Below are 72,089 nucleotides of genomic sequence, written 5' to 3' on the forward strand. Positions count from 1 at the left end.
TGGTACCGATGCAGCTAAACAGGGCTCGCATCGAACAGGTAGCCAGATCAAGACGAAGTCTGTCCCTGTCTCCACAAAAACATAGACCTCTTATTTCCAAGATGTGCAAACCAGGAATGCCTGGTTTTACATGAAAATATATTGACATAACATTTTGAACATTTGATGAAGAAAAGCTAGTCCTTGGGAGGAAGCACTTTGCAAATTACAAAGAAACACTGACAAGCACTGCGCTGGGTAAGGGTACATCATCCATCTATTCAGTGCACAGCAATTTTCTGATAAAGCTGCTGCTTTAGCAGACAAGTCCTGCTGAGCTCTGATCCTCTCTGCGGCCATGTACCACACGCCCTGCCTGTGCAAAGTCCCATCGGTTTCAGTTATCAAGAGAAAGAAACAGAAAGTTGTAGCTGCAACAAAAGCCTTCATAGAAATATCTTAAAACATCAAAAAACCCACCTGGAATTAATAGAGAAAGCCATTTTACACAAGGCACTATAGTGCTGTTGTACTCATCCTGGCAGACTTGCAATTATCTCAACAAGCCCATGAACCTTCCCAAGCATGCTCCCAAAAAATAAGCATAAGTGAAGTCCATCTTGGCAGACCCTGCCTGTCACTGACCATGAATTTTTGGAGCAGGGCAGGCCCCTAGGAGCCTCCTGCCCCTCCCAGCAGCCCAAGACACAGCACTTGCTTTCCACAGGCCACCTAGCCCCAGGAGTAGGTGCCGCCGTGGCTGTGGGCACACAAGCTGCTCCAACCCCACCTGGCTGCAAGGAGCCTTCCCTTTGGACACCCAAGCTTGTGCCCGGCTTTCTCATCCTGTGTGCTTTGGCCACGCCACTGCCTTTTCTCTGGATGTGCTCAAAAACGCCCATCCCATCCTTGGTGGAGGTGTCACCCAGCTCATAGGGTACAGACACAGCTCTGTATGCCATGCGTGGATTCTGCCAAAAATCACACCGGGTGCCACCAATGGACCTCCATTACTGGACACCCTTTTGCTGTTGGGTGAGCCACAGCAGCCACGTCCTTGTGGTCAGGGCCAGAGTGCCAGAGCTGGTCATCCTCTTCCCTGGAGACCCTCAGGCTAGGAAGATGAGGAAGAAGCTTAAAATCATCCTCCATCTGACCACCCTGCTGTTGGAAAAAAAAAGGAAGAAACACAACAAAGCACCTGCTGTGTCAGTGGCCGGTTGCCCCCTCTCACCTCTCTTTTCCACCTAGGACCCCTCAGGGTGGCTGAGCTCCTCAGTGCAGTGCTCCTGTTGTGGCTACTGCAGAAGGGGAAGCAACATGTCACCTGAACAGCAGAAGAGCTGTGGGGAACCGGGCATTAACCTTGCTGCTGCAGGTTTTGTAGAGGGTCAGGCAGAAGTAACTCCTAAGATACGTTAATTTGAAGTTATTTCCTCAACTATGAGCGTGAGAGATTTTTTTAAATTCATTTTTAGTGAAAACTTAGATTTTGCATAATGTGAGTACTCTCATACAAACAGGAATCTCCCTAAAAATAAATTTACTGAGTGTTTCTGTTGTGTAGCTTCACTATATTCCTCTAGTCTGAATTTCTTAAGCATTAATTTTGTTGTCAAAAATGATGCCTTGAAAAAAACATTTAGGATGTGACACTATCTCTTTTGCCAGCTAGCATACTGGTTTAAGTTAGTTTTTTATTACTCCCCACTTTCCAAATACCCTTCTGAATTTCATGGAAATTAAAATATAACACAAACAATAAAGCCTTAGGGGCCAGCCCTGGGCAATGCATGGAAAAGTTGCTTGTGCTGCAGCTGCTGGTGCCGGAGCAGCCGTTTCAGGTCAGGGTCCAGCGAGCTCTTTACATCCACAGCACTACCAGCTCACCTGGGCTGACTGCGGACACCATTTGTCCCAAGCTGAAAACAAACAGAAACTGCAAAGGCTATTGACCAGTGCAAACAAAGGCTGGCTTTAATGCGGCGGGGCATACAGGTGTGCACATGCAGACCAGCTGCACCTGGCCCAGGGAGACGATGCCATTAGCTTTTGTCAAGGCCACCTCTGAGGCTGTGGACCTGCTTGGGCACCCAACCTAGCACTAGCCCTGGGTCTAGATGGAGAGTTGGGATTTTATTTATCTGCTCCCGAGAGAATTGCTAAATTGGTGGCTCAGGGCCATGGGAAGCATCCGTGGGCAGGGGATCTCCAGTTAGCTCAGCTGCTCTGGCCGGGGAAAACCGGACCCACTCTCACCAGTGCGCCTGTAGGGCTGCCTACCTGGGCACCCCCTGCTACTCATGCCCTAGCATCGTGCCCTTCCACCTCCTCTCGGCTCCGCTGCTTCACCCACAGCAACCCCCTTGCTGCAGACGTGGGGACCAAAGCTGACCCCTCCTTTCACATGCTGAGTGCATGGCTGAGGCATCCCAATTATTTCTTTTCTCCCCCACACATCTCTGAGGCTCCTTTTTAATTAAGTTAAAGATTTTTTGGAGCAGAGTGCTTATTTCCGTCCTGACCCAAGCGGGCAGGAATCGAGTGTGGGAGCTTAGTCTTAGCTACGACTCCATGTTTCTATGTGGGGATATTGGGCTTTCTCCGTGCTGTGCACTGGTGTTACAGCCCCCCTTTTCACCCAATGCAGCCCCAGTGAGGGCATCTCTCCCGTCCTCTACCAGTGGAGGAGGAAGACTGCAAGCTTACAGTACTGTAACTTACCCTGTGCACACAGTGAGGGAGAGGCCAGGAAAAAAGAGAAAAAACAAAACCCCCAACAAAAATAAGAACGCCAAACTCAGAAGAAGCTTTTTCCAACACAAAAGTACAGATTTAATGCCAACAAAACATTTTGTGGATTCCAGACTGTTCATGCCAAAAAACCAAATGGGGAAATAAAAGGAAAGAGGCAGAGAAAAGAGAATTTCTTCCTGGCATTTTTGATCAGTATTTTTGGTTTTCATTTAAATGCATGTAAGATGTCCTTCAACTGAAAGGTCTCAGACTTGAAAAAAGCATCACCTCTCAGGTTGAACAAGGTATTTAGTTTGATCCAAGCCATTTTATTTACTTGTTTTTCACCTGGTATTTTTTAATTGCTTTGAGTCAGAACAAAACTTTTCTTCTACAGTTTTTTCAAAACTGATTATTCACGTAGCGCTGTAGCATGACGGACCCACTAGTCTCCACAAGAGCCTGTACTCACTCATGTTTATTAGCATTTACATAATGATTTTGATGCTTCCCAAAACCAATGCACCATTTTGCTTGAAATTCTGTAAGGTTTCAGAAAACGCCTCCTCTCCTCCCTTGGTATTTCTGGTATTAAGTCTGCCATAGGAAAGGCTGCAGCTGGAGTGAAACCACCTGTACGTGCCCTCTCACTGGAGAGACCTCCCCTATAGATTGTGACCTCCCTCCATGCTGCTCACCTGCCGCTGGCAGGGCAATGGGGGCTGTGTCTCTTCTCCCACACACTCACGGCAACTCACTGACTCTCTGAAACCAGTGAGGTACTCTCTCATCGATGAAGATACTCCCGTGCATCGAGGGATGAGTCAGAGCAGACGCTGTTTTTTCACTCCCCAAGGTGCCTGGACTTCACAACAACCTTTTCCTTTGAGGGGAACAAAAAGTGCATTAATCTAGAGCGGTAGAGGAACCAAGACTGAAGAAAACCAGGCTGCAATCCAGGCCTGCTTGCCTTGCCTGGCAAAGATGAGCAGCTCCACGCTCCTGCCTGCTTGCTGCCTTCACTGCTGCTCAAATCCACCTCCCAGGCTGCAGAAACCTGCTGCAGCCTGGGGAGATGTTCACAGATCCAGCCCACTGTGGGATCCTGCAGCTTTCACTGAGAGAAAGGGCAAGAAGAAAGTATTAAGCCATATTTCCACAGATGCTTAGAAAACTTAGAAAAAAGTGAAAAAAGCCAGAGCAGATGATGTTTGAAATGAGGCAAAAAAGTGACTGTAAATAATTGCTAGTGATTTGCTGGCTGAGCTCTCTTCCATTAGCCACATTTGATCAGAACAGCAGTTTTATCTCAGTTATGCAGTTACGTATCAGTTCTAAGCTTAAGTAATGCCTTACCTAACGTTTCCGCCCACTCCCTATTTTCTCAAGCCTCGGGTGTGTGCTCTTCCACCTTCCTGGCCCATCACATTGTTCAGTGTCTCATCTTGTCTCAAGCGAGCACATTTTATTTGCTTTTGGCCTGCAGACCTAGTTTGTAATAGCTTCCAGAAACCACCATTGTTTTCCATCAAAGCCAAAGGAACAAGATACCAAGGCCGAGTGGCTTCTTCCCTGCCCTGCTCGGCCAAGAAAGCTTTCATGCTTGATGCATGGCTTCATTCCTGCATATTGCAGCAGCCATAAAACAAAGCTCAGACGGCTTCAGACAGAAGTGAGCATCAGTGTACATATCATAAAAGCAATTACCAGTAAGGCAGAAGAAACACAGTCAGGAGGAAGGCAGGAGCAGCAGGGGTAAGCTGATTTTGGGACACTGGGTGCAGCAAGCAGCAGTCTGGGGGGGTGCAGGATGCCTCAGCTGTGCCCAGACCCACACTCAGTCCCACCATGGCTTAAAACACATCATCACCAGGCACCCCATATGATTGTATAATTAGTTCCTTGTGGAAATATTTATGGTTCAAAGCAGCATAAGTTATTGGCTGTGCAGGAAGAAACTAAGGATTTTGGGGAGCGAGGCTTGGAGCAGCAGCATCCCAGCTTCCTCTCCAGCTGGAAGAGACTGAGGCAACACCAACCAAATGCAAACGCCCCAAGGCTCTGCCAGACGGCAGATCCCATGGGCCCAGCGCCTGGGTGTCTGCCAGCTGCGAAGGGAGCTCAGACACCAACTTGAGGTGTCGATCTCAAACCAAATCCCAACAGCAGCAATGCCTGGTTCATGGTGCACACCAGTATGAATGACGGCTACAGCCACAGTGTCCAAGAGCCTCAACTCTCCATCCATTCCCAGTGGGTGGAGGAGCTGGAACTGGTTATCTGGGAGAATAAATTTGAATTAATTAGTGCTGACAGCAGAACTGTAACATCAAAACAACCAGTAACAGGTGAGGAGCTGGTGAGGGGGGAGCTGGTGTTCTGCATCAGGTTTCATCTGCATCCACACCACCAGATGAGGCACCAGCCTCAGCTGGGATCTCAGCCCATACCGGCCATGTGGGTGACAGGAGCACATCTCCGTAACTCCGGGAACAGGGAGAGAAGTCACTATGACTAATATGTGCTGCAGGCTGCCTGCTGCCACCTTGGAAACAGCCCTGGTATTCTGAAAACTCGTAGACAAAAATTTTCATTAAGAAATTTTGCACTCATCTACTAGGTCTCAGAAAATGAAGAGAAGTTGAGCAGAGAACTGAAATTGGTGTTAGTAAGTGTTAATGTCATTAAAGAATGGGAGAAACCAAACCACTGTAAATACACACAGTGCCTTAAAGGGTTGGCTTCATAACGTTCAAAATAGCTGCACAGCATTTCACTTGAGGTGAAAGAAACAAAGCAGAAAAGGATGCGGGACACAAGTGCTGAGAACAGGAGGTCAGAGGCTACAAAAGCTAGCATCGCCTAACTGGAAAAAATGATTGCTGAGAGATGAGCACAGAGAGCTCTAGACAGAAAAAAAAGACATAGGGGAGGGGAGAAGGCAGTGTGAGCAAACACACCAGAGAAGGTAAAATTTCTGAGGGACACAATATATAGTTAATACTGTCCTGTTAGGAAGGATGAAGAGGTTGTAAAGTGAAGAGGATGTGCAGGCAATTTTGCGGAAGCCAGTTTTTGCCTGTGATGCTATTTCCAGACCTTCTGCTTCTGGAGATGAAGGTCTGGTTTGCTGGGCTGATGCCCGCTGCTCGTTTCTGCCCATCCTTGCACCTTCCGGGTTTCTGCTTGGTTACCCCTCCAGCAACTTCTGTGAGAAACCAGTTTAAGCCTGGAGGCTCTCAAATCCCTGTCTTCTGTGTTTCCCAGGCCAGGACAGTGAGCTGTCAGTCCGTCCCTGCCTCGATGCCTTGTCCTGGGTTTCCAGCCATGGTCTGTTTTCTTGCTGTGACTAAAAAAGGGAGGCAGGAGGACACAAGCCCAGGGTGGCCAGGCGAGAGCTGGCAGAAAGGCTGCAAATGCCTGCCAGAGCACAAAGTCTTTAGTCCTTACCTTCAAGGTCCTCTCATTGCATGGCACCAAGCTAAAAGCTCCTCTGGGGAGCTCCCATGACAGACACCCCCAGCATCACCCCAGCCAGTCACAGGGAGGACAAGGTGCCTCCTTATAGGAATGGTTTTCTTCCCTTCAGCCCTGGCAGCCCAGAAAAACCCCACACATCCTCAGCAGTGCAGCCCCTTCCCGCCATGGCCATTGCTTCCTGGCACTTGAATTTAGAAAACAAGCAGATGTCAAAAAACCAACCAAAACAAGAGAGGCTTCATAAAGCTCACTCCCCTCCCAGGAAAGGAACACAAGGCAGATGCTGGCAATGCCACGTGGTGACAGAGAAATCCCGCAGGCAGGACAAACATTGCACAATAGTATGAGACGTTCACTAAGCAAAAGTGGAGACAAGCTATTACGCACGCCTTTTAATCAAGTATTGCCCCATCTTGGCCAGCTGAACTGCTTGGCATTCATTTGGTAGAAGTGCCAGTTAGATGAAAGACACAAATAAGGTGCACCTTGGAGGGGGAGGGGGAAATCAAGCAAGATTTGCCTTAATGTATTTTAAATCAATTTTCCCCAATTTCATTGATAAAGTCTCACAAATCATAAAGCAAAAGAAATATCCTAGCATTTTTTCTCCTTTGTTTTTCAATCGGTTCGTTCATCAGAGCAGACTGGTTTCATTTTGTAGTTTTCATGAATTAGCATAGTTAATGTTTTTAACAAGTTTTTAGCCTCAAATCCTACTTCGGAAAAAAGGAAGAAAGAAGGACGGAAGAAAGGACGGAAGAAAGGACGGAAGAAAGGACGGAAGAAAGGACGGAAGAAAGGACGGAAGAAAGGACGGAGGGAGGAGGGAGGAAAGAACAACACTCGACCCATTTCCCAGACTCAGGGCAAACAGCTTTGTAAGGCTTTACCAACTTTATACCACACAGTGAATTTCAGAAAATAACCACTGAGTAACTTTGCAATAGAAAACTTCCTTTAATTTTTCTAAGTGTTTGGATACCTGTAGGTAATAATGCTACGATTTAAATAATTATTTTGGCAATTGATTTAGCACTTAAAATGACCACAGCAGTTCATACCTCTAACCTACAACACAGGCAAGATTATCTAAGCTCAAAATTTCCTGAAAACCTTTTAATAAACTTCTTAGCTGTAAGAATAAACGCAAACACCACCACCAAACTCCAGTGGCCACGCAAAGCAGAACCATCTAGTGCACGGTGGCCCTTTGCTCCCCTAAACGAGCACTCCTCCCACCCCCAGAAGCACATAACATGTCTCTGCTTCCAGTGAGGAACTGGCTAGATGGGTCTGAAGGATTCATACCTTGGACTCAATAAAAAGAAAAATAATTTCAACATTATTCTACCCAGAAGTACCCAAATCCTCTTTTCTTGCCCTACATTTTCCCTGTGGATACAACTTATTTTGCAGAAAAGCAGCATTTTCAGTATAAACTAATAGGTACACTTTTCCCCAAGAGCAGGATGTTTGGGTTCACTTTATCATTTCTATGTGCCTTAATTCTGCGCCTTCACATCCACAATCACAGATTTCCATTGCATTTCAAGGACAGTTGAAAGCATTTAAGGATTTGGGAACACTACAATGGCCTGTGTAAGTCCTTCATCTGTCTTTCAGAAACCAGATAATGGTGGTGGTGCTTACCTGCAGCATTAGTCTTCAGAGATGAACTGGAGCTCTTGTCTTGTCTCAGGAGAGACTTCTCTTAGTGCAGAGAAATCCTATTTTCAGTTGGATTTATAGATGCAGGACAGCAATGTGCACGTTCCTTAGATCCACTGGAAACTGGATGTTGCTGCTTTAGTACCCACATTTTAGTCATCCCTAAGAAAGAGTAGATCCAGCAGACTGGGGCACCAGAAAACTTCCCTCAGACATGATGGCAGCATTTGTCTCCATGTTCATGGCAACTGCCAGGTCGGTCTGTGGGGCACTCTTAAAATACATCTCAGAGCAAAGCTATCCTGAGCTTCTGAAGAATAGCTGAGGGGGTGTCAGTGGCCTCGCTTCCTCCTCACTGAATTTAGCAAAGGGTTTCAGACAGCAAAAATTATGGAGACAAACATCGGCTTATTTTTAAAACTAAGACAACTTTTTGTTAATCAGAATCAGACAAAAGGAAAATGTTTATTTCTCAATTCAGCCAAACTGGGGAAGAGAAGAAGAGATCTTTTCCCTAAGAAAAACCCAGCCTCAATGAGCATTCGGCTGGGGCTGAAGCAAGATTGCTGCGATCACCTTAATTTCCTTTGTGACTCCCAAAATCTGGAAAAAACCTCCCACTGAACATCACCATAACACTTTATCTGGCTGGGAAAGCCCACTCCGGCAGCTGCCCCCTCAGTTCACCACCCTCCACTGTAGCTACATGGTTCTGAAAAATGGGTTCACCCAAATGACCAAAGCACTGGAACCAAACCCATCCCTGAAGCTCTGCTGCCTCTCAGTTTAGTTTTTCTTACCCAGCTTGTTCTAACCTTGAACAGGAGGGCAGGGAAAGGGTGCTCAGGAGCAGGAAAGGAGCACGTACCAAAAAAAAAAAATAATCACTTATATCCATCGTTAGATTACTATTACACGAGCAGCAGCATCTCCTTTATCTTAGTAAGGCTCTCAGTTCGACACAAGTTATTCCCTGTTGCAACCAGGTATTAAAAATGCATTCCTCTTTGGTGGATGATTGGTGTTAAGATGCTAGCTAGAAAATTCACTTTGTGTTTCCTTTCTTTTCTGATGTTCTCAAGGCCGAGACAGAAAAGGGTGGTATTTAGTATTATACAATATAACAGTCACCTTCAAATATTGAAAACAAGGAGCTGAAAATGTGGATTGGAAAATACACGCAATCCAGCTCATTACAAAAACAATACAGCCCATTCACTTCCAATTGGTCAAGCTTCTTGTAAGCTGTGTGTCTCCAAAGCATCCTATTAATGCTTCCAGCATTGCTCACATTTGTAATTGCATTAATCATGAATTATTACCGGGCCAAGTAATTTTGATACAAACAGGAAAGAACTGTAGGACAAATAGGAGACATTATGAGCACATTATGCATTACCAGAAAGGAATGCAGAAATTCGTATCAATATAATAAGAAAACTGAAAAAGAAAGTGGGTGCCCTTTCAATGACTGGCTGCTATAATTCAGAAATCCAGCTCTACATCAGCTTTTAAAAGGGATTCCTATGCAGAGTTACCTCATGCCCAAGCACACTGAGCTTCACAGGCTGCCTTTCGATGGAGCTCAGAGATGGTACAGAGTGTGGGAGTTGAGTATGTTTCGATAACAAATTAAATCTTTCTCTGAAGAAACACTGGCAATGTCCATTTCCTTCCCCTTTTATCATTTTCAGTAATACGTACTAGATTTTTCCCTGCTGTGGGCGCATGTTTTGTCACACAACTGGTCTTTGCAGACAAAGGAGCTTCTCTCAGCAAGGTAACTGCATCAGCACCTTTCCTCTCTACGTGCCAAACCTCTGAAGCACTGGGCAGAGGTTAAGTAATGGATGGCAGCACATTCATCAGTATAATTTAATTCTGGAATATATATAATTTCTGATCGAGCTGTTTTGCTATCAATCTTCACATCCACAAAGCACTGCACCTTGTTCATATCCCTAAGGATTTTGTCCCCTTAATCATTACAGAAACAGAAACTAAGAGAAAACCACATCAATTTATAAACACAGATATAAACGCTGGTTTGTACTGATTGGTTCATGAGTTGATGAACTAATAAAGCATTTGACTTACAAACTTCAGACTGCATGATCCTCTGTTCTCATGCTACCGAATCCTGCAGTGTTGGGATGGGAACATGGGAACATTATCAAACCTGCCTCCTGCATACCCAAATCTGCACATTGTCTCATGGACACTTCTGCTGTATGCTTTCTCAAACCAGCCTGTCAACAACATAATTATTTTCTCCACCCTTCACCAAGGAAAGCCACAGCTCTTTCATAACAATCTCCCAGTTAAGAGAAAATGTAGGAGTCCTTGCTGTAAACATACAGAGCATCAGTACAAATGGTGGGGTGCAGATATCCATATTGCTCAATGTGCAGCAGCTCCACAGATGCCCTTGTGTTTGTGACTGATGATGCAGCACTACAGGAGACCCACACCTTCTGATGTCACAGCCAGCAACCAGGCAAGGTATGCTAAGAATTCTCTTGTGGCAGCAGATGCCCATAATTAGGCAACTGATTTGAACTCCAGTTAGCTAGGATACCGAAATATCTACCTTTAAGATCAAAACCTGCACTTAGAGACAACTGAAGAGAACAGAAAGGTCAGACTACCCACAAAATCCAAAGCTACAAAAGAAGAAATAAGTATTGCAGAGCTTCAGTGTGTAGCTGCGAGCCAAGCTGGAGGTGGAAGTTGCAAGTCCTCTATACTCCTTTCCTTCTTTTCTCTCTGAAAACAGGGAGGTTGTTGAAGAAGGTACACCTGTAGAGGCTTGCAAACCAGAGGCCAAACTGTTCTTCCATAGTTTGCAAACAGGATGGACACAACCCCTGACTTAACCTCCAAGCACCACAAGGCTCTTTGGATTACTTCAACAGGGCTATACTCTATTTTCACATCCTCTTGGGAAGAAAGCAATGTTGCTCACCATGTAAAGGGAAGGAAATGCCTCACAGAAATCAAAGTTGAAAAAAAACCATGAGATCATACTGCTTTGTGTTGGAGACCACATGGCTAGACTCCCTTGGAAGGTTTTAAATAGTAAACACCAAGAGCAAATTTAAACTGAAAGCACTAAAATTAGAAGTAACATATTCTGACAGTTGCACCTGATCTTGTAAGAAGACAAAGGCAGTGCTACCGTCTGTCTTTGAAGTTGTGAGCAGCAAAACAAAGGATGACTGCAATTTTTCTGCTTTGTACAACTTCAGCGACCTCCAGGTCTATAGGACACCAGTTTGACCACTACTGATTGAAGATAATCCAGTCTCATATGCATGGGTATGCAAAAAAGCAATTAGTGTAGAAGCCCCTCAAAACCAAATCAAGTACACACCATTCTATGTGGTCTTCAGCTTCACCCTTTATTTACAGCAACAGCTAGACTTTTTTCATGCAAGAGCAGGACAAGAGCAGTGTTAAAATACACACAGGTGAAGTAACATTTACAGACTCCTGTGCTATGGAGTCACTCAGCCCACTCTTGCACTACAAAATCCTTCTAAAACAAAAAGCTTAAATCGGCATCAAAGTGGCTCTGGAATTGCTTCTCCCAGCAGTGGAACAAATGACGTGAAGCAAACCAGAATGACAGCATTGAGCATTTCCCTTTTGCAGAAAGCAAGAGAAACAGACAGACAGTAACAAGATTCCCCCCTCCACTGTTTACTCAGGGAAGGAGAGCACAGTCTCTGCATCAAAAAGTACAGGTGTCTGCATTGAATTAATGCTGGTTCTGGTGTTGTAACAACTAATTTTAAACATTTTTCTAACTCATTTTAACCCACAAAAATTAACTCTCTGAAATGTAAATAATCCCCTTTCCCCATCCCTTAGATACAGTATCCTTACTTGACTTTAAGAAGAGAAAAATTTAACTTGAATGGTTCACAGTTGCTGCTGCCGCCCTTCAGTTCCACCTTTGAAAAAGCAAGATGTGTATCTGTAGTAAGAGAGGTAAAGTAAAGGAAGAACTGCAACAAAATGCAACTAGTGACCAATGCCAAGTTTCACTTGGAAACTTGTTGCAAAACCAGATCTAACGTGGTTTTATCACGCATTCTAAAACCTGTGATGCTTGCAGAAGCATCAGTCGTTTGCCCCTCTTACCAGAGACAAATGCATTTGAAGGCAAAAGATGAGAGAAAGGAAAAGGACACACAAGAAAGCGGGAATGCAAACCTCATTTTAGGTTTAGACTTTTTCTTACTGTGATCCAGTCCAATCATATCCTGCAGGATCAGAGGTGCCATAGCATCCTAAATTTCCAGAAGACTAGAGGAGTTAAAGCTGTCTCTTCCAGTGTACATGGCAACCTCTCCCCACCTCTACTTGATGAATCATAGTGACACCTCATGTATCTTTATCGAAGACACAAACAGGCATATTGAAGGTCAAGAGTTATTCATCCAGCCATTACAGCAAGAGATCTTCAAGACAATGTATTAGCGGTACACAGGTTGCCACAGAGAATCTGCAACAACAAATCCACTTTATGTTGAACTGCACAATATTCCTGAAAATATTGCATTGTTGTTCACCCGTAAAAGAACTTTGTGGTGTAATCTTCAGACTGCAGCAAAGAGGAAAAAGCTTATACATCTGCTAGAGAGTTGCACATATTTTATGGTATTTAAGATAACCCCATAGTTGTTTTCCCTCCAAGAATTTCTTCTTATTTTGTACTAAAAATATCATTTTTTTCATATTTTTCCATCTGTGAGTGGTTTGCTGTATTACAATGATGCACAAAAATTACACACAATTATTTCAGTGTAGGCGATCTCACTTACATTGTTATTTATGAGAAATCACAAGAAGGGACAGAACTACCTTTTGTTATACTCCAATGCCTTAATTTAAGCAACTGCATCCATACATAAATGTCTAAATACGCAGCCTAGTTATCAGAGGAGCAGGTCTTCTGCAAGGTCTATTGCAACTCTGAAAATCAGACCACTTATTACTTGTAATAAATTTACTACTGTGTGTAGACTGAACTGAAAGACTAGTTTGAAAACTGAGAATCGTTACCTGAAATTACAGAAAACCAAAGCAAGCCCTGATCAGTAACATTTTCTTGTTATATGAGCAAAATCCTCTCTGTAGGGTGGGAAAGGAAAAAAGGAAAAAACAAAGCAAGTCTTCTATTGTAAAGCTCTACAGTTAAGCAGGAAAAATGCTCATCTACTCTCAAAAATGAAAGATCATTTTTGGATTAATAAATTTAAACACAACAGCCATGAGAGAAAATTACCAGAAGTAAGAGTTAGATGCAAAAGGCAGCTAGAAATTAAAAAACAAATACAGCTATACTATATTAACTGTATTTCACCACAGTATTTTAATACAGTAGCCTATTTTTCTATCCCAGCCTGTTTTGATTTTTAAATCACTGTAGCAATTTAATGAGAAAGCTAGTTTCACTAATTGAAATGAAAGGCTAATTTTACCAGGTCATTGTACAGACAGAATACAGACGGCAGTATTTAGAAAGCTGGAGACTAGTGTCTGCACATAGAAATTTAATTAAAATATGAGTTTATATCAACTGTTTTTATTAGATATCAGCAGTTTACAAATTTGAATTAAGAAATAAAGTTACAGAACAGAATTAACTTGAGCTCATTCTTGGTTGTGAGGGTTTTTTCTTCACTCATAATTGTTTTTATACAGGATATCATGAACAATCAATTCTAGACTGTCTAAAACACAGCCACACTATATTTCTTCATTCAACATTGCATAAGTTATCAAAAAACTACGATTGTTCTAAACATTTTTAACAAGTATTTAATTAACTGCACTATTAGGCCCTTTATATATTTTAGGTTTTTTTCAATTTGTACACAATACAGATTTTTAAAAAGCACTTAAGGATTCTATATTGCAATTTTTTTTTAATTTTCAAAATTAGGAATAAATAGATTGTTCCCATGACAAGATGAAATCCACTATTCAATATACCATGCGTCTTGTCTTCTCCATACCTCACATCTAAACATACAATTTTCTAGCAGGAATACTGTTTTAAAATACCAATTCCCCATCATTTTAATGCACATCAATTTATGACTGCAAGAGCTTCTACTTCCTGATAAGAGCAGGTTTAACTTAGTTCTATATGTGGCTACAGTCCACTAAATACCACCTCAGTAAATGCTTAATTTAAATCTTCTCCATAGCTCGTAAAACTGTCATAAGACAAGTTATGTCTGGTGAGTAAGGATGCAACTGCACACAGGTTTCTATTAGGAAGCCTCATTTCCAATGTATGGTTCATCCTTCTTTCTCCTTCATGCCTCACAGCCAAAACCAGTAATAAAATAAACTTCCAACATCTAAAATTAAGGTTGCTAAGAAACAGGAGACTGTAAAGGGGAGTAAAAAAAAGAAAAGCATATGCAATGTAACAAGTTGCTACAAGATTTCCGCTCTGTAAAGATAAAGAGCAGTAAGAAGAGGCTGAGCCAGAAAGCTGCACAAGTAAACAAATATGCTGGGACATTTAAAAACATCAACAGTCTTAAGGCAACCTTCATTCGAATCAGCAATATGATTACTTGTATATCTGAAGAAAAATCCTTCTTTAAGGTACTTAATTATGTTGATACAAAAGACATTATGAACCATACCGATCCTAGAAAAGTAAAAAAAAAAAAAGACAGAGTTTGTTTTCCATTGAAAGAAATTAATTTTACTTACATTTATAAAATAAATAGTAGTTTAATTCATAAAGACTTAAAGAAAATTGACCAGCATTTCCAAGAACTGAAGTTTATGGTTAAACTCCAGGATAATTAGGCTGATTTTCAAACATCTGGCACCTCTCACTACCTCATACAGGAAATGCAAACTAACTGGAGTATGATGCATGTTTCACACTGTTGAGACCAAGATGTCTTAATTTTGTGCACAAACATGGATCAAAGGTATTACTGTCAAGTCAATTAAAGAGCCAATACAAGAGCGGGGCTAGACGACTTCTATAGGTCCCTTCCAACTGAACTATTCTATTCTGAGTTATGAACTATTACTACTTTAAAAATAAAGTGACAACAAATAACTTCCATGATGGATTTTTTGTTTCAGTTGTAAGACAAGATATAAACTATAAAAGGAAAAAGATGAAAAAGATATTCTAAGGAAGGTGAGCTATCAGCTACAGGTTTATTTTTAAAAAGATAAAAGATCTACTGTCTACCATGAGAGGCCTACAAAGCTCAAAACCAAATTCATTCTTTTCTCCCTAAAGATGATTCAATGGCAAGATCCATATACTAAATTTCTACAAAAGGACTTAAACTGATGCTTAATAGCCTGTAATATTTTCACTAACCTGTATAGTTGTCATGACTCCATTAGCAAGTACGGAAAGTTTTCCAGCCACGGATTTCACTCCTTGTTTAAACTGAGCTACATCAGGAGCTGAAGGCAAGACATTTGTAATATTGTAGCTGCCTAAAAGAACACACACACACAAAAGAAGACAACAGAATTTTATATTAAAAGTAGACTTTTTTCCTCCTGAAATACAATATACTACTAGAAGCATAAAAGACTAATGTCTGATTAACACTGTAAAAAACACTAGACAGATCTCAAATTTCTTGAATGCATCTTCGTTTTAAATTTTTTTCAGATGTTCGTAATTCCACACAGTGTCATCTTCTACACTTTGTATCCCCAGCTGAGCAATAAATGTTTGAATAAGAGATAATTTATTCTGCACTTTCAATCTGTTGCAATGTTATTTGTCTTGTATCATAAACAGCTGTTATTACCTTGCAGTTTAAAGACGAATGCACCTCAGCGGTGGCTGAAGTGATGAACCCTATTTGTGCGCGTGCATAGGTATGCTTTGCATGCTGTATATACACACATATTTTGCATTACTACATCTGAGGCTTGGAAAATTCTATAGAAATTATAGTAAAAGTTTTAAAACTCCAAAACAAAGCTGGCAATCCACTCTTACTTGAAGTCAATATAGTTCAGCCAGTAAGTGTTAGCTCTACTGCTATTATGAAAAGTATAGGCCTAAAGGAAACAGGAATCAAAAGATGTTTCAAAACTCACTGCATGATAAGCAAGTTTTTAGCATTAACATGCTAACAATTACAATCACCCACTCATTTGCAAAAACAATTACTGGCATGCCTTTATATTAAATACCTGATACTGTAAAAGGCACAAATGGCAGTAAAACAGCATCACAGAACTATGATCTTGGGAATAAATGGGGCTCCTGAGAGGAAGCATTCCAAAACAGACCATTTTCAAAACAGGGACTGCAATCTGTAGCCTTAATTTAGGCACGTAACCAACTGATAGGCATGGCCAGTCGGGACACAACTTGCGAGCAGTTACTGAACCTCAGACAAACTCATCCAGCCGCAGACTCCACAACCTGCACAACTGTAACACCCTTTTGACAGCGGCTGCACACAGGACATTTCTACAAACTGGCAGCCCTTCCTTCTTTTCTTTTTTGTTTTTTTTCTTTTTTCTTTTTGAACAGGGGTGGAGGAGGAAGAGAAAGAGAACCTGCAGCTCCTCTTTTCATGGGAAATTAAAGGCATCTCCCTCTTTAGCATGCCGAGACAGCCATGACCTTAGACAATTTGATTTACCTAAGTTAAGTGGCTGACTCATTGTGAGAGGTACATAGTCACATTAAGAGAGCTTCCCACTCCATTCTTTAAAGCCACCTAGCAGCTGTTTCTACAATGCATGAGCACACTTGTTTATAGATTATTTTCAAAAATTCACTGTCACTGAGGCAGCCCTATTTCTGAACTGTAATTTTGACTTCCTTACAATTTGTTCAACTTATCAAATGCTTCAGCATTTTTGTTATTAAAGTAGGGTCACGGAAATAAAACTTGCAGATATAAATAACCTGAGAAAAGCTCTAAGCACTTCTAGCCACATGAAGTTTTTCGTGTTTTTCTGGTTATGTGTGGCCATCTGAAAAACTTCTTGTCAATGAAACAGGAAAGCAACTCCTTTTCTTGTGGTTTCCTTCAAAAAATCAGCAACTACAAGTCAGCCATCTGACATGGCATCTTTTGTAAGCAACAGGTATGAAATAACGCAAAGTAAAAGCGTTTTCTTGCAGCCCCCTCTTTTTGGTAAATAGCTCCTACAGCATTCTATACAAAAGCAAGCATCCCAAAACTGTTCTACCCTAAAATCTCAGCAATGCTCATAAAAACAACTTCAGATTCAAAGGACATTTTATTCTCGCAAGGATCCCAGAATTAGAGCAGTGTTTTTGTTGCCAGCCTCTGGTCTCCTGATTGCCTTTATTTTATGGACCTAATAATGGCCTTGGCAACAATTCAACACCAGACAAGCTGTCAGTGCAGTCCAAGAAGGGCCACTGTCAAAAGATAATGGGGTGGGGGGTGTAACAGAATAACATGCAGGCAAGATTCTGTAGACTGAATATAATGTGAATTTATAATACACAAACCAATAATTCCTAGTTTATTTTTTCCTCACTATTATTTTAGAGGAGTTAACAACCCACAAAATTTATCAGAAGTTTAGTCTTTAAATTTACTTGTTTGGTTACATGCCAGTCACAGAGAGTAACTAACCTCGAGTCACAGGCAGGTATTTTTCATCCCATTATGAGGAATCTCTGCATTCCCCCACAAGCCCCAAGAACCTTTCCAAGTGGTCAATGATGAATAATCATGTGTGCACAACTCGTGTACACATAGTAAACATTATATAGTTGCCTGTAAGTACCCTTATTCAGAATACAGTGAGAATTTGATCACATGCGTGTACATAGAGAGGCACTTTCATATATATATATACACACACACACACAGAGATATGACATCATACAATTTGCCCCATCTTTAACTTACATTTACCTTTTCCTTGTTCATTCTCTTATTCATTACTGTGTAAAAGCCCCACACATATTACACAAATTAAAGGAAAAAATGATTAATTCCATATACAATAATTTCTATGTAAGAAAATTAAAAGGAAACACACAAAGAAAGTACTACAGATAGATAACAAAATAATATTTATCACAATCCCATGTATACTTGAAAACATAGTTTACAAATTCAGAAAGAAATACCATTTCCCTGCGTGTGTTCCCCACATCTTTTTAATCACAAGTATGACACCATGCAAATATTTTACACATCTTTTCATTTTTTAATTTTTAACTTTTTTTTTTTACATTTCAATTGACTAAAATCCAGCTTAAGTAACTGTAACAGGAGTTATTCCTATACTAGCCAGTGTATTCAAAACTTGCTTTCAGGGAATCAAAACTGAACAGTCACTTTTTTTCCCCCCTTCAACTTTTCCAAAGTAAAATCAGATGCTACGTACTGCTTGCTTTTCTAGCCTATTTATATAATTACTCACAGATTTCAAGTTCTTCAGTAATACTTTTTTTCCATTTCTTGAATGAAAGGGAATAAAACTCCATTGAATGAAATCCAGCTGACCAAGTCAATAAAATTTTCTAGTATTTCTTACCTTTTCTATTTCACGTTATTGCACTATCCAAAAAGGGTGTTGGAAAAAAAACCTGTGAGATTTTCAGTGGCCTAAGGGGCTACTTTTGAGTACGTAATGCTTCCTCCTTTCTGATTTGATGAACTATACTCCCCACTGTAAGGTGTTCCAACAAATATTTTAAACAGACAAACCAATTGTAAAATTTCCTTAATTGTTTAGCAAGATCAGTGTTAGAAGCAGATATCATGATGAATGGATATGCCACGCAACAGATTACATGGGAATATCAAGGCCACTAACATTTTATTAAAGATTCCTCTTAGATGCGTTATTATTATTATGACAGCTATTTTCACGTCTATGAATACATAGGTTATTTAAGGTAACTTATAAAAAAACCTGCCAGATAGTCAATTTAGGTGTTACCTCATTTGTTTTTATAAAAAAATATTACAGTTCTCCTTCGATAAAAATTATTCACAATATAGTTAGTCTATTATTTGCAACAAGTCACATAAAAACCAGTATAAAATATTGAACTTACTGAAATGAAAACACAGAACTTGAAATTTAAGATTTTTTTTTTAAATAATGACTACACTTGTTATGCTTGTTTGACCTATTAGCAATACTAGAACATACTGTACTTTGCACACTTCTTGCAGAATACCGCCGATAGTGTAACTAGAAGCAGAGTATGGGAGCGTATTCACCGCATAATACAATTTCTCACTCTGTTCAATATGTACCTGTTGGTTGTTTTTTCTGATCTTCAAACAAGTCAGCTGAACTTATAGATGAGCTTCCAGAAAATCTTTCTAGTCGAGCCCTTGCTTCATACTAGAAAAGAATTGAAAAGTATTGTAATAGTATGCTGTCATCTTTCAAGGTCATGTCAAATAATTCATGAGATTACAGGTACAGTTTCAGAACATAAAAATCCAGCTGAAGTTGACCGTTCTGAAAGCTGTTCCCATTTTGTATTTTTCACATGACTTAGACGGTGTGAGTTTGTCCTCATCTCAACCCATTTCTGAGTTGATCAAAGAGGGAAATTCACCACTGCACAACCAACAGGCCTACTCACTGCTAGATACCCTAAAAAAAGGGGATTGCTGAATAGGCAGAAGAAAACGAACTACACGACCATTAAAAACAACTACTGAAAAGTGTGAAATGCAGTGGTTGGGTACGGTAAGGAAAAAGCACGGCAGTTAACATTATGTTAACCCTTCTAATCACATGATGCTCTTAATTCAACTTTTTCTGAGTTCTTCGGGAACAGTAATGCATTGATTATATTTTTTTTTCATTACTGTTTACATTGTTAATTTTCATTAAAAATAGGGTTTTTAAAATGACCCCTCACCTCCAAAATGCAACATAATATTAATCTGTTTTTTATTCCTATGCTGATTCAATTACATGTCATTTGTTGAACCATTTATCTGCTTGCTTAGTCTTACAATAATAATAATGTTACTACAAAAGAAGTAAGCCTTCACACAGCATCAGGCTGATTCTTTCAAAAATAAAGACTCCTGAATAATAGCCTACCAATTCTATCAGAGAGGAATGATGTTGGAGGTAAGTTCCTATGTGCACCTGCAACTTGTACGTTTCTATCAAACAAATATTCAAGAGGACGTAATTCTATAAACTTATTAATTCTACCAATTTCAACTATTTATTGCCTTCTCTTTATACAAGAACATCATATTTATAGTCAAAGAATATTTTAACGCTCAAAAATATTTATCACTGCTTTCTACTTACATCAGCATGATCTTGCCTTCCAAAATACATGTCTGATGAAATTGCTTTTACGTTGCCAAATTTTTTTTGTGCCTCATCTGTGTTTAAAGATGGTTCATATTCAGGCTTACGACGAGATGTAGGCCTAAAAGAAAAACAAACTGCATTAGTGAGCGTAATTTTTATTTATATCATGGTAGAATGCAATAAATCAAACAACAAGCACTATCATCTTTGTTTTGTGAAGCCTAAAATTATAATTGTGATTTATTGTTTTTAATAAAAATTAAATCACTATGAACCCAGGATAAAGAAATTCAGATAACTAAGTGGATAATAGCAGCAAATAAAATTCCAGTGACAGTTTTACAAGATGGTGAATATATAGTATTTCAAATTCATTAATCCTGTATCTTTATTTTCAGAGTTCATTTAAAAAGCAAGCCAAAATTATGTCAACAAGGATAGAATATTTCTATAAAACCTCAAAAAAACCAAAACACAATGTCAGTTAAATTCAGATTTAAACTAATAGTACAAAAAGGTTCACCATCTTTTGAACTGTAACTGCCTTCTACCTCAAATGTACATATTCAACACTTGCCTTTTTTCTCCCTTTTTTAAAAAAAAAAAAAATAAAATGTACTCAAATAAGGAAGTAATTTCGTTATGGACATGAACTCCTATTTTTTGTAATATGAATCACTGGTCCAGTCTTCAGGAAACAAGAGAACATGCTTGTGTTCAGAAAAAGAAAGAAGTGGTACTTAAGTGCACAAACTGTACTGTGCAGGTAAACGGATACTAATAACTGAAGCAGAAAACAACAACCAAGCACACAAAACCCCATGTTCTTACATTTTGCACTTGATTACAAAGACAAAAACACACTTGTTAGAGAAGAAATATATTCATTTTTTTTCAACATCACAACAATTAGACCTGTTGTTTTTGCAAGTATCTTCAATACCTTCACCCGAAAGCTGAGTACCCTACAGTTTCATTCATTTGGTAACCGGGTTCATTACACAATAAACAAAGCAAGTAAAGCAAATATGCTCTCAGAACAGTGTAAATATTTGTTTTTCTCGCCATGTCTTTTATCTATTTTTTTGCTGAAATGCTTTGGAAATTACCTCCAACACATATACTCAACAGCACTAAGCAAAACAGTGCTTAATATGTAAATAACTAAACAGGAAATTCAGCTTGCAAAAGAAATTCAGCAAGGAAGTCTCTTGACTACTGATGAAAGTTATGGCCAAATTTTCTCTCTAGACTGAAAAAAATCCCACTACTATGACCAGGACTCAAATCATATTAACAAGCTTGGGCCTGCTATACAAAAAAATCAGTCAGGTTTTCTTTGTATACCTGTCTGAAAATCCTGTACTTTTTGAAGTTAACATTACATCAACATCTCTACTGTTATTTTCTTTCTTCCTAAAAGAATCCGTAGTGTCATCCCATTTAGAGAAAGTACTGCTCCTCAAATCTAAAGAATCATGGTACCTAAAATAAAAGAAGAAAAAAAAGTATTGAAAAAGCAGGAACTTTATATTGTTAAGTAAATATTACTTTAATAATTGTTCACTAGCAACTAAGTTTTCAGCACAACAGTATCTGTCAGTGAATAACTTGGATTTCATGATATTGGTTAGAAGCTTTCTGCAGTTGAATCCAATGGATTTTTGTTTTTTTTGCACGCATATTTAACCAAATGAAAAGTTTTGCCTTTCTTTAGGCTGGATATGGTCATGAATGCAGTGGACTGCCTGAAAGATCGTGTCACATCAAAAACAGCAGAGCAAAGTTCTCATTACTTCAAAGTATTATTTCTTCAGTGTCAGACAATGTGTTGGAAAGAACACTGTCAAGATACCTGGCTGGTTTAAGAGCTTCAGGAGCTAAGAAAACTTCAGGATGGACCCTGTGAGCAAGGCATCATGATGATTATGCCCCACCCCTTGAAGTGTTCGAGGCCAGGCTGGACAGGGGCTTTGAGCAACCTGGTGTAGTGGGAGGTGTCCCTGTCCATGGCAGTGGGGTTGGAACTACATGATCTTCAAGGTCCCTTCCAACTCTAACCATTCTATGATCCTACAAGGTACGGTGGCCTGCTTGTAAAGGCTTGGTCCTAAGAAACCAGCTATGAAAAAAGCCACCACGACTTTCAAGCCACTTTGAACACTCCAGAGTGCCATGAGCACCTAACCCATGGTATCCAATCGTGCTGTGGTTTCACACAGGGCAAATTTTTGAACTAACGGGCTGACAGAGGCTAATCTCACAGTTCCATATGAGTCAATCTATAAGCTACACAACCAGAGAGTCTGCTCCTATTTTCCAAGGCATCAACAAACATAGTTCAGAGCAGTAAGGAAAGCTTTTGTCTCTCGTTTTGGATGTATTTTTTAATACAAATATTAGTATTAAATACCTCTGACCTTTGTAACATCTTTTATTAAAACAATGCTAAATAACATATCTCTTAAAAGGGTGCCTTAATTTAATAAGACAATCTTCTCTGGCATACTAAAACTACAGAGAAAACAAAAAAAAAAAGCAAAAAAAAAAAGCAGCATGTTATCTTGACCTTTTCCCCTTTGATTATCTACACATATCTAAACTTATATGGAAAATACTGGAAATAGACCCCAACTATTAAAATGCCAAAGATTAAAAATTTCCCTTTGTGGTTAAGTAAATTTTCTTAAAGTTTGGATATGACCAGGATAGGGTGTAAGATGATCAAAACGACAGGAACATAGCAGAACGGAATCATTCAAAAGAACAAGCACAGGATATTAACGTCCGCACCTGTATTTTGTGAAAAGTACCTTTAAGAAAAACACTCTCCATGTTTGTGTTATGAATAGTCAGGACACTGTTTTTGCAGTTTATGAGAAATGTGACACCTTCAGCAGCAAAGTCTCCCACCTCTGCGTATATAAGATAGCATGGACAGATCCGGAATTAACTTCTATAAAAAGCAGGAATCTCTCCCCCTTTCTTCTGACAGACAAAGGGAAGTGCGTTTAGTGCTCTGAGCAAAGGAGACTCACTGCAATGCAATCTTCATCTTCACAGTATCAACCCACAGAGTAGATGTTACACCCAGTAGATTTACTGATGAATGAGGCTTTTTACCCCCTCCACCTTTTAGATACAGGTGAGAAATCCACAGTAAGAGTCATAGATGAAAGCTGAAAAGAAAGGAAAAACACAGTATCTACTTTTTGGGGCAGATCACTACACTAATTCAATCTTTCACTGTTCCTGTGAGTTTAGGTTGTTTTCAGTGCAACATCAAGCGTAAAATAAATAAAAGGAAAGCAGAAACTCCCAAACAAGAGTGGAACACCACCAGAGAGTAGCTGGTATTCCAAATTTCTTCATTCAGCTGCCTCTCTCCCTTACACCAGCTTAGAAATATGGCAAGGCACTACGTGCTTTCCTACAGCCAGAGTCATTTTGTTTTTGCCTAACTTTCGAGTTTCTATATCATATGTTCTTATGGTAGCAGAGTGTAGAAGCACAGTTGTTCTGTATTGGGTTGGAGCAGAGCCATCTTTCTTTTCAGTGACAGAGGCTCTTGCTTGTTGCTGTGGCAATCAGGGTCAGCTGACTTGTTGTTTGCCCTGTGGAAAGGTTACACCTGTGGACAGGTCAGGTAACCCCAACTGACTAATAGGGTATTCCAACCCATCTGCCATGCTCAGTATAAAAGCTGAGGGATCAAAGGGGTCAGGCTGGCTCCCCTCCAAGGGCTTTTCTTCTTTGGATTTTCTCTAGTGGGTTATTCTTCAATGACTGACGTCTGAGGAGGACCCTGTCAGCTCATCTGCCTTTTGATCCCGGTCACCGTGTTCCAGTTCCTGTTTGTCACTGAGTCCAGTCGGGAACTTTCCCAGTGCCTGCCAGTGACATCTTCCTAGGAACTTGATCTGGTTTTGTATATGTTTATTTATATTATATCTATTTCATTACATACTTTTTCATTTTATTATTAATTTTTCATTAGTTTAGTTTTTTCTAAACTCACAAATCTCTTTATCTCTCTTCTTCCTCTCCTTAGAGTGAGAGTTGGGGGAGAGTATCTGTTGTCTTGTCATTGGCCAATCTGGCCCACACCATGACAGATTTATTGATGCCCAATGTGGGGCATGAGCTTCCAGTTTTCTCAGGGAATGTCATTCCTAAGCAAAATGTTGTATTGTGCCTTTAGAGAACATTGTTTGAAGTTAACAGATACAATGCTGCTGAACATGCTAAATAAGTTGCATGGTTTACTTGCTCTTTGTATTTGTATGCAGTGGTTTAAGTGTGCTATTTTTGTATGGTTTGTCATTCAGATGTATAATATGGTTACTTGGATAATGGCTATACCTGTATATTTCAGGCATCACATGATGGATTTTATTACTAATTACACTTTTGGTTTCACCTGGGAAAGGTTTAATCTTGCCCTTCAATGCTTATGTCAAAGAGCTAGGGGATGGAAACCTTTTGGGCTGCTTAGAAAATGAATGTTACTTTCAAAAGATCGTGATTTTGTTGCTTGTTCTCCTGAATATGTTGCAGGAGTGGGCATTGTGTTACACGTGTTGCTGCTACTCATATCGCACAGGCCAATTCAGAGCTGGCACAGATACAAACCACTGCCCAAGCTACCTCCCTATCAGCACCAGCTGCTGCTGTCACTACTTCAGCTGCTTCAACAATGAGTACTGCTGGTACTCAAACTCCAACAGAAGCAGTACAAGTTGCCCTGTTTACCAGGAAGCATAAAACAAGATCAACTTGTTCCCCTGCCCCTTACCATAAAGGCCAGCAGAAGCCAGGTAGCATGGGAGAGAGTTCTTCTGGCGAAGATGAAGGAAAGGGTCCTGCTAAGGCAGCATCAATGCAGGAGGACTCAGATGTAGAGATAACTGTTAAATCCTTCTCTATAAAGGATTTGAGAAACACGAGGAAGGACTTTAGTCCTCAAGAAGGGGAGACACTTATCTCCTGGTTGCTCCAATGCTGGGATAATGGAGCTGCTTCCATAGACTTAGAAGCCAAGCAATTGGGAAACCTGACCAGAGATGGAGGTATTGCTAAAGTGATTGGGAGAAAAATCAAACACACTCAGTCTCTGGAGGTGACTGCTATCAGTTGTAAAGGGCAGGTATCCCTTCAAGGATGATATCAAATGCCATCCAAGTAAGCGGACAAGCATGGAAAAAGGTATCAAGTACTTGAGGGAACTGGCTGTGCGAGAGGTGATTTATGGTGACTGGTAAGTGAATGTAGACCCTGATGAAATGCCATGCAAACAATCTTTGCTAAGAAAATTTGTGCAGAGCGCACCATCAATGTATTCCCATACATTGTCAACAATGGTTTGGGAAGGATCCAATATTGATGCACCAACTGTAAATGAAGTAGGTAATAGGGTATGCCAGTATGAAGACAGCCGCTCTCGTCCCCTCACTGTAGCAGCTGTGGAAAAAATGGCTGAGACAATGAGTAAGAAAATAGCCAAGCAAAACGAGAAAACTGATAAACTTTCTCATGAACTGCTTGAAAAACTGTCTGAGAAGGGGAAAGAATCCCACTCTTCCCCTCAACAGACCCATGTCTCAGTCATTAAGAAAAAACACCCTCCTACAAAACAGATTCAAGAGAAACAGGACCCGCTTAGAGATTTCCTGTGGCTTTGTGTCTGCAATTATGGAGAGGATATGAGTAAATGAGATTTAAAAAAAAACCCCAAAACTACACTGGTCCTACAACCATGAGTGCTTGAGTTGCAAGGTAAAGGAGATGGAAGAAAGAATTCTTCCAGCAGGAGGGTGGCTGTTCCAACCCATCGTAAGCAGTTCTCCAGTCCAATAGGAGCTCATCTGCTAATCATAGATGGTGTCCTCAGCATTAGAGGTGCCCCGCCTCCAGCCACGAGGAGGAAAGGGATAACAGAGTTTATTGGACTGTGTGGTTCTAATATCCAGCATGATTATTTTGCTTTTGGGCATATATTAAGATGATATTTAAATTACTTAACCTCTATTTCAAAGTCACATTTTGGAATAAAGGATAACAACCACCTTACCACGTCCAAAAAAAATGACTTTATACTTTCTTTAAAGAGAATGAATTTGTGCACCATCTCCAATTAGATTCTACTATTGCTATAACTAGAAGAGCAAGAGCTGTGAACAGCTAGGTTACAATTATCTTCTAATTATTGAACCAGAACAGATTTAAATGCCTCTTCCATTAATCCTTTGCATGCTAGTAGGGTTACGAATAATTTGAGAGCAGTAACAGTTCTTTTCAAGGAACAAATAGAGAAGCACTGAAATGATAGTTTTATTTTAGAAGACTGCTGCCAGTTTACTTGGTACCATATTTGCATTTCTGCCACCAGTGATTGCACTACCAAGTAATGACACAAAAGCCTTGCTGGTTTTATTTGCCTGTCTACAAGTAATTAGGTACAATTTTTTATGTTTCTGTGGTACCAATCCAATAAAGGCAGTTTATAAAAGCAACACCTGTTTCTATCTATCAGTCCAGAAACACCTGTTTCATTGCAACTAGTGCCTGTAGGACTAATTCTTCTTCTTCTCCCTCCCAACAGCAGCATTTTATAGTTTGTTTTGCATTCATGCTCTGATCAAAGATTCATCAATTATTTTATAGACTTTTATGTATTTGAACATAAAATATAAGCAAAAAAATAAGACAGCAGATGTCTACACAACACACTTAACACACAATACCTCAAAAAGATTTGTTTTTTGCATTTAGCATGCGTCCAGTTAAAAGACTGATGCAACTATAGTATACCTAGTATCAGACTCCAATCTTTGTTTAATTTTAAATTGAAAGTTGAGGACAGAACCACAAGAATGAACACAAGTCATTCCAACAAAAAACCCACTGGATTCAATATAGAGCAAATAAAAGCTTATATGGCAATTGTCTGTTCAAGTAGAGACTACACACTGAACAAGACAAAGCCTGTAAACACATAATAACCTCTCTTCTTTGTAAATACATCTGTCATTGATGTAAGGTCAACTGTTTCACAACTTTTCTGCTTCAGATATGCCCTGAAAATATGCTAGGTGTGTAAACATGTTCAATTGTCTTCTGTTTTGATCTTTAAGTTCAAACATATTGTATATATTTAAATAAGTAACATGCGTTATATACTTCTGTGCCCACTCAAAATAAAAAGCTTATATGTTACCGTGAACTAGAAGAGAAATATGAGTCTTCTACATCGTCGGTGTACTTTTTCTTCTGCTTTGCAACTGAAGGTGTTTCCTGCTCTATTGTTTGCATATCTGAGGTGATTGAGTGAGAAATGCCACTGTCAACAGGAAGAAAATAAGTATGTAAAGAGATGACAAAGCTAACACCTTAAAAAGGAAAGAAATGAAAGCCCAAATCCAGTTTCTGAAGCTTGCTGATAAAGCCCAAGCTATACAAACATTTAAGAAAAAAGGAGGAGCAAAAAAAAAAAAAAAAAAGCTGTGGAAAGCTGAACAGTAGTTTTCTGAAGTAGTGACAGGACTTCTGAACACACATACCATTCCAAAAATTGGAAAACACAGCAGTGTGACTTCTTCAGAGTTTTGGCTTGTAGAAGACAGACTATACTTAAGGTTGGTACTATTTAGTGAAAACATCATGGCTACTTCCCTCACAGTCAGATAATGGGGGCAAATACCCTACAGATAACCTAAATTGTAGGGTAACTCCTGTCTGGCAGGTCAGAACTTAACTCTATCAGAAGCAATCCTGCCCCTTCCCTCTGACAGATACTAGATTCTTTGATGATATTGTTTAAGTTTCCATGACACACTGCAGTATATTTTTTCGTTTCCTAAGTAAAATGAAGAATAACTACATAAAGCCACGGAGTATTTTAAATACAGTTTATAGAACTTCACATACCTTCGGGTGCTGCTAAACCCCATGCCAAGTCTCTCCAATTCACTTTTCTTCTTACCAGATAGATTAAACTTCTCTTCTTTTGTTTTAATATCAAGATCTCTGTAGGCCAACCGTAAAGATGATACACTAGAACAAAACATACAGTTAACATACAGCTGTAAAAATGCTACACCGAGTGCCTAACCCAATACTGGTAGAAAATTAACAATATATATTGTAGTGCTGTATGTTCCATGTTCACTGAAAATATTCATTATTAATTGGATTAAATTCCAACTATACGGATGGGATACCTAAAATACCCCCTGCCTCTTACCCAATAAGTACAAATAAAGCCGAATATCTGTATATTGCCTATGCTCTTAGAAAGATTGTTTTAAATAGTATTCAGTTCACCAAAACAAAATAAACTAGGTAACTGCCACAGGGTAAAGAAAGTTCAAGAGGCAAGAGTCTTCTGTTGCAATACTTAAATTTAACATATTTTAGATTTATTTCACGTTTTATTCACATGCATCAATAGAATGTCTCTTATTTTCTGTGCTAAATGAGAATAACACTAAGGTTAGTTTTAAAGATAGCATTGGGCTATTTCTATAGTAAATCATCAACCGTAGAAATATATATTTAATGGCCAAAAAAAAAAAGGGCAATGGGGGAATTACTGTTTGGCCCACCTCATGTACATTTGGTGTTTTTTTTTTTTAAAGCAATAATCAAAGTTTTATTTGCATGAGCTAGTGTCTGGTAGTATTTAAAATGTTGACAATTACTTCATTAACATGAAATTAGGCTTCATGTTTTACTGTTGTATATATAATTCATACTTACAGTGGCTCTTCCTTCTCAGTTGTCTTACTGCTATGATGTTCCTCTTGTTCCTTCATTTTATCTACAGCTTGCGCTTGTTTTTCTATCTCATTAAAGCTTTGGCTGCTCAATTTTTGTGCCCCCAATCCACCTTTTTTGGCACCAAGCTTGATTTATTAAACAACAAAAAGCAAAAGACCCAACACTGTAATTTACAGTCAACTCAAAGCAACAGCAAACACTATACTCTGTTCAGGAGCATATGCAAACAGCAATGAAAATTTGGAGCAGAGAAAATATTTTTTCGTGTTTTGACCTTCTACATACTTCTTCTACTAACTCTTACAAATTTAGTTAGTTCTGCAGTCAAACATCCCAGGGTAATGAAACTATTATAGTTTTAATTGTTCGGAGCTTGGCATGCTCAAGTAAGTGTTGTAATATGTAGCACAACTTTAGTTTCCCAATAATCATTTTGTTGCATAGGAATAACATAATAAAATTGGTTGCAATGAAACCATTTGGTGCTCATTCACTTCAATCAAAATTTGTATTTAGAAGTGGCAAAGATTCTTCAATTCGTTTTCACAGGCAAGTGTTAGTGTGTTATCTTAAGATTATGTATTGATTTATTCATATTTTCAATAAATGCCTACATAGATATTTACTGATTCATGGTAGAAGAGCAATATACAAGTTTTCTATATATGTGTATGCACGATTAGCCTTCGCATGTGACAAAGCATTGTAAACTTTTTTTAGATAAACACATCAGCTGAGAGGTTCCAGTTTTGCACTCATTCTTTTAAAATAATTCTATTTCTAGTTCATATTACTTCAGTAGAGGGATACATATTCTTTCATTCATCAAAGATTTTAAAAACACTTAATACTACAAATATGAATAGATAAAATGACGCCAATTCAGATGGGGGCAACAGAACTCAAACTGCTGTTCTCAGTGTCCCGTGTGTTTAATTCCTTATCTGCAACACTGCAGCAATATTAATTTTCACAGTACTCATATCTTACCCTTTTAATGCTTTAAAGTCTTCATGTAAAAGTTCTGGCCTACATACATATGGTTTTAGGCTCTGAAGCTACAGTTCACAAACTGTACACGCCCCTGTGAACCTAGTTATATTCTTCTTACTGTAAGAACTCTTCTTACGTCTTACTTACTATCTTCATAAACCATATAGAATAAGAAATTCCTCTTGCATGTTAGGGCCCTCTAGTGGGAACAAGAAATAATAGGCTTCAATCTAAATTAACCTGCTCCAATAAATCTTCAAAATCTTTTGCCATCGAATAGCCCAGACTGAAAAGAAGTTACTCCCTGTAACGTATTGTCACCCTAATAGAATCACAGAATTGTTAGGGTTAGAAGGGACCTTAAAGATCATGTAGTTCCAACCCCCCGGCCATGGGCAGGGACACCTTCCTCTAGCCTAATATTAGGGCTATTTTCTTTGGCCTCAGGAGCCATACATTCAAAACTTAGGGTTTTTTTTTAGCTAACTTGAGCTGTCTTACTCAGATTTCAGGTTCCTTGAACCAGCATACTCAACTCTCCTCATGCCTTCTTTACACAGACCTAAGAAAGTGCTAAGACCCCATGTAGAAACAGGTCTGTAAACTATCTTGAAACTATCTTGAATTGAATGCAGCTGCAGGTTATCTATAAATACAGCCAAATACCATACTGCTATGTGGTATGAGATGAGGAGTGTTCCAGAAACACATATTGAATGTCTCAAACTCACCTTATATTGACAGACTATGCCACACCTGCATATTTAGCATGTGTGGCATAATAGCACTCAAAAGTGCTACTGGAACTCCCTCCCTCTGTTTTCAGGATTTGCTACAAAAAGATCTCAATGCCAACTAACTTAGGTGAAAGACTGAAGAAACCCTGCAACCCAGTATCAGCAAGTGATAAGACAGACATACAATACAGATAAAAATATGCATTATTTATATAACACTTACCCCCTTCTTAGCTTGATTTGGCTTCTTTTTTATGAAGGTGGTGCTCTCTGCAAGGATTGAAGGTGCATTACTTGACATACAATTTTATTAATTCCAGAACTGCAGAAGATCATTTCCACAATATCAGCCTCAATGCAGTTTTTGGAATTTTTTTTAATGCCTTGAAGTATTACAGTTTCTACACTAAGAGACTGAGATACTAAACTGACTTACAGGGAACAAAGCTGTGAATATCTCCAAGAAAATGTGGGAAACCGTCTCTGATTGAGGATACGGTATCTCTCGCAAATACACAATAGTAATAAAATTACAGCTCAGTTTTCAGTTGTAGATACCTGCTTTTAAACAGAACAAGAATATGGTACTCGCTATTCTGAACCAGACTAGAGGTCCACCTGATCGTGCATTATTTCCAAGATAAATTGTTTCCTGGATAGAAAGGTATTGGCTATGTTTGAAACCACCAATGATACAGATAAAACATACCTGTATCATCATAAATGAAATCACAAACATTGACAGAGGTGACAACATACTCTCTAGATTGAATAGATTTGCTCAATTGCCTAAGTACAGAAGTGGGAGTCTAACTTTATGTATAAAGTTTGGAAGTTCCAGCCCTGATGCTTTGTATTAAATATTGAAACATAGAAAAAACAAACCTACATTCTGCTCTGCATGAAGTCTGACACAACTCCTAACCTCGGTATTTTTCATGAGACCCTAATAGGACTCACTACATTCTGTAAGGCACTATATTGTGCCTTCTTGACAGCTACCCTTAACTAGGGTAAATCTCCTACAAGCAAAAGTTTTCAATCAATATCTCCTACTGAATGCTTGTACATACAGAAAAACTAGTTTGAGCTGAAATATAGTTGGAAACAGGCTGTAAGAGACAACCTGTAATTTCCCCTAAACAACGACTCTCTCAGAGCAGCCTGAGGGAAGCATGCAACAATGGTGAGAGATGAAGGGGAGGGGGAAGGAGGCCTTCTGAGGAATGTCCCAAACACTTGCAAGTACCAGGCCTTCTGCTCAAAGAACTGATGAGGCTAACATCTGCTTATCTGTTGTGTGACTCATGTGGGAGGCCTGAGGAACACAGGATGCGCCCGGAGGTGTCTGGAGGAGGAAGTCCTATGGAGACAGGACAGCGCTGATTTTCATTGGCAAGGACAAGAGAACAGGAACCTGCGTAGTTTTTCGTTTCTTCGAAAGGCTGCTGTGCCAGATGAATGATCTTTGCCTCATTATCCGCAAAATACATACTAAAGTTGACACCCCTGTATATGCTAATGAAGATTGCTGAGATCATGCTTAACATATATGACAATAGCCCTCGTCTGTCCACCCAAATCATGCTACATGCCACCGGGGGGGTGTGGGGAACCCGAGAAGAAACTGCCCCAAACTGCCCCGTCGCAGTGGGACTGGTCGTAGCGCCCCTATGCACACACACCCTCCCACACCCCATTGGTGGGACCAATGCACACACCCCCGCTCCCTGCCCCACCCCCCGTAGGCCAGACCAACACTGGAACCAGGACCAGTGATCTCTTCATCTCTCCCTCTCTCCTTCTGTCTCTCCTTTCCTATCCCTCTGTTTCTTTTTCTTTTCTCTTTCCTTTTAAAGTTGTTAAGTAATGCAAGGCATACCTTACCACTCGCCATAATTCACTGTACATCTGTTGTTAAGTACCACTAACCATAATTTGTTGTACATCTGTTACTAAGTAACACAAGGCGTACCTTACCACTGCCACATTTTTGTTATATACCTAATCAATTATCGTGGACCTAGTTAAGAGCCGTATTAATCACTGCAGAAATCTAATAAATATTCATATGGACCTTGAGAGTTGTGTCATCTTAGTCATGCTGGGGACTTGCAAATCTGTCATGCCCCTCTCTTCTGAGTGGAGAGTGACACAGGCATATACAGAACAGAAATTCTTCATGTAAGATAGAGCTTGTGATGCTCAAAACAAACAAGAAAAGCACTTGTTTTATGAGAACATGTGTTAAAGATACAAATGAGAAAACCTGTAAGTGTATGCAGTTAACTATTTTTCCTAGTATCCAGCTTGCAAAAAAACCCAACCTAACAAACAAACAACAGAAAAGCCCAAATGACCAAAAGCAAACACAACCAAGTGAATATAAGAACAGTGACGAAGACCATACCTTCCTGAAGTACTGAGTTAGTCCCATTCACCACTTCTTTACTACCCCTGTGCTGCTGAGAATCAATATGTATTCTCAGAAATGTGCTCCTGCAGGTCTGCACGATGACCCTCAAAATGATAAATCACTGGTATATTTTATTCTATTCTATTCTGTTTTCCTCAACTTTTTTTTTTTTAAACTTGCTTATGGTATGATACACTCTTCAGTGTTAAGTAAACTAAGACTCTGGACATTATTCCAGTCTGAATATTTATGTTCAATTTTCTGAAAAGGGAGCAAAACCTACACCTAGATAGAAAGACTGACCTATTAGTACAAGATGTGTTTGCCTAGCATAAATAACAGGCCATTAATCACAACACAATGCTCTATTCCACCTATGTGCTTTAAAGGCAGAACTTAAAGCAGTCTAACAGGAGGTGCAAAACATTAATGGTCAACTTTACTAGGTGTGATACCTGTTGCTTTTAAATTCATCAGGTCAGCTAAGATAAGAGAGATAAAACCAGAACAACACTGACTAAAATTAATTTCTTAGAAGGAGTACACTGTTTAACAGAAGAAGCTGTAACACAAATTCAGATGTTTCAACTAACTCATGCAGACTGATATTAAAGTAAGTATTCCACATCTCTTTCCAGTCACACGTTCTCTGTACAAATGAGTATTTAAGTACACTATACCAGTTGCTATCTTCTGCTTACACTCATTACCTAATGCAGCTTTTGGTGATGTGCTAAGGCAATCAAGACTTGGTCCATGTACTGGTCCTAAAAGATAATGAATAACAAGGGTAAGAATATTAGAAGGCTCTTTAGAATGCTTAAAATACCAAAACTCAACTCACTGTACTGTTTGATACACCTAGTGTAATACATTACTTCTATCACAGCTTTACCAGTTACTAAAAGAGCAACAGGCACCCAAAGATTGATCTGAAGTCTTTTGATTCAAATTTTAATTTGTATCTCTATTAAACTCTATTAAAGGAACATACAGTGGCTCACATTCTAGCATAATCTGTCTAAAAGGTCCTTCCTCTCCAAAATTCTTGCGTTACTAGCATGGTTAGGTTATTTAACTATTAAAGCAGTGCAAAAAGAGCCTAAACAAAGAGACTACCAGAAAACTGCAGCTTATTGTTAACAAAGAATCAGTCATACCTTCATAGCATTCTGGAATATTTTCTGAAGTATTCTGCTGTACAGAAACTGGCTCTGATACCACCCACTGTGTATTCTTTGCCTTGAAAAAGATCACAAATTCAAAAGTGCACACAAAATAGAATACAGCAAATAAATATGAGCACTGAGCTCAAAGACTGCCTAAGCATCACTGATTAGTTAATATTGGATTCTTATGATTACAGCTTCTAGGTTTAAAACCTGTTCTCAGAAGGGCCGTTATTAAAGTTAGAAGAAATGCCTATCTTTATTAAAAGCAAGCTGGTTTCAAACCACTCCTGAGCACCTGTGTTTCCCTCTCAGGAATTTCAGTATGTTTACCATCAAAAAAAACAACAGCTATTTTAACTGTGCTTTAGATTTATTTATTGTATGCTGGCTATTGTCTTTACTCAGTAATACAGTACAGAAAATCTGTATCATTTATTTACATACAATCACCAAGTTTTCTCCCCACATTAAGCTCTTGCACTTCCAATTTTTCAACACCTAATTTGTGATTGTGAGCAGTCTTCCCAAAGTCTTCCTGATGAGTCCTCCCACTTTCCTCAGACACATCCTCTTCAACTGGCAGGTCTGTGACCTGGTCACAACAATATCAGCTTATTATTACCTTTTCCACCAGTGCTGTGCCACTGCCAATTCATGCTTATTTATTCCCTAAAACCTCAATCTCAAAACTTCCTGACATCTCTCTCAAAACATGCATACCCCAATAATCTCTTGCCCTGAGGCTGCTTGTCTCTACCCTCCTGCCTTTGCAGCTACCCAAAAAGTTTGCTGTGAAAATTTACTTTATCCTACCCATACATTCTCTTAAGAGGGTTTGTATGAAGTTCCTACTTCTCGTCCTTAACCACAGAAATATCTACAACACTTTTCTGCTTAAAGTTCTTTATCTTGCCTCAGTTTATGCTCTTCCCACTCAACTGCAAGTATTCTTCCAAGTTGCCTTTTGCAAACAGAAATACTCCATTTATTTTTCTATTATCAGGACAGATGATTTTCTGGTAAAGACACTTGACTAGAATTCACAATAACTGGGTTTTTTTGGTCTTTGCAATGAGCATTTCTGACTAATACACCAACCTCCCCAGTCTGTAAAATATAAATACTATTTCACTTTTTCAATGACATTCAAATATTGGCTGTAGTAAAAGTTCCTAAAATAAAACCAATCAATAGCAAAAAGGCTGAATTTCCCTTTAAAATGCACCATTTTCAAAACCTCACAAATAGAACAAAAAAGTTACATTTTGAAAGGTCACAACTGAATAACCAAAAGGAAAAAACACACCACTTTTCATTTAAATTACAGTTTTTTTCTTAAGTATCCCATATACATTAGAAAGTCACTAAAAAGTTACGTCATCTTTGCTGTGTTCTTTACCCCGGTGTACATATGAGCAACTTGCGTAGGTTTTTATTACTTGCTGCTTATGCACATGCACAACCATAACATCATGACAGGGGAATTAACATGCATATTAACTGGTGAAGATTTTTCACAAGGGCTAATCTGATATACCCAAGCTCTTTGAATTCTTCTCTACCCAAAAATATGCCTCATAATCATACTTGTGTTTTAGGTGTTCATAGACTGCAACTGTACTAGAAAGCAATTATAGTAGAACACTTAATATTATTGTAATATTTAGGAATACTACTCTAAGTTGAAGATCACAATTGCTGAAGTTGTTTTCACTGGTATTTTTAAAATACCAGACTCGAGAGTCTCTGAAATATTAATCTGGGCAATAAACACACCATCTATCACCTTAAGGAGGTAGGAACAAATAAAAGAAAACCAACATTAGCAATAGCGGTTGATAGACCGGAGGGATGGGATGTCATTCAGAGGGACCTGGACAAGCTAGAGAGGTGGGCCCGAGCAAACCTTATGAAGTTCAACAAGGCCAAGTGCAACGTCCTGCACTTGGGTCGGGACAATCCTCGTTATCAATACAGGCTGGGGGACGACGTGATAGAGAGCAGCCCTGCGGAAAAGGACCTGGGGGTACTGGTGGATGAAAAGCTGGACAGGAGCCAACAATGTGCGCTTGCAGCCCAGAAGGCCAATCGCATCCTGGGCTGCATCAAAAGAAGCGTGGCCAGCAGATCGAGAGAGGTGATTCTCCCCCTCTACTCTGCTCTCGTCAGACCCCACCTGGAGTACTGTGTCCAGCTCTGGAACCCTTGGCACAAGAACAACATGGACCTGTTTGAGCGGGTCCAGAGGAGGGCCACGAAGATGATTCGAGGGCTGGAGCACCTCTGCTATGAAGACAGGCTGAGAGAGTTGGGGTTGTTCAGCCTGGAGAAGAGAAGGCTCCGGGGAGACCTTATAGCAGCCTTCCAGTACCTGAATGGGGCCCACAGGAAAGCTGGGGAGGGGCTGTTTGCAAGGGCAGGTAGCGATAGGACAAGGGGTAATGGTTTTAAACTAGAGCAGGGTAGCTTTAGGTTAGACATTAGGGTGAAGTTCTTTACAATGAGGGTGGTGAGACACTGGCACAGGTTGCCCAGAGAGGTGGTGGAGGCCCCATCCCTAGAGACATTCAAGGCCAGGCTTGATGAGGCTCTGAGCAACCTGATCTAGTTGAAGGTGTCCCTGCTTACTGCAGGGGGGTTGGACTAGATGATCTTTAAAGGTCCCTTCCAACCCAACACATTCTGTGATTCTATGAAAGTGCCTTTAACATTTTCAAAGAGGCTGTAAGTGTTTTGGAGGAAGAAAAAAAAGCTTCTGCTTAACAAGAGTTTTAAGATCTGTTAAGCTTTACTGATAAAAAAAACAAAGTTATCACATAGTATATTTAAATCAGAGCACTCCCAAGCAAGGAATCAGGAGCCCAAGGGAAATTGTAAGCCTACAAAAAAATATATTTTCATTCCACATTTAGCTATTATTTGGGTCGTTCTAAATTATCACCTTAGAAAATGGTTCACATCCAGGAAGAATTTTGAGACCCACAGAAAGGAAAGCAGATAAATGTTAACTCACTGACCTACCCTTTCTCAATAATGTTTTCTTTCACGGTTTAATCTTCAACATAGATCACAGTTAACCTAAGCGTTTAGAAAGCTAACAAGAAGTAAATACATGTAATCTATACCTTGGGAGAAACATGGGACGCAAAAAAGTCTTCCTCTTTGTTTTGAGGTGACACAGGTGGCATTCCACATCCATCTGTCCACAGCTAGAATTAAGAGAGAGAGAGAGAGAATTTTACAGGACAATTGCATAAATATATTTTTTTCAAATGCACTAATCTTAAAACTACGCTCTTTTTTTCAGGTTAAAAATTTATTGATTTTTTTTTTCATGGTACATGATTTTTCCTTATGAATTTATTCGAGCTTCAATATATGCCACTCCTGTTTTGTTTGTTTGTTTTTTTATTTCATACATCTTTGATGTGTTCCTTCAGATTAACCATTTCCTTCCTAACAAAATGCTCCGTATAAACTCTGCTGCAGCAATACTGTCAATATTTAGTATCACTAGAGCTTTATAATTAGGTTTTTTCATATTCTCATATGAGGTATTTTCTCTCTAATATTCTTATTTTGCCCAAAGCAAAAAAAATTGAAACATAACACTAATAGTCATTGGAAACAGTTTTCAGAATTGCATCAGTGTGGTTTGGTACTCAGATCAATTTTCACATCTAGTTGCAGAGTCCCAAAACCTCTGCTACAGTTAAAGCAGAGTTCTGCAAGATGCTAACAGGTTTGAGCAATGCCTGATCTCAGGGTGGGCTGGAGGGCCCACAGTGCCACAGGTTATTCTTAGCATTGTGCAGGACAGGACTGTAACCTGTGATCTGTACTCCAAGGTTACTCACAGGCAAATAATTTCTCATGGTTCTTTCTACTATGTGCAAAAGATACATGACCAAAAATAATGACTTCTGTCAAAAAGATTACTGGATGTGCAACAAGCTTACCTCATCATTGAACAGTTGACACTATCAGTAAGACGGAGAAGAAATTTTTTAAAATGTGACAGAGGGAGGGGATGATTAGTACTAAATCTAATTATCTGAGTGATTTACTTCAATTTATACAGCACATAATCACTTAAGCTTGCAGTACATCATTAAAAAATATATTTACTAAAATTTTAAAATAATTAATATCAAACAATTGGATGGAATCTGTAATTGGAGCAAAATAATTACAGTTCTTCAAAGTGTCAACTTAAATGCACATGGTATAGTATATTTACTTGAACACATTTTATATCTAAAGCTGTTTAGTAAGTCAAAACAAATATTCCAGAAATACAGAAGTCGTATGAGGAGTGGCTGAGGGAGATGGGGTTGTTTAGCCTAGAGAAAAGGAGACTGAGGGGAGACCTTATCACTCTTTACAACTACCTGAAAGGAAGTTGTAGAGAGGTGAGGTCGGTCTCTTCTCCCAAGTAACAGGTGATAGGACAAGAGGAAACAGCCTCAAGCTGTGCAAGGGGAGGTTTAGACTGGATATTAGGAAAAATTTTTACACTGAAAGGGTTATTAAGCATTGGAACAGGCTGCCAAGGGAAGTGGTTGAGGCACCATCCCTGTAGGTATTTAAAAGACAGGTAGATATAGTGGTTAGAGATATAGTTTAGTGATGGGTTTTGGCAGATTTAGGTTGATGGTTGGACTAGATGATCTGAAAGGTCCCTTCCAACCTAGGAAATTCTATGATTCTCTGAAGTTAGGGATGTGAACTATATTGTCTATAACATTTATAATATAGAATTATTATAATCCATTTAATTTCATGCTTTGATGCATAGATTAGAAAAAAAACCCAAAGCTTTCTCGCTTTTCTTTTAAGCATCTGATCAACTTCAAATGAATCAGTCACAGACTTTAACAAGCTGAATTAAACAATCAAAACATGCTTTCTGTGTTCGCGGAAAAGAACTGTTGTCAAACTTATTTAATACCTCAGCAAAGTAATTCTGCATACTTTGCTAATAACGTCTTCTTGTCAACAATCTAACAATGTTTTGACAGCATGCATGAACCATTTCAGCATTTTTAATGGTGAACAGAAAATTCGTGACATACATAACTTGCTAATTTTTCAAATATTATTTTTGTAGGGAAAGAAGCAAAAACACACGTTTACCTGTTCAAAACAAATCCCACTTAAATCACAAATATTTTGTAGCTAATTCTTTATAGCACATTTACATTTTTACATGCTATACTTCTTAATAATAATTCTGTTCCAGATAAGCAAAAATAAAAACACTATATAGTTCGTGGAGGAGTGCTGACATTTTTGTTACGCAATACCACAAGTATGATTTTGCAGCATACCCGCAAACAAAGAAGTTTCCATTTTGAAGAATACCTTAAGTTTCTGCCTACAACTCCTACAAGTTACTGCAAATGTTAAAATTAATGTTTTGAATAACCCAGAAATGATCCTGAAGTATCCAGTTGAGCTCTCTCAGTATTATTTTTCCCAACAAAAAAGGTAAGTTACAAAAAACCTACTCCCCAGCTTGCCTTTTCACTGCAATGTGTATCAGTACCTTTCGAAGACAGATAATCTTCTGCATTACTAATTAGAAACTTAAAATTACTCTAGGGGGAAAGAAGATAAAGTTTTTCAGAAATCTTAATGACACAGGACACACACTACTCACATCAGTACCATGCTTTCTTGTTGCCTGTGTTGCAAGAGATTTAATCTTCTCCTTGTAAAGCTGAGCACCACGACTGTTATACTTTGCATTAGTATCATTTGTTGTGCATCCATGTTGATGGAAAAAAGCAGACTATGAAGAAGACAGAAAATGCTATGAGAAACAGGTTTAAGAACTAATCCCATTTAACATAAAATATATCACAATGCAGAAAAATACCCTGCTTCTCTACCTAAATTTAATCTTTTAAATTATGACGTCTATGTAGATCTCCAAAATAAAAAGAAAACTCTGTTCTGGCAACCTCTTTATGTATAAATAAAACAATAGAAAACCCAAATACATTAGTGGGATGTTTTAAAGGCATATACAAATGCAAACCTGCAATCATATACAAAGAATCCTAGTTCTGAAATTAACTGTAGAAAGGAAGAGGTAAAATTGATTGCTAATACCTGTGCTTCAAAGGACATTCCTGATATTCTAAAAGGCATTGCTTGGCTTCATCTCTAGCATGCTAGAGAGAACAATGTACATTCAATAGCATTAAAATGACTTTATAGAAATGGTCTTCCTTCAAAAGAAAAGTGTGTGTATGCACATACATATGTAGTCATATATATTTGTATGCTTGTGTATTCATATAAACGAAAAATTTTATTCCGATTTAGGATCTTGAAACAAAAGCAAATCAATACATTTGTATCAGAGTTCCACAAGTTATTTGAAAGATCAAAAAAAAAATTTTGCAGTATCTAGAATTCACTAGCAAATCATACCATACATTCTTGCACAGAAGAACATGTCAGACTATTACAGTAAAACATAAGAAACAAGTTTCTGATAGGATCAGTAAGTCTAGATAAGCTAAGGTTATGACCTCATATGCTGCAATTGCAAAGCATAAATCTAGTATACAAGTACCAGACTTCATATAAAGATTAGGCAACAGCCATGCAGGAGAGAGATAATGACAGTCAACTTCTGTGATTACGACAGAAACAGTTATAAACATCACAGATGCCAAAATGCATTTTTGCATTTAAATATATACACACCTATGAACTTGACATTCAGAGTTTTTTTCATTTTTTTTATTCTGAAAACAAAGGGAACTAAGAACACTTCAGATTTTCTAGCAATCTGATACATAGCTATGAAGCTCAGGACTGCTGTTACCCAAGATGCAGCATCGTCAGGCTGAGATGCTATGAGAAACATGTTTAAAAACTAATCCCATTTAACATAAAAATATATCACAATGCAGCAAAATACTCTGCTCCTCTACCTAAATCTAATCTTTTTAAATTATGAAGTCTATGTAGATCTCCAAAATAAAAAAAGAAAACTCCATTCTGGTAACCTCTTTATGTATAAATAAAACAACAGAAACTCCAAATAGAATATAAATTATAGAATACAAATGATTAATTTTAATCTGATAGTGCTTCTAAACAGTAGTTAGTAAAAACAGAATTTGGCCTTTAGTTGGAGCAAAAAGGGAATTTTTCTTTTAATTGCATTAAAAAAACCACTTTAATTTTATTTTTTAAAAGGCCCGGACAGTTTACTAAACTGGTCTTTAAATAATCTTCCTAGGCAATCCAAAACAGGCCATTGTGAATGTGAGGTATTTGAGGGGTGGCTGCGGGTATATTACACCTCTTGGTACAATGTGTGATAGAGAACAGTGACATCCAAGTAGAAAGACAAAACTTCATAAATTTTCAGCATGATATTTTCATAATGTAAGGAAACATGTCACAGGAAGATGCCCATAAACTAGGTTTATGGGCTGTTGGAAAGCCAACTTTCAGCAGTTGTTAATGTTTCCCTGTTAAATTAGACATGTATTGACAAGGAATCTAGTCTGGCGTTTTCAGTGATTTTTATTAATGACTTGTAAGAAAAAATAAAACATTTGCAGATTATACCAAGATTGAAAAGTTGCAAGAAGTATGGTGGATGAAGTCAACGTTCAAAGGAATTCTTAAAAACAAGGGGGGAAAAAAAAAAAAGAAAAAGAGACAATAAGTACAGACAATAGCTTCCAAGACTAACAAGCTTCAACGTGCAAAGCAAATTCTTAGGAGTACATACAGCATTTGCATTTCCTCCAACTTGCATGCATCTCAGCTGAAACCAAGACCAATTGGAATCCAGTTCTGTAGATCTAAACAGCAGGAAACATTTTTAATGTTATCTCCAAAGCAATTTAAAATCTCTCCACCTTTTTTTTTTTTTGTAAAGTGTTTCTCCCCCCCTCTTCTAAAGTGAAAAGCATGCAGCTATGGAAAAAAAATCTTCAACAATACACAGTGTGCAAAACAAATCAATGAAGTCACATAAAACTGCCACAGTTTTTCAAACTGTAAAAGCTTGAAAAGAGTGCATGTTCTCCCTTTTAAAAAGCACTAATAAGATACATTTTCAGGAATCACATTTGAACTCTGTCAACAGCAGTGACAATCACATGTGTGTCATGGACAAACTGACAATTTGAATGTCGTATCACCACAAAAATTTTGGGCTCAGTGAGTATGAAGAAAATGAATACTGTGATCATTAGGAATGGATTCTTGAGAGGCCTCTTCTAACACTCTTGTATACAATGAAAAGGCAGCAGAGGAAGAATTTTAGTTGATGGAAAACAGCTATTTTTATCTGCAATTCATTTTTGAATGCACTCACTCCAAGCAGAACCTTACATTTCAAATATGTAATTAATTATTTGGCCAAAAAGGCCCCCAGGCCATCGGTTAGGATACTAACCTGAAACGTGACAAGCTCAGGGTGCAGATTTACTGCACCAACTGACTGATTGAGATAAACAGCTGCCAAAAGGATAGCTCTTTACACTACCCCAGTACTAGCACTCAGGTGATACCATAATGAACTACTTCAGGGAGCAAAGCTGGCAAAATGCTATTTAGCTGTCTGAACTGGCTCGATGGGGGTCTGACTATATCACTGTATATGTTATCACTGTATATGTTATCACTGTATATGTTATCACTGTATATGTTATCACTGTATATGTTATCACTGTATATGTTATCACTGTATATGTTATCACTGTATATGTTATCACTGTATATGTTATCACTGTATTATCACTGTATTATCACTGTATTATCACTGTATTATCACTGTATTATCACTGTATTATCACTGTATTATCACTGTATTATCACTGTATTATCACTGTATTATCACTGTATTATCACTGTATTATCACTGTATTATCACTGTATTATCACTGTATTATCACTGTATTATCACTGTATTATCACTGCTGAAGATAATAATAACATGTTGAAGATAACTAGTATTTGTCTCAGTCTTAATTTGGAGGCATGATAAAACACTTCAATATGTTTACTCTATTCTTCATTTTCATCATCTTCAGTGTAGAAACAGACCTGCCAACAAATGCGCATTACTAACACGACAAGCAGGTAATGGGAATGGATGCACGGTACAAATTCTGCTGAACTCTACCTATTTACCTAACTCCCCAGCAGCTATGAGATACATCAAAGCCAATACAAACATTAAAAAGATCTGAATCAGTGGTTGAGAGAAGAACGGATTTTCCTCTTTGAGCAGGTGTCTGAACAAACAAAAACATTAAAAGATGCCATTTTTACTATGAAAATACACAAATTACTTACCTAATGAAACTCAAATGAACACCAAGTGATCGATGGGTCCCTGAACAATCAATACAGAGGAAAACTCCATATGTTATGCTTGCCCAGCTAGGGTTCTTTGCTCCACAGTCAAAACATACCTTAAAGAAAATAAAGATCAGTAACAGGACTTGAGCATAACCATGTCTTATAGACGTGTTATAGGTCACACTAACACCCTGGCAGTGATCAAACTTAATTAACTCATCCTTACGGCATCTGTTGACATGACAACTTCATATTATCCTAGTATTATAACTATAAAGAGGAGTTACACAATCTGTCCACACTTGTGTATCTTTGCCCTAACTAGACAGGACTACGTGCCTTCTCAGTTTCCAACTATAACCAGCGTACACAGGGGCCACAGTTTGAGAAACCGTGGGTCAGATAACCCACCTCAGCCTAGTTCAAATACGCATTTAACACAGTACTTCCAGCACTACTGAAATATGGAAGCGTTTAAGAAATATCTTCCCAAGGGCTGTCCTCTCTTCATGATGTACCACTGCGTCTACTCTTTCCTGAGAATGTACATGTCACTGAAGTTATCAGCAGCACTAATGATACCATTACCTAGTTTCCTATATAGAATTCTTGACCCTTAGAGCAAGCCACCGAAATCCAGCTGTGTGAAGAAAGTGTCCATGCTGTGTACTGCCTAGCCAAGCAAGCACCCTCTGGCAGACAAGACTGTATGGTGTACCACACATGTATTGCTGCATCAGCAATATGTTCATAACATAGACTGGTTAAAAAGCAAATAAGCCCATAATTAGTGCATAGACAAATGCAAATTTTTCTTGTCCTCTGCCACCACGTTAGACTCCTAACATTCAGCCAAAACTACAAGAGGTATCTGTGTCTACATCTCATATACTTTACAGGTCTGCAGATCACAACTTTCAAGTCCTGTTTTGGTTATTTCGAATTTTGTACTTCTTTGGACAAGGAAAGCAAGAACAAAAATTTATCTGATGCAAACCAATTTTCAAATGCAAGGAAGAACACCAATTTAAAGAGAAATAGCTATTCCTAGTTAATGCCATGTGCACGCTCCTATTCCTGTATGAAAGCACTTCATTATCTGATTGATGCTTTTTCAGTGGTATTTATATGGGCTGCAAAGAAGTACTTCTACAGTAAAAGCATCTAGGGGTACAGTCAGTAGCATCTATTAAGAAATAACTCCACAGAGAGACAAGTTTTACACAAAAATTGATAGAGTTCCAATCTGCAACTTTATCATTTAACATCCTCCTATAAATTTAATGCATTCTCAGATAGCAAGGGAAGTTCTAGCTATATGCAGAAAGAAAAAAAGAAAAAAAGGGTTTTTTTGAGTCAGCTGGGGACATATGGTACACCCTACAAGCAGGCCATAATGCTTCCAGCACCTCCTCATCAGGCTGGAAAAATAAAAAGAAGTCTCCTTGCTAGAAACCCCATTCACATAACTAAAACAGAGACTTTTGTCTCTATTTTTTTTGTACGTACCCAGTCAAACAAGACCTGAGTTTGCACTCAGGTCAGCTCACCTATCATTCAATCAAATTAATTTCAATTACAAGCCCAGGAGCAGTTTGAGGCTAACTCCTCAATTTAATGCAGGTCTATTTAAATTTGTACAGTCCAAATTTACCAAGCACAAGCAAAGTTTACCAGCAGACCCAGCATTAGCTCTTCCAACATAAGAATGTTTTAAGTCTGAGCTTAAGTTAGGCTAATGACTAGCAACACAAACAGAAAGCACGGAGGTCACAGTTCCTGCATGTGCAAGTCGCCTCTTTTTCTCTCAACAGAGACTTAATATTTATTAATGCTAAGTCATTTATGTATCCCACTGTTGTATGTAGAAGTATACTGACATATAGCAGCAAGAAGAAATAAGATAAAAGCTACACAGAATGAGTGACAAAAGGAAGGATTAGAGGGAGCCCCTGAAACAAGCACAGGTGCAAGAACAAAATACAGGGAGTGAGGAAAAAGATGAATGAGTAACTCTTCATGTATGCCATATGCTAAGAAGACACACAGCCTGAGAAGTCAGAACTCATTATCTTTTTTCTAATTCTCTCCATTCTTTGAAGTGGTTGCTTAAAAAACAACATGAGCCTTGTCTTCATTTTAAATTGTCTATTTTCAGGCTTTTTCTTAAAAAGGCAAAAGGAGGATGGGGAAAACAAAACAAGAGAAGATTCTGCTTGAAACCAAAGCTAACAGAACAGCCCTGGTCTCACTTCTAATGAAGGAGTGCGAAGCAGACTTACAGTTGTTAAGTCCTGTGGAAATTCCCTGGAGTAAAAACAGAAAACAAGAATCTTGAGTATCAGCAGGTGGTTAAAAAAAAAACCATGTTTACAAAATTTCAGTTATAAACATCCCTAAAGATCCTCCTCACCGATACAATTATAAGCACTTCTTAATTTCAACACCTTGAAAGTCAATTACATCACCTAGAAAGCTAGCTGCCACATAGCAGTATAGCTCAGTATCTTCACTTATGCAGGCATCTCTATCAGCTATTTACCAGACACCTGTGAAAATTACTCATATGCTTTAAAACTATAGCTTTTAGGATTGTGATGCAAGCAGGAACATCTAATTTTCTTGTGAAAGTAATATAAGAACAACAAAAATACATGCATATTTCATTAACATTTAGACTAATTTTGTTTAGTTTTCTCAATTGTGGTGCTTCCCACCACAGAAAATTTAACAAGAATTAGGAAAGAAATAAAACCAATTTCACAGCCACCCTATGAAATTGCTTCTATCTTAAAAGCAGATACAGTATATTTTCTGTACTGATTTAGGTACAATTAATATATCAAAGTAATTATAGAAAATAAATTTAAAGGATATGTTTAAGTAATCTATTGCTTTTAAAATACACTTGCATTCTTGTTGCTTATTTTGTGTTAAAGCATTTCAGGACAGCCTAGATTCAGTAACAGTCACTTTGAAAAAAAAAAAAAAAGAGCAAAAGCCCTACTTGAGATGTTTGTACCAGAGCAAACACAAAGATTTGGCTATAATCCACAGCAAGCAGTCATTAGATCATACAACATCCACCTTGCACAAGATATCTATGCTAATAAATACATACATAATATATATCGTTATTGGATATGGAAATGTAATAACATACAGCCTACAGAAACAGTTTTGTCACTTCGGAAGAGGTGAGCAGGTTCAGCAAGCTTATCCCTGCGGTCACAGTTACATAGATGCTTTCAACTTCCCATCTAGTGGGGGTACTGCCACAGGGTAGCTCCGCATCTCCTTGTGCTTGCCATTCCTAGCATGCAAAGCTACCATACAGCTAGCTGCCTGAACACTAAACCAGCTAAAACTCAGGAGGCAGTTTCACACTTGGTCGAAGCTGATGTAAATCCAAGCAGCTACTCTCTTAGTTCCCAGCCACCGTATCCAGATATACTTTCCTTCTTCTCTTGCATCAATAATAATAATCACACTTCTTGATCCTACTCGAAAACAGCACTGCACTGCTTTGACTCAGAGCAAAGGTAGGTCCAACTCACATCACAGCCACATGACCAGAAATGCCAATGTAAGGGAGGGAACAGGAGTGTTTGCCACAGGAAGAAGACGGGACTGCCCATTTTGGAACTGACACTGTCCTAAAATGATTTAGGTGAGACATGATATACTACACTCTGCTCTGGGACAAAATACCACACCCACAACACACACTGAACAACTGATAAACCACCACAACACACATATCCCTGATCTGGGTGTCCAAGCAGGGACTTGAATACTACCATCAACAAATGAAAAGAAAGAACCAGAGAGAAGAGAATGAAAAACTAACAGGTTCAGAGGAAAAGATCAATGCCAGATTAAAAAAAGACTATATAGCACAGCCTAAGGGTGCAAGTCTTCAAAACAGGTGAGTTTTACAAATGCTCAAGTTAACAAAATCAAGTAGCTTAAGGACTATGAACATTTTTATATGTACAAAATACATCCTATTTAATAATTGTGATATGTTTGTTAAATGTCGTCAGGCAGCTGTATATTACAAAATACCCAAAGACACACCAAGAAAGCAAAAAAACCTATTTCTCATAAAGGAAACTAAGACCAAATTACAGATATGTAAATTTCAAGACAATTACTCAAATATCATCTTAAACACTATAATCCACAAATTACACCACACATTTACTTAAATGAGAATTATTTTCCTAAGATCATTTGTACTAAGAACTACTGTGGAGCACCTAGCACAGTGTAAATGAACGTCCCTGCTTATAGTAGGCAGTCATTAATCCCAGATGCTGCACAGAAGAGATACCAGTTCTTCCCCAACTGTGCATGTAAACAAAACAGTTAAAGCATATTACTAAGCTTTTAATGCAGAACCTTTCCAATATTTGCACTTTCACATGTCTTTCTTTCCAAGCAGGAAAGCCCTACAAATAAAAGGGGCAGACTGAATAACAGGAACACAAGAGAAAGGAAACAAAACAAGATGTAATCAAACACAAGAGGACAGACTGATGTCAGCAACAACTTCTACTTAAGAAGACTGGGCAGATACAAGACCACAGGAGAATTGTGAGATCTAAGCTGTTGATGTTCCATGCTCTCCTCCCTCTCTGTCTTTACAGATCAACAAGAATGTGCTTCACTGCAGTGTTAATGAGATCTCTGTGCCTAAACTATTTCTTTCAAACTGACCTAGTCTGAATGGCAGCACACATTGTGCCAGTATTGCTTTGTCAACATTGGCACTAAATTTCTACGTAGCACCTGACATGACAGCAAGGACAGACAGATATGCCTGAGCAACCACGGGTACCACATCCAACTTATTAACATGGTAATTATTAACATGGTAACGATGAGTTCAGTACAGGGGAACTGTTTGAGGCACTCCATCTTCAGGCTTTCAACCCTTGCCACCTGTGGCCAATATTTTCTGATTCTCTTGTGATCCCAGTACAGGAAAAAGCATCACAATAGCATTAGAGAACTAATCAATCTCTTAGACACAGTGCCAGTGAATTTCAGGAGCTTGTAAAAGATCTCTCTTCACCCTCCCTGTTGGGACCAGGACCTTTCCTTGATTAACTTTTTACCCCATTGCAAAGGAAGTTTTTAGGAATACTTGTGTTAGAAACCAATGGGTGTGCGCTTATCTTTGAGCTCTGCTTTTTCAGAAGCCAGATGTGTGTCCATTACCCATACAATCTAACCATCTGCGCTCAAAGTGTGGAAGTCAGTTTTCGACTAAAGACAGACCTCCAGATTCATACTCCCATAGAACAAAACCAAGGCGTTTCTTCACAATGCTAATCCGAAGTTTCCTAGTGTTTTTCAGACACGTTCCCAGTGTATGTCATAAAGCCAATACAATGGAGCAGACGGCACTAAAAAGCAGCACAGGAGCACATAGCTCCTGCTGTGTCACCTTGTGGTCTGAGGCACCTTTCCCAGTTCACAGCTAGCCACTGCACACCTTCACACATAATGGATACTAAAAAACTAACAGGGCTCCACACCACTGAAAAACTAAAGTCGGCACTGAAACACATTGAAGCACATTCAGTATTCTAGTTTGTCACTGTTTTGGAACCTGATTTTTATTTTTAGACGAGCTGACCCTCCTTCCAGCAATTCTTACACACCAGGTACCCAAAAGGAGCTGCACCCCCCTAATTAGTCTAGTGGGAGGTGTCCCTGTCCATCGCAGGGTGACTGGAACTAGATGATCTTTAAGGTCCCTTCCAACTCTAAACCACTCTACGACGTTATGAATTAAGGGCTGAGCCCAGAACGCCCAGCGCATCCCAGCGCAGCCCAGCGGGCTGCCCGAGCCAAGGCCGAGAAGGGCTTCCCCCACCACCGGGACAAGCCGCCCCCGCCCGCCCGGCCCTTCCCGCCTCTCACAGCGCCGACCCCCAGCAGTGGGCAGCCGGACCGGGGCGCCGGTGGCTCGGCGGGGCGTGACGGTCGGCGGGTACTCCCCCGCCCCGCCGGCAGTGCGACGTGTCACAACGGCGGAGCGCAGCCGCTGCCGCCTCCCTCGGCCCCGGAACCCTTACCTTGTTGGTGGGGACAGAACGGAGCCGCTTGAAGATGGCGGCAATGTCCTGCTTGCTGGGCTCGCACATGGCGCCGGACGGCAGGCGGAGGGAGCGAGGCGGGAGGGCTACGAAGGACGGCGGTCGCTGCCGTTACCACCGGCCCGCGCGAGCGGGACGCCTCACGCCGCTGCCGCAGGTTCCGCCCCGCCCCGGAGGCGGCCAGGCAGCGCACGCCCCCTCGAACCCGGCAGGGCGCGGCCTGCGGTTGCTGGCGTGGCGCGAGGCGGGGTTATGCTCGCGTCCTGGCCCGTCCGCCGCCTCCCCGTTACCCTGGAGATGAGCTGCTCTGCTGCGTCAGCGCTTTCCGTTGGGCACGTTAACCGTCTTGCCGGGGGTAGCGGGACAAGGGTGTGAGGCGGAGGGTGTTTGGCCGTGAGAGGGCTGAGGCACGGGGAGGTGGAGCGGCGGGCACGCCACGCTGGCCTCGCTTCCTCCGGGCCCGAGGCAGCAGCTACGTGGAAGCGTGGGGCCCGGAAAAGAATCCGGCGGAAGGAGACCAGCACCTGCTCCGTTTGATGTAGTAAAGGTTCCAGCAATGTTCCCTCAAGACAGGTGATAAAGCACATTATTATGCTGGTGAACAGACTCGTTTCTACTCTTGGACTCAACAAGTAGGTTGCAAGCACTCTGTAAAAGTTTTACTTAAAACCATTTTCCCTCTCTCTTCACTAGCATTAAAGTACACTGCCAGGGACAAATGAGTCAGTGCCAAACCAGCAGAACAAAAATACGACAGGTTAAAATTGCTTTCCAAAGCAGCATGTTCAGATCATAAATCTGAAATGATACAGCCTCTCAGAACAGGAAGCAGAATAATAGAAATATAACCAGGAACTGTGTAACTTACTGGTACCCCGACTTCAAAAACCTTGAGTGCCTGAACCAGATTGCACTAAATTTGATTGCATGCAGAGACCTTCATCACAGTTCTCTCCCTCACAGTTAACCTTACAGGAAGATTACCTGGAGCATGAAGTTCAGCAAAGGCAGAGATGCCAGGCCAATGAACCCTTTGCTGGAACACTAGCCAGGATGCTGCAGAGGTCCTGCAGGAGCCACACCAGGTCCCTTCTGGCCGGCACTGGACTAAAGGTACAAAGTCCTTAAGGGTGGCCCTTGCAAAACAGCACAATGACAGCTTTGTGGCTCTACAGAATTCAGACCAGTAGGCTTAAGGTGTTCCATGGTAGGATCTTCAGGGCATGGCATCTTAGCACTCCTCATCAGAAACCACTGAGGCTCACAAAGCCGTATCCCCTTACTCTTCTGACATAGGCAGGTAAGACTGCATATTATCCATATATGGAAAAAAAAATCAGTTTAGACAAAATTTGTATAATTCTGTCATTTTCTTTCAGGAAAGTCTAGGTTGGAAGGGACATCTGGAGATTGTCTGCTCTAATCTTCTGTTAAAAATAGGGCCATAGATGGAGTTATCTAGCTGTCTAAATAGCTAGCTTTGCATGAAAATCAAGCTTCAGCCCCTTGGCCTCAAACCTGCATCACCTTCAGTGCCTTAAGAGATTCACCATCTCCCATAGAAGCTAACAACCCCCAGTTCTTACCGGTCGGTGTGAAACTCATGCAGAGTGACAAGACCTATTACTGCCTCAGTTCTGGCCATGCTGTGTGAGGCAAGCACACAGTGAGCAGAGTTTTGAGTGCTGGTTCAGTGATTTCTGCTGGAGCACGCGCTGCCTGCTGTCCTGCATTGGGCCCTCAGCACTGCAACTGAGACACACCCTGATCAGCAGGAGTCAGTCACTAGTTATCCTGACAGGCAGCTGAACGCATGAACGTTTTACTGTGTACATTTGCTGGCAGCCAGCCAGCCAGCAACCTCTTTACTTCCAGATTAACTCTGTTCAGTCTGGCACTATTACAGGTAGAGGACCTGATCAAAGTATAGAATAACTGTCCAAAAATCCATCGTTAGGCATAAAGCCAAGTAACATGGGGAGTAGACTTAAAATATCTGAGCCTGTAGAGGCATAAATTGTTGCCTATTTCATACCAACAAATATAATCACCCCCTGTAACTATCACTTGGGGTCAAGAATGTCTAGCAAGAAGTGAATCATTACAAGTGAAGTTTACATTTCAGGAAGACACTGCCCATATAGTCCTAGGTGCTCCCTACAGTGCACTCCCCTCCAGAGATACTTGCCAAATCCCATCTGACTGCAGGAGACTGTCATCCCAGCTTACAGTTGCTGGCCTCACAGGGAAAAAGTTGCCTAATTTCCACAAAGGAAAAAGAGTCCATTACATCAGCTTTATTACTATTAAAAAAAAAAAAAAAAAAGCAGGAGGGGTACAATCTTGCCAGTTGATTGGAACAATTAACAGAAAAACAAGGTCATTCTGAAGATCGATGTGTCTAGCATGATCTTAGGAAAGGATAGTCTTATTTATCATCCCATACTTTCCCCAGCTGCACTGCTGCCTCCCCAGGCAATGGCACACAAAGGCAGCTAGCTCCTGCCACTGCAGCAACCTGGGATACCAAAAGTGTATCTTTGGGAAGCACAGGCCAGTAACACCATAGGGGGTGAACTTTATCAGCCCGTGATAGTGTTCAGAAACACACAGTACCTCTATCCTAAGGCCATACTTTGCAATTCAACTATGTAGATGTGCACGCTAGACAGATTCCTGTTGCAGAATGCAAGCTCAGATGATTGCTAGGAGATGAGTTCTAGACAAGATCAAAGAAAAGCATTCAGCATACGCTTACGAACCTGAGGGAGGTAAGCAGGTCCTGCAGGCAATGTTAGAGCAGCCCCTAGGTTGCGAGAGAAAGCTAATATAGCAAATAGAGGTAACAGCAGAAGGAAGGCATGAGCTGGTCCATTACCATCAGGGAAAAGGTGGTGCTTGTAATTCACTGGCTGCTCTGCACATTGAGTAAGTAAAAATAACCAAAAAAACCCCAGAACAAAACAAAAGAAACTAACTTACCTTAAAGGGTGCCTGTAGATTGGGCACTGGAGTGTCCTCTGCTTCAGCGAGCAGCCGTTATGTGCAATGCAGGTCCTTACCCAGATCCAGTAGCAGATCAGCACTGCAAGTAAGACTGACTCCCCTGGTCTCACATTGCTTATGTCGTGAATCCCCAGCAGATTTTCATCTTGACAAAAAACTGTCCAAGGAGGACAGATTTCTTCCCTGGTCCCATTATCCACACCATGTTGTGCTGTCATTTAATTTGTGAGAAAGAATGCCGGTTTCTTCAAGATATTTTGGAAATAGCCTCCATATCCCCTTCTCCCCCAATGGTGACCTTGCCTAGTCCCAGGGGAGAAGCAAACTAGAGTCTAAATACCAGAAACCATCAGAATAAGCCCTGAAAGTTGATGAATGTTTCCAGGGAATAGAGGTCGGCCTCTTGTTCTTCAGCACATCTGTAATTTGAGTGGGTTGCAGAAAGAGAGAATGCGTGGAGAAAGAATAGCAGCAGCGGTGGGAAAGTGGACCATAACTGTTGCTTTGCAAGTTATGCCGCAGTGTAGTAATGTCATGTCTTGCTAGTGGTTTCCAAGAATGTCCAAAATAGACACATTTCTATTGCCAGTGCACACAGAACTTTTTAAAAATTGCTTGCATGCCAGCTCGTCTCACAAAGATATACATGGAGGAAGAATTGCTCTACAGGTACCCTCAGAAACAAATGTCTGGTAAGCACAGCATTCCCTAGAAGGGCTGTGTGTATTACAAGCCCTGTATTCAGGTGCAAATGCAGAGCTATTCGCTGCCAGCATACCAGAGTATGACACTGGGTATTGCTGTTTCACAAATCAAAACCTAAGGACTCCTATTCTTAATAACAACCCAGAATACAGTTCCAATTTGATAGGAAGAAAAGAAGATTTCATGACGAGGAGAATCAAACATTGGAACAGTTTTCCCGGAGCAACTGAAATGTCTCTCCTTGGAGGTTTTCAGGACCAAACCAGACAAAGCCCTTAGGCATTGAACTGCTTCTAGTTCAGTGTTGACTCCACTTTCAGCAGGAGGTTGGACTGGAGATGTCTTGAGGCCTTGCCTCCCTGAGTGAATACCCCCTTCTGTGCATATTCAGGCTGGGCCTAAAACAGATGGGTTGTCCCTGTAATACTTTGTTGGCACCCAATTTTTGGGTGCCAGAGATACTCTCTGAGCTGATGTGGCATAGGCAAAGCAACCTGGTAAAATGCATTCTCCTACTCACATCTATCTATATGCCGCAACAAAGTCTCAGGCTTATGGATCTTGCCAGACAGTCCCCCCAGGACATATGAATACAAGAAGGATAACCATTCAGTGTGATCTCAAGAACTGTCTGTTCTCTAGGTCTTTGGCTGATTTGAGGCACTTGCATCTGCATGGAGTTATGTGGAATGACAGGTTTAGTGGCCACCTACTCTCTCACAGCTCTAAAATATTTACTGTCATTCCCAACCTTCAAAGCTTTTAGTTCTATAAAATTCTATTAATGCTGTTGTCCAGTTATTATCAAGCCTCCCGTTGTTTGCTTTCTCCTCATATTGCTGCTGTAAAAGGACAGAATATAGGCATAGTCCCAGGTCACGCTAGCTAGGTCTTCATTACACTCCCAGTGCCAAAGGTTCCCTTAGAGCCAGAGAATATGTATGAATTGTGCTTGATGTCCTTTGGAAAACTTGGTCACACTGAGCAAAATTTGTCACTGCTCACAGGTATATTGTGCATAATGAAAATATGTTGCCTTCAAGTACAAATAATCTGTACCGAAACTCTCTTCTCTAGAACAGAAAAATCAAGCATCCAAATGCCTACTCCCACAATATGGAAATGAAGTTTAGTAACTACATTAAAAACCAGTTGAAACACATCAGTAACACATTTAATTTAGTAGTACTGTACTGTTTATACTGATAACATCAAGAAGCGTAACCACTTCAAAAAGGTGATGTTTCTTGGAACTTTCCACTCTCAGAAGTAGTTTACATCTAAACAACATGGCCCAGTACAAAGCCCAAAAGTTGCTATACTGTAATTTACAGACACCCCTCTGCCCATGTCAATGCTTTCATAGTACCACAAACCATGGGGCTCTGTGTTTGTCTAACAACTTCATCCTCAAAACAAAATTTTTTTTGCTCTCACCAGACAACCGATCAAAAATTGCAAACGTATACTGACTACTCCTCTACTAAAGGTGCTGGGAGGGAAAGCCGTTGCTCTTCTTTACAGTCCCTTGTCAGCACTTTCATATCAACATAAACCTTTGTGTTCCGCACATGACTAATGACTTAAACCTCTTAACATATATCGCTCTCACCACGGCTGGGATCAAAAATTGCAAATGTCGAGCAATTACTCCCACACTGATGGTGCCAGGAGGGAAAGCTGTTGCATCTTCTCACTGTCTCTGGGAAGGCCTTTCATCACCCCACAAAGCTTGGGGTTGGCGACTTCATCTTCAAAACAACATTTTTTTAATCATCCCAGGCTAGGCCCTAAAAATGTCAGATGTCCGGTGATTACTCCCACACCGAAGGTGCCAGGAGGGAAAGCAGTTGCTTCTTCTCACTTTCTCTGGGAAGCAGTTTCATCATGCCACAAACCTTGGAGCTATGCGATTTCCTGGTGACTTCATTCTCAAAATAACCTTTCTTTAACCTCCCTAGGGCCAGGCTCCAAAATATCAAATGACCAGCAAGAGCTCCCATGCCGCGATTGAGAGACGGGACGCTGCTTGATGCAAGCAAGATGTCAGTTTATTAGACGCGTCGGAAAGCCTTTTATACAGCTACTTAACAGTTACACAAATTACACAAATTCTATCATTTCTGATTGGCTTAGCTCTAAATATTTCATTACAATAATCCCTCCTACTTGCGGTTTCGCTACATGCTAGAAGCTACGGTTTTGCTATGTGCTAGAAGCTACAGTTATAACTTGTTGCTTACTCCCTACTTCCTCAAGGTTATTTATCGCAGACCTGCAAGGCCAGCTGTTCCCTGACTCCTCAGAGTTATTTGTCCCAGATCTGCAAGGTTGGCATGCCCTCGAGTTTCTTGCATACTTGTACTTTTCCGCTAGCCGCCCCGACACTCCCACACCAAAGGTGTCAGGAGGGAAAGTTATTGCTTGTTATCACTGTCACTGGGAAGTGCTTTTATCACCCCACAAGCCTTGGGTGTGCACTTTCCTGGCGACTTCATCCTCAAAGAGCAGCCTTTTTTCATTCTTCCCAGAGCCGGGCTCAAAAACTGACTATGTCCAGCAATTGCTCCCACACTAAAGATGCCAGGAGGAAACAAGTGTTTCTTGTTCTGACTGTCCCTGGGAAACCCTTTCATCATCCAACAAAACCTTTCGGCTACTCACTTTCCTGGCGACTTCATCCTCAACACCACGTTTTTTCTGTCTCCCCAGGGCTGGACTCAAAAGTTGCAAACGTCCAGCAAGTGCTTCTACACCAAAGGTACCAAGAGGGAAAGCAATTGCTTATTCTGGGGAAGTGCCTTCATTGACCCAGAAACCTTGGAGCTTTGTGTGTTCCTGGTGACTTCATCCTCAAAACAAGCAATATTCACTGTCCCCATTGCTGGGCTCAAAAATTGCAGAGATCCAGCAATTTCTCTCATACTAAACATGCCAGGAGAAAAAAGTTTTTCTTGTTCTGACTCTCCCTGGGAAGCGGTTTCATCACCCCACAAACCTTGGGGCTCTATGATTTCCTGGCGACTTCATTCTCCAAAAGACCTATTTTCACTCTCCCTAAGGCCGGGATCAAAAATTGCAAATGACTAGCAATTGCTCCCACACTAAACGTGCCAGGAGGAAAAATTGTTTCTTGTTCTCACTCTCGCTGGGAAGTACTTCCCCATTGCACTTTCCTGGCGACTTCATCCTCAAAGAAGACTATTTTCACCGTCACGAGGGTTTGACACAAAAATTGCAAACATCCAGCAAGTGTTCCCACAACAAAGGAAAAGCTCTTGCTTGTTTTCACTGTCCCTGTGAAGCACTTTCATTGACACACAAACCTTTGGGGTTCTGTGCTTTCCTAGAGTCTTCGACCTCCAGAAGACTTATTTTCACCAGGGCCATGCTCAAAAATTGCAAATGATCAGCAATTGCTTCAATGCTAAACATGCCAGGAGGAAAAAGTATTGCTTCTTCTCACTGTCCCTGGGAAGTGCTTTCATCACCACACAATCTTTGGGTTTCTGTGCTTTCCTGGCAACTTCATAGTCAAAACAACCTTTTATTCACTGAGCATGTGGCCGGGCTTAAAAATTGCAGACATCCAGCAATTGCTCCCACATTAAAGGTACCTGGAGGGAAAAGCGTTGCATGTTATCCCTGTCCCTGGGAAGCGCTTTCATCACCCTACAAACCTTGGGGCTCTGTGCTTTACTGGCACCTTCATCCACAACACAAGCAATTTTCACCCTCCCAAAGGCTGGGCTAAAAACTTGCAAACATCCAGCAATTGCTCCCACACCAAAGGTGCCAGGAGGGCAAGCTCTTGCTTCTCACTGTCCCTGGTGGGTGCTTTCATTGCCCCTCAAACCTTAGGTCTGCACGCTTTCCTGGCAGCTTACTCCTCAAAAAAAAGCCTTTTTTCACTCTATCCAGGGCTGGGCTAAAAACTGCAAAAGACCAGAGATTGCTCAGACATGAAAGTAAAAGCTGTTGCTTGTTCTGACTGTCTCTGGAAAATGCTTTCATTGCCCCACAAGCCTTGGTGCTCTGTGCTTTCCTGACAACTTTGTCCTCAGAAGAAAAGCCTTTTTTCCAGTCTCCCCATGGCTGTCCTCCAAAAGTTGTAAACAACCAGCGATTGCTCACACACCAAAGGGAAAGCTCTTGCTTCTTCTGACTGTCTCTGGAAAACACTTTCATTGCCCAAAAAACCTTGCAACTGCATGCTTTCCTACTGACTTCATTCTCAAAACAACTTTTTTTTGCACTCTCCCCAGGGCCAGACTCAAAAATTCGAAACAACCAATGATCGGTCCCACACTAAGGTGCCAGGAGGGAAAACTGTTGCTTCTTCTTACTGTCCCTGGGAAGCATTTTCGTTGCCCCACAAACCTTGGGCTCCACGCTTTCCTGGCGACTTCATCCTCAACACAAGCAATTTTTACTCTCCCCAGGGATAGACTCAAAAATTGCAGAGATCCACCAATTGCTCCTACACCAAAAGTGCCAGAAGTAAATAGTGTTGCTTGTTCTGACTCTCCCTGGGAAGCATTTTCATCACCCCACAAACCTTGCATCTCCGCTCTTTCCTGGCAACTTTATCCTCAAAAAGACTATTTTCACACTCCCCATGACTGGGCTCAAAAACTGCAAATGACCAGCAATTGCTTCCACACCAAAGGTGCCAGGAAGGAACGTTATTGCTTGTTTTGACTGTCCCTGGGAAGCACTTTCATCGACACACAAACCTTTGGGAAGCATGCTCTCCTGGCGGCTTCATCCTCCAAAAGACCTTTTTTTCACTCTCCCCATGGCCAGGCTCAAAAATCATAAACATCCAGCAATTGCTCCCACAATTCCCTACCTGGAGGGGAAAGCGTTGCATGTTATCCCTGTCTCTGGGAAGCACTTTCATCGCCCCACAATCCTTGGGGCTCCATGCTTTCCTGGCAACTTTGTCCTTAACATAAGAAATATTCACTCTCCCAGGTGTCCTGGTTCCAGTGGGGATAAGGGTTAATTCCCCCAAGGCTCTGACAGGGACACTGGTCTTCCATCCCATGTGAGTCATGCCCAGTCTGTAGCCAGGAGCTGCGGGGTAAGAGGGCAGGACGTCGCCGCTTGGGAGCGTGCATGAGCATTCCGGTCCAGTCAGTAAGCGGTGGTACCGTAATCGTGTTTGTACATTCCTCTATCCATGTTATTATTTTTTTTTCCTAGTTCCCTTTGCTGTTCTGTTAAACTGCCTTTGTCTCAAGCCACGAGTTTTGCCTTTTTCTTACGATTCTTCCCTGGCGGGGGGAGGGGGGGGCAGAGTTTGAGAGAGTGGCCACATGGTTCTTTGTTGCCGTTTGAGGCTAAACCACAACACCAGGGAAGGGCTCGAATATTCATCACCACACAGACCTTGGGGCTCTGTGCTTTCCTGGCGACATCACTCAAAGCCACGCTTTTTCACTCCTCCCCAGGGCCGGGCTCAAAAATACCAGATGTCCAAAGATTGCTCCCACACCAAAGGTGCCGGGAGGGAAAAGTGTTGCTTGTTCTTACTCTCTCTTGGGACCCCTTTCATGGCCCCACAAACCTTGGCACTGGGCACTTTCCTGGTGACGTCATCCTCAAAACCACATTTTTTCACTCTTCCCAAGGCTGGGCTCAAAATTACCAAATGCCTGGAGACAGCTCATGCACCGAAGGTGCCAGGAGGGAAACTTGTTGGTTGTTCTTACTCTCTCTGGGAAATGCTTTCATCACCCAACAAACCTTGCAGATCTGCACTTTCCTGGTGATCTCATAATGAAAGTGACCTTTTTTCACTCTCCCTGGGGCCGGCCTCAAAAATCACAGAATCACAGAATCTTAGTGGTTGGAAGGGACCTCTAAGATCATCGAGTCCAACCACAAAAAAAAAAACAAAAAAACAAACACAAAAAACCACACCCCACCTACTAAACTCCACACCCACAACCCCACACATAACACCCCACCACAAACAATAATCTTGGGCACTAGAGCATGCCCTGAAGAGCCATGTCTACACGTTTCTTAAATACCTCCAGGGATGGTGACTCCACCACCTCCCTGGACAGGCTGTTCCAGTGCCTGACCACTCTTTCAGTAAAGTAATTCTTCCTAATATCTAATCTAAATCTCCCTTGCCGCAGCTTCATGCCATTTCCTCTGGTCCTGTCGTTATTCCCTTGGGAGAAGAGGCCAACCCCTGCCTCTCTACAGTATCCTTTCAGGTAGTTGTAGAGGGCAATGAGGTCTCCCCTCAGCCTCCTCTTCTCCAAACTAAACATGCCCAGCTCCCTCAGCCTCTCCTCATAGGACTTGTTCTCCAGACCCCTCACCAGCTTGGTGGCTCTCCTCTGGACACGCTCCAGCACTTCAATGTCTTTCCTGTAGTGAGGGGCCCAAAACTGAACACAGTACTCGAGGTGATGCCTCACCAGTGCCGAGTACAGAGGCACGATGACTTCCCAACTCCTGCTGGCCACGCTATTCCTGATACAAGCCAGGATGCCATTGGCCCTCTTGGCCACCTGGGCACACTGCTGGCTCATGTTAAGCCGGCTGTCCACTAACACTCCCAGGTCCTTTTCTGCCGGGCAGCTTTTGAGCCACTCTTCCCCAAGCCTGTAGTGTTGCCCGGGGTTGTTGTGACCAAAATGGAGGACCCGGCACTTGGCCTTATTAAACCTCATCCCATTGGCCTTGGCCCATTGATCCAACCTGTCTAGATCCCTCTGTAAAGCCTTCCGACCCTCAAGCAGATCAACACTCCCACCTAGTTTGGTGTCATCTGCAAACTTACTGAGGGTGCATTCAATCCCCTTGTCTAGATCATCAATAAAGATATTGAACAAGACTGGCCCCAAAACTGAGCCCTGGGGGACACCACTGGTGACCGGCCGCCAACCAGATTTTGCTCCATTAATCACAACTCGCTGGGCACGGCCATCCAGCCAGTTTTTTATCCAGCGGAGGGCACACTTGTCTATGCCATGATTCTCCAGTTTCTCCAGGAGAATGCCGTGGGGGATGGTGTTGAAGGCCTTACCAAAGTCCAGGTAGACAACATCCACAGCCTTCCCCTCATCGAGAAAGCGGGTCACATGGTCATAGAAAGAGATCAAGTTGGTCAGGCAGGACCTCCCTTTCATAAACCCTTAAAAAGTCTTAATATAAAATAGCAAGTATCCAGAGATGGTTCTCACACAAAAGGTGCTAGGAGGGAAAACTGTTGCTTGATCTCACTCACTCTAGGAACTGCTTTCATCACCCCACAAACCTTTTGGATTTGTATGTCCTGGCGATGTCATGCTCAAAACCACCTTTTTTTACGCTTACCAGGGCCGGTCTCAAAAATACCAAATGTCCAGAGATATCTCCCACACCAAAGGTGCCAGGAGGGAAAACAACTGCTTGTTCTCACTCTCTCGAGAAGCTGCTTTCATTGCCACACAAGCCTTGGGGCTCTGTGTTTTCCTGGCAACTTCATCCTCAAAAAACACCTTTATTTCACTCTCCCCTAGGCCGGGCTCAAAAATACCAAACGCCCAAAGATGACTCCCACACTGAAGATGCCAGGAAGGAAAACTTTGCTTGTTCTCACTCTCTCTCAGAACCCCTTTCATCATCCCACAAACCTTAGGGCTCTGCACTTCCATGGCAACGTCATCCTCAAAACCACATTTTTTCACTCTCCCCAGGGCAACACTCAAAAAAAAGGAAACATCCAGAGATTGCACGCCAAAAGTACCAGGAGGAAAAACTGTTGCTTGTTCTCACTCTCTCTAGGAGCTGCTTTCATTGCACCACAAGCCTTAGGGCTCTGCGTTTTCCTGGCAACATCAACCTCAAAACGAACTTTTTTCACTCTGCCCAGACCCAGGCTCAAAAACATGTGAGAAGTTAGTGGCTCCACCATCCTCCTTGCTATGGCCCCAGCTCACCTCTAATGCTCATCCAATTCCAAAGGTGGCTCACAGAGCTCCTGCAAAACCAGAACGTAAATACTTAACCAAGTTGCCATATCTAATACTTCACTATCAGGCACCAACAGAGCCCACCGCCTTCTCTGCCCACTCATCAGCATGCCAACTTGCCCCTCCAAGTCTGCGTGCTGCACCTGAAGACTACAAAGCAAAAGGCACAAACTGAGATACTGCCGAAGCCTCAGCCTGCTGCAGTGATTCCTGCCTCCCACTCCTTTACCTTGGCCGCTTCCCCACCTGCCCTGCCGTGATTTTGGGCTGCTGCTTTGTCGCGGGCGGAGTAATTAACTTCACTCATAAGAGAGAAGTAGTGAAATGTTTATTAACATAAACCAGTGATTTAACAAAGTTAGCAGTGAATGCAACAGCAGTTTACGAGATTCAATGGAAAGGTACACTTGGTTGTTTACTGCGTAGAGGACAGGGTCAGAGAAGCTGTCAGGAAGACCCTCCCGTTGAGTCACGAGGCTCAGAAAGGACCCCCTTGCTTTCCAAACTCCTTCTCAGAGAGGAGTCTACGTGCGGCCGGATCCAATCCTAGTCCCAGACCTGGCCAACGGATTATGTCTAAAGGCTTATACATGCACAATAGATCCTTTATACTACTTAGCTAAGATTTCAAAGCTTAGCATGCTATTAGTCACTTACTGAGAATCTGTTGAGGCAAGGGATCTCTCAGCCTCGAGGAGTAGATGTCCAGAGGACTGATGAGCGTTTCTGATATTTGAAGGACTGAAAGGCACTTCCAGTGTCCTGGTGGATACTAATGCAATAGAGACGAACTTCCAGAAAACTTGGGGAGCACTTCCCCTGTCCTGGAGGAGACATATGCCATAGAGACGAAGTTCTGGAGGACTGATGGGCTCTTCCTGCCATCACTGGGTTCCTCTTCATCTGCAAAACAAAAAGAAATCACAGCTACAGTACTGAGCAGCATGACAGTAAATGCCAACCTCTTCCACAATACCCTCATCCTCAGAGGCTCCGTGACATGCCACTCACCTGCTCCGTATCCATTCCAGAGTCAGAGGCTGCAGCAACAATTATTTATGGTACCTAAGATACCAACAAACACAAAATTACTATTGCACTTGTGCGAAATCACCAGTCCCATGCTCCTCCTCAACACTACCTGGCTTCCCTCAAATGCAAGGGACTAGAACAGACCAGATCTCATTGACACCCAAATCCAAACGCAAAACTAATATGACAAAGACAGATGAACCTGCCTCCCTTTCCTAGCCATCCCTCAGTCCCAAAGCTTTAGAAAACCCTTTTCTTCTCTTCAACTGTCAGGGAAGGAAGCTCACCTCTTCCCCACAACTCCTACCCTGTATCTACAACCCTGAACCCCCTGCATTGGCCGCTCCTCAGGAGTTGCTCTTCCAAGTTGTGCCCTCCATTCTGCAGGCACCTCCCATCTCTGTCTTCCCATAGACTCTGGGCCCTACTACAGACCCACAAAAAAAAGTGATGCCCTGACACACTCTACAAGGGGCCTGCCGCAAGCTGCAAAAGCTCTAGGGACATCGCGGTACTCTGTGGGTGATGGGGAAAGGCAATGAGCCATCCCATACCCTGAATGACACTACACCTTACATCCCTGCTGCTTTCTTGAGCAATGCTAAATTGCTATACACAGATGCATACAAGATGCTCACCCTAACCGCTGCTAGATAATCTCATCAGATGCCCAATTAAGAGAAATTATATCAGTAATTTACACAGCATACAGCAATACTGGTGAAAAAACCACCCCACAGTTCCATCTTCAATAAAGTTGGGGACTCTAGGAAAATGCAATGTTCCTGGAATAAAGAAAAGCATACTATTAAACCGCCTTGCCACCCCTGAACACTCATTAAAACATTACTGACCTAAAAAAAAAACAACAAAAAAACCGAGCACACAAGTTGATGTTCTACTATACAGGCTGCTGAACCTTACCTGGTTCTGAAGGCCTTACCTCAAACTTCCTACATCTGCGTCTCTAAAAACCAAAACACACCAGCCCAAACAGCTGAGCGAGCCCCAAAGCTGCAGTCAACTGAAGGACCAGCAGGGCACTCACCCGACACAAGCCCAGCGGCACAATAGGCTCCTGGACCAAAGTCTGTGGTTCATATACCTCGGGCCCCGCCCCCCGTCCCTCCCCGACTCCACCACCCGATGCCGCTGTGTGTCGGTTCTGCAGCTCTGTGGCTTGTTCTAAACTAACAAGCTTGTTCTAAACTGTGGCTTGTTCTAAAGCTCCCTGTAAATTGATTGCATGGCCACACAGACCCTGGGGCTCCAGGCTTTCCTGGTGCCTTCACTCCCAAAACAAACCTCTCCCATTTCGCAACACACTGGCCTCCAAAATTGCCATATGTTTGGAGATTGCTCCCACGCCGAAAGAGCCAGGAGGGAAAACTGTGGCTTGTTCTAAAGCTCTTTGGGAACTGCTTGCCTGGCCACACAGACCATGGGGCTCCAGGCTTTCCTGACGCCTTCAGCCTCAAATCCACTCTTTCTCAGTTGGCGCCGCACCAGCCTCCGAAATTTGCATATGTCTGGAGATTTCTGCCAAGCCCAAAGAGCCGGGAGGGAAAACTGTGGCTTCTTCTAAAGCTCTTTGGCAATCACTTGTATGGCCCCAGAGACGTTGGGGCTGCGGGATTTCCTGCCGCCTTCAGCCTCCAAACCACCCTTTCTCAGTAGCGCCAGGGCACAGCTCCAAAATTTCCCTATGTCTGGAGATTGCTGCCAAGCCCAAAGAGACAGGAGGGAAAACTGTGGCTTGGTCTAAAGCTCTTTGCAACTCCTTGCATGGCCCCACAGACCTTGGGGCAGCAGACTTTCCTGCCGCCTTCAGCCTGAAAAACACCCTTTCTCAGTTGGGCTAGGGCCAGCCTCCAATATTTTGCTATGTCTGGAGATTGCTCCCACGCCCAAAGAGCCAGGACGGAAAACTGTGGTTTGTCCTGAAGATCTTTGGAACTGCTTGCATGGCCCCACAGACCTTGGGGATCCAGGCTTTCCTGGCGCTTTCATCCTCAAACCCACCCTTTCTCAGTTCTGCCAGGGCCGGACTCCAATATTTGCATGTGTCTGGAGATTGCTGCCACGCCGAAAGAGCCAGGAGGGAAGACTGTGGCTTGGTCAAAAAGCTGTTTGTTAACGGCTAGCATGGGCCAACAGACCTTAGTGCTTGAGGCCATCCTGGCGCCTGCAGCCTCAAAACCACTCTTTCTCAGTTCTTCCAGGGCCAGCCTCCAATATTTCCCTATGTCTGGAGATTGCTCGTCGTCCAAGGAGCCAGGAGGGAAAACTGTGGCGTGTTCTAAAGCTCTTTGGGAACTGCTTGCTTGGCCCCACACACCTGGGGGCTGCAGGCTTTCCTGGCGCCTTCAGCCTCAAAACCACCCTTTCCCACTTGGTGCCTGGGGCGACCCCCAAAATTTCCATATGTCTGGAGACTGCTCCCGCGCCCAAAGAGCCAGGAGGGAAAACTGTGGCTTGTCCTAAAGCTTTTTGGGAACCTCTTGCATGGCCCCATAGACCTTGGGGATCCAGGCTTTCCTGGTGCATTCAGCCTCCAAACCACCCTTTCCCACTTTGCGCCGCACCAGCCTCAAAATTTCTCTATGTCTGGAGATTGCTGCCATGCCCAAAGAGCCTGGAGGGAAAATTGTGGCTTGTTCTAAAGCTCTTTTTGAACCGCTAGCATGGCCCCATAGACCTTGGGGCTGCAGGCTTTCCTGGCGCCTTCAGCCTCAAAACCACCCTTTCTCAGTTGGTACTGCACCAGACTCCAAAATTTCCGTATGTCTGGAGATTGCTCCCACGCTCAAAGAGCTGGGAGGGAAAACTGTGGGTTGTCCTATGAGGAGAAATAACTGGTCTCCAGACGATCCAATGTGAATTAACAGAAGCCGTTTATTAAGCACAGATCATCATCTTTTATAGCCTGTGTTGTAGTCGTACACGCAACTCGCTTATTTGTGATTAGCTAGTTACACTGTCCACGCGCTGTCCATGCAGTTCGTTCACAGATCAGATTGTTTACAAGAATTCGCATAGTAATTGCTTAGTCATTAGCACAACGTGTTTTCTACCTTCTCAGTTCCCGTTTTTCCCATGTACTAATTCCGTCTTCTACCACCTGTTTTGCTTTTATTCTAATCTCTCACAGTAGTGAGGCTGGCTCACATGGCCATTTTCTCTCAGATACATTCCTACCATACCCCCTTTTTCTTTAGCCAGCCAGAACTTATGTATGGCATTTTCTATCATGTCAGTCACTTTGCGGAGAACACACGAGGCTACCATAACCAATAATAATATAACAAACAATCGCATGAGCCCTTGCTTTAGTAAATCTGATAACCATCCTGGTATACCATAAGAGCTTAAGCAATCATTGAAACCATTTTTGACCACTTTTAATTTGGACATGTTATCCTTCAGATCCCGTAACTGCTTATGAATGGATGATGAGTGGTCAGAAAGATTCATGCAACACATACCTTCAAAATCTTCACATCCATGACCCTGAGCTAAGAGCAAAAAATCAATAGCCACTCGATTTTGCAACGAATGCTATCAACATCAGTAAGCAAGCTAGATATGATTTCAGTTGTAAGGTTTATCTGTTTACTTGCCCAACACCCTATCTTATTCAACATATTTAATGCCGTTGCTGTTCCTAGTGAAGGAAGAATACTTAGCCTTATTCTTTGTCCGAGATTTGAAAATGTTGTATGGTCGTCACAGGATGGAGTGAAGGTATGAACTGTTCTCTTGGCTCTGTGTTTCCTGTGTGCTCTGCTCACTGTGTCTTTGGCTGTACACAGGCCTCTGCTTGTAGATCTACCACATCTCCCCCTTTTTTGTTTAACACCAGACCATTTATTAACAAGGTCACCATGACTTGTGCTTCTACTCGTTGTGACGCTCTTAGCAGGTTATATACTAAACACAATTAAAAACAGAATTAAAAAGAACACTGCTAAGGCAATAAATACCCAGATTCCTAAATTTAGCCCAGAAAGACAATTTCTTTGGATTTACCCACGAGAAATCCTTTTTTAATATTTCAAATACATTGCGGTTCATTAAGTCTTGAATCTTTAGTATTTGAGCTTTTAGCTGATCCTGTAAAGGACGAATATTTCCTTGCAACGACGTGTCAAAAGCACCTTGGAGATGGTGTTTAACCATTTCTCAGCCATGTAGCAACGTATTCCAGGGGAGAGCTGTAACACAAAGTCTTCGAGAGTTGTTGAAGACAACTCCCAATCACAATACAGAGAAAGATGTTTTTAATGCATTTTGCAGATTCCTTATCCATATTACTGCTGTTTTATACCTTACTCATGTTAAATTTACACAATAAGATTGATTGCATTCTTGTATACTTGCATTTTGAGCCGAAGCACACATACGGATGAGAAGTACAAATCATTACAGAATTGTCTTGCTCAGAACTTCTATTTGTTGCAGTATTATCTGCGGTTAGCATGCACCTCAATTTAAGGTGCTTATAATACACCTTTGGTTGTTCAGGCCATTCAACAGTTCTTACAAAATGTCGATCTACTGCTGTGGATGACAAAGAAGACATGTTTAGAAAATTTAAAAGATGAGTTTCTTTATACAATCACTCTTGAGGTGTCATACCTATGGGATTCCCCCTTTTTTGTTTAGCAAGCATGGTTTTTAAAGTATGATAGATACACTCCACAATTGCTTGCCCAGTCGGGGAATGAGGAATACTGGTGACATGTTTAATACCCCATATCTGTAAAAAAAAAAGGCCTGTATTTTAGCGGACACATAAACTGGTTCATTATCAGTTTTTATAGTTTTCAGTACTCCCATGACTGCAATGCATTGCAACCAATGTCGAATAACATCACGAGCCTTCTCTCCTGTATGAGCAGTAGCTACAACAAACTGAGTAAACAAATCAACTGAAACATGTCCAAATTCCATAATGCGCGTAACATCGGATTGCCGAAGTTCATCAGGTGTAAGCCCTCACAGGTTAACCCCCGCAAATGATGGCAGAGGAGCCAGTTGCTGACAATCGGCAAAAATACCCACTCTAATGCAGTCAGGCTCTTTGCGAGTGCATCATCCCACTGTCCTATCAGGGCATGAAGTGGAAATTCTTGTAGGAAGGTGTTCAATGCGTCTTGCAGCAGTAGTAGACTATATCTTATCTTGCAACATGCTGTAATGCCTTTGGAACTGTTGGGGTTAATGAACATAGAACTTATGGGGGGGGCGGGGGCAGACACAGTGCTTCAGGGCATCCCCTGTATCTTCAAAGTGCGCTCATGTCTCTCTCCCCCTCGCTCATGTCTCTCTCCCCCTCTCTGACCCGAGAGAGCCCCCCTATATCCTGCACTGGATTGAGTGGAGAAGTACAGGCTAGAGTTGCTGCATGCATGGCCAGTGGACCAAAGGACTGTAGTTTCGATATTTGTCTGTCAGAGTCCCAGGACTTTCACTGATTTACTATCAGAGTCCCACCAGAGGACTTTCACTGAGTCAGATTCACAAATAATCGAAATTAGTTACTTTATTGAGAGCGACAGTTGCAGATTCGAGATTGCCGTTGATAAACTCACTGACTACAATAGCGCTAATTACTTAAGGTTAATATTGCTAGCAAAAATAACGATAGTACAGCAACCCGGGGTAACATTCACCAGAGGGTGAAAGGCGCAGTGCTTACCCAGAAAGGCGTCCCTGCCTGGGGTGGAGGAAGAGAATGCAGCCTGTCGACTGGTCCGTCAGGTATCAAGTTTCTTCTCTCCCAATTTAACTGTCATTTTCTCCATCCTTTTATCCCCAAAATTATGAGGCTTCCCTCCCCTAGGTGATGTGTAGTATGATTTGGGTGGAGAGATGAGTGCTATAGTCATATATGTTTAGCATGATCTCTGAAATCTTCATTAGCATATACAGAGGTGTCAACTTTAATATGCATTTCACAGGTAACGAGGCAAAGGTCAATTACCAGACATGGCAGCCTCTCAAGGAAACAAAGAGCTACACAAAGTCTCTGTTATCTTGATTTTACTGTCTCTGCTGATGAAAAGCAGGGCTGTCCTGGCTCCCCAAGACTACCCCGTCATTTATGTATCCTGTGATAGCCAGACAAGCCTTCACTCCCCTGGGTTGCACAAGAGATAGCAAAGCCAGTCTTAATTGCTCTTTGTGCACAGAGACTTCACCTCATTGTCCAAATTCCACAATGTGGCACATTTCCCATCTAACTGTTCCTGTTTGGTTTCTTTTTTTTTTCTTTTTTTTTCTTTTTTCTTTTTTTTTTTCCATCACTTACAACTGACATAAAATTCTGCCTTTGCAACAAGAGCTCAGTTTCTCATTTTTCCTTAAGTTTCTCATTTTCCTACAGAGCATCCTATAGATTTTGGCTCAACTCCTTTTCCCAATCAACCATGATCTTATAGACAAGCAACAAACAACCAGCGATACGCCCTGCACAGGCGAGCCGTTTCCGAGAGCGTAAACGTGTCAGCTGGTGAAAACTCCCCCAATATTTCAGGACTTCCATCGGTTCTACAGCCCATCCTGGTGTATCTACCTGAGGCGTGCTCGCCGTATGTCTAAACATTGTGTATATACAAACTTCTTCACTTGACAGAGTGTCAGCCCTAGTTGCATACGAGAACAGTACCACACCGGGCAGAACACCTGCTCAAGTGGAGTCACCTAACGACACTGCACACAACAAAAACCAAACAGTAGCACACATGCTGATCAGCAGGTATAAGCTGGTGCCCACACACACTTACACAGCAGATATACAAAAACAGCACTTCTATCTCAGGGAGACGACTGGGGAGGGGAGGGGGCGAGGCGGGCAATGGCAGGAGCAAACAGCTCCGGCTCTGTCCTTCTCTGCTGACATTCTGCCTCCTCCATCGGCCTCAGGTGGAGCAGAGGGGATCAGCAGGGGATCGTCCCAGACCTTCGGACCTGGCCTGTTCGATCCCCCTCCCGTGGGTTGTAATCACGGAATCACGGAATCTTCAGAGTTGGAAGGGATCTCTAGAGATCATCTAGTCCAACTCCCCTGCTAGAGCAGGATTGCCTAAAGCACATCCCTCAGGACTGCATCCAGGCGGGTCTTGAAAGTCTCCAGAGAAGGGGACTCCACAACCTCCCTGGGCAGCCTGTTCCAGTGCTCTGTCACCCTCACTGTAAAGAAGTTTTTCCGTGTATTTGAACAGAACTTCCTATGTTCTAGCTTGTAATGCTGCAAAAGCCCTGGCTGCTGTGGCTCGCTCCGCCTTCATATCTTGTAAGGTCGATAACACCAACCACCATGTCGTCACTAACGGTGATGCCTCTTTGTCTCCTTTACTTATCACTTCCCACAGTTTTTTTCCAACAGCCTCCTGTATTTCTTGTTTAAAAGCTGTCTGGGGCTCTGGTGCGAATCCGTTCTCTCTGCACCATATTAATAACCTTCGGAGCATACGCTCATCATATTTCACCCCTCTCTTAGAGAGGATACGCAGGAGAAGTTTTAATACAGCCCCTTCTTCTTTTATTACTTGTTACCTCATCTCCTGCCCCGGCTGCTCACCTCTCTCTGGGTGTCCGTGGCCACGTCATCTGTTTATTCCAGATTGCCACCCAATCCGCCCGGTCTCAGTCCAGCTGAGCCATGCTCCAGCCGGTGGATCTCCTTCTGGGTCTTCCGCCCCTCGCGTTCCGTTGCTTAAGCCAAGCGCCGATCGGTGTCATGTCAGGGTCACCATCTGAGGAGAGATAACTGGACTCCAGACGATCCAATGTGAATCAACAGAAGCCGTTTAATTAAGCACAGATCATCACCTTTTATAGCCTGTGTTGTAGCCGTACACGCGACTCGCTTATTTGTGATTAGCTAGTTACACTGTCCACGCGCTGTCCATGCAGTTCATTCACACATCAGATTGGTTACAAGAATTCGCATAGTAAATTGTTTAGTCATTAGCACAACATGTTTTCTACCTTCTCAGTTCCCGTTTTTCCCATGTACTAATTCCATCTTCTACCACCTGTTTTGCTTTTAGTCTAATCTCTCACAGTAGGGAGGCTGGCTCACATGGCCATTTCCTCTCAGATACATTCCTACAGTCCTAAAGATTTTTGGGAACCGCTTGCATGTCCCCACGGACCTTGGGGATCCAGGCTTTCCTGCCGCCTTCAGCCTCAAAACCACCCTTTCCAACTTGGCGCCGTGCCAGCCTCAAAAATTTCCATATGTCTGGAGATTGCTCCCGCACCCAAAGAGCCAGGAGGGAAAACAGTGGCTTGGTCTAAAGCTTTTTTGCAACTACTTGCATGGCCCCACAGACCTTGGGGCTCCAGGATTTCCTGGTGCCTGCAGCCTCACAACCACCCTTTAACACTTGGCGCCGCAGCAGCCTCCAAAATTTCTCTATGTCTGGAGATGGCTGCCACGCCCAAAGAGCCAGGAGGGAAAAATGTGGCTTGTTCTAAAGCTCTTTGGGAACCACTTGCACGGCTGCACAGACCTTGGGGCTGCAGGCTTTCTGGCGTCTTCAGCCTCAAAACCACCCTTTCTCAGCTGGCGCCGCACCGGGCTCCAAAATTTCCATATGTCTGGAGATTGCTGCCACGCCCAAAGAGCCAGGAGGGAAAACTGTTGTTGCTCTAAAGCTCTTTCTGAACCGCTAGTATGGCCCCACAGACCTTGGAGCTCCAGGCTTTCCTGGCACCTTGAGCCTCAAAACCACCCTTTCTCAGTTGCGCCAGGGCCAGCCTCCAAAATTTCCCGATGCGTGGAGATTGCTGCCATGTCCAAAGAGCCACGAGGCAAAACTGTGGCTTGTTCTAAAGCTCTTTGGCAACCGCATGCATAGTCCCACAGACCTTGGGGCTCCAGGCTTTCCTGCCGCCTTCAGCCTCAAAACCACCCTTTCCCACTTGGTGCCGCACCAGCCTCCAAACTTCCCTATGTCTGCAGATTGCTGCCACGCCCAAAGAGTCGGAAGGGAAAACTGTTACTTGTTGTAAAGCTCTTTCCCAACTGCTTGCATGGCCCCACAGACCTTGGGGCTGCGGGCTTTCCTGCTGCCTTGAGCCTCAAAACCACGCACTCCCACTTGGCCCTGCACAAAACTCCAAAATTTCCATATGTCTGGAGATTGCTCCCACGCCAAAGAGCCAGGAGGGAAATCTGAGCGTTGTTCTAAAACTCTTTGGGAACCGTTTGCATGGCCCATAGACCTTGGGGCTCCAGGCTTTCCTGGCGCCTTCAGCCTCCAAACCACCTTTTTCCTACTTGGCGCTGCAGCAGCCTCCCAAATTTCCCTATGTCTGGAGATTGCTGCCACGCCCAAAGAGCTTGGAGGGAAAACTGTGCCTTGTTCTAAAGCTCTTTGGGAATCGCTTGCATGGGCCCACAGACCTTTGGGCTGTGGGCTTTCCTGGTGCCTTCAGCCTCAAAACTACCCTTTCCCACTTTGCGCCAGGTCCGGAATCCAAAATTTCCCTATGTCTGGAGATTGGTCCCACGGCCAAAGAGCCAGGAAGGAAAACTCTGGCTTGTTCTAAAGCTCTTTGGGAACCGCTTGCATGGTCCGACAGACCTTGGGGCTGGGGGCTTTCCTGCTGCCTTCAGCCTCAAA

At 41.7% G+C, this 72,089-nt stretch overlaps 1 protein-coding gene across 2 annotated transcripts; it reads right to left on the bottom strand.

The window, feature by feature from the left end:
* Positions 1–13,436: 13,436 nt before the first annotated feature.
* Positions 13,437–49,936, bottom strand: ARFGAP3 (ARF GTPase activating protein 3). 2 transcript variants are annotated; one of them, XM_074588127.1, is made up of 16 exons: positions 49,709–49,936; positions 43,614–43,732; positions 42,040–42,112; positions 39,940–40,071; positions 37,403–37,486; positions 34,266–34,347; positions 33,816–33,872; positions 30,913–30,959; positions 28,939–29,084; positions 28,108–28,233; positions 27,398–27,520; positions 21,529–21,666; positions 20,176–20,299; positions 19,149–19,239; positions 15,239–15,360; positions 13,437–14,539 (listed from the first exon to the last, which is right to left on the bottom strand). In XM_074588127.1, the coding sequence occupies exons 1-16, from the start codon at positions 49,775–49,777 to the stop codon at positions 14,522–14,524; spliced, it is 1,551 nt and encodes a 516-aa protein (XP_074444228.1). In that variant the 5' UTR covers positions 49,778–49,936; the 3' UTR covers positions 13,437–14,521. The 2 variants fall into 2 exon arrangements, with proteins under 2 accessions (XP_074444228.1, XP_074444238.1); XM_074588137.1 differs by lacking the exon at positions 49,709–49,936 and adding an exon at positions 45,902–45,920.
* Between the last annotated feature and the right edge of the window lie 22,153 nt (positions 49,937–72,089).

Source organism: Larus michahellis, chromosome 1 (assembly GCF_964199755.1).
Source record: "Larus michahellis chromosome 1, bLarMic1.1, whole genome shotgun sequence".
Lineage (NCBI taxonomy): Eukaryota > Metazoa > Chordata > Aves > Charadriiformes > Laridae > Larus > Larus michahellis.

Excerpts from the sequence above, each read along its gene's own strand:
- ARFGAP3 (XM_074588127.1), bottom strand. The coding sequence starts at position 49,777 with ATGTGCGAGCCCAGCAAGCAGGACATTGCCGCCATCTTCAAGCGGCTC. Across the intron at positions 37,487-39,939 it reads CAAGAAAGCATGGTACTGAT|CTGTGGACAGATGGATGTGG; the intron begins GTGAGTAGTGTG and ends TCTTAATTCTAG. Across the intron at positions 29,085-30,912 it reads CAAATCAAGCTAAGAAGGGG|CTTGGTGCCAAAAAAGGTGG; the intron begins GTAAGTGTTATA and ends TAATAAATCAAG.